At 51.3% G+C, this 69,150-nt stretch overlaps 5 protein-coding genes across 9 annotated transcripts in view; 3 read left to right on the top strand and 2 right to left on the bottom strand.

The window, feature by feature from the left end:
• HAUS7 (HAUS augmin like complex subunit 7) overlaps positions 1-16,166 on the top strand; it is a 16,720-nt gene extending 554 nt beyond the window's left edge. The window contains exons 2-10 of one of the 5 annotated variants that reach the window (XM_020885437.2): positions 444-559; positions 4,573-4,640; positions 6,745-6,806; positions 9,404-9,495; positions 9,759-9,917; positions 10,021-10,117; positions 10,571-10,789; positions 11,745-11,859; positions 15,994-16,166. In XM_020885437.2, coding sequence (XP_020741096.1) covers positions 444-559; positions 4,573-4,640; positions 6,745-6,806; positions 9,404-9,495; positions 9,759-9,917; positions 10,021-10,117; positions 10,571-10,789; positions 11,745-11,859; positions 15,994-16,064 — 999 coding nt within the window. In that variant the 3' untranslated portion in view covers positions 16,065-16,166. Of the gene's footprint in view, positions 1-443; positions 560-4,572; positions 4,641-6,741; positions 6,807-9,403; positions 9,496-9,758; positions 9,918-10,020; positions 10,118-10,570; positions 10,790-11,744; positions 11,860-15,993 lie in introns of all 5 variants that reach the window. The other 4 variants (XM_070462974.1, XM_070462972.1, XM_070462973.1 and 1 more) reach the window with 4 other exon arrangements.
• Positions 16,167-16,230: 64 nt separating this feature from the next.
• On the top strand, positions 16,231-19,486 carry TREX2 (three prime repair exonuclease 2). Its single transcript, XM_020885438.2, has 2 exons — positions 16,231-17,837; positions 18,495-19,486. Exon 2 carries the CDS (start codon positions 18,529-18,531, stop codon positions 19,237-19,239), a length of 711 nt encoding a protein of 236 aa, XP_020741097.1. The 5' UTR covers positions 16,231-17,837; positions 18,495-18,528; the 3' UTR covers positions 19,240-19,486.
• Positions 19,487-30,374: 10,888 nt separating this feature from the next.
• On the bottom strand, positions 30,375-37,994 carry ZFP92 (ZFP92 zinc finger protein). Its single transcript, XM_020885420.2, is given in 5 exon segments — positions 30,375-36,001; positions 36,003-36,274; positions 36,616-36,714; positions 37,589-37,715; positions 37,922-37,994. Coding segments are annotated over 5 exon segments (1,533 nt in total). The 5' UTR covers positions 37,955-37,994; the 3' UTR covers positions 30,375-34,999.
• Positions 37,995-50,354: 12,360 nt separating this feature from the next.
• LOC110132243 (large ribosomal subunit protein eL34-like) lies at positions 50,355-50,693 on the bottom strand. Its single transcript, XM_070462926.1, has one exon. It carries the CDS (start codon positions 50,691-50,693, stop codon positions 50,355-50,357), a length of 339 nt encoding a protein of 112 aa, XP_070319027.1.
• A 4,688-nt stretch (positions 50,694-55,381) lies between these two features.
• Positions 55,382-61,156, top strand: PNMA6E (PNMA family member 6E). The gene is made up of 2 exons (XM_020885448.2): positions 55,382-55,511; positions 57,590-61,156. Exon 2 carries the CDS (start codon positions 57,600-57,602, stop codon positions 60,306-60,308), a length of 2,709 nt encoding a protein of 902 aa, XP_020741107.2. The 5' UTR covers positions 55,382-55,511; positions 57,590-57,599; the 3' UTR covers positions 60,309-61,156.
• Positions 61,157-69,150: the final 7,994 nt, after the last annotated feature.

The raw sequence follows: 69,150 nt of genomic DNA, 5'->3' as shown, positions 1-69,150 counted from the left end.
GGGCTGCGACCAGCTCTCCCCTCATTCCCTCTCCTTTCCCCTCCTCGACACCTCTCCCCTCGCCTGCCCCCTCCCCCCGATCCGTGATTGGCCCCGTGGGCCCTTTCCAGGTTCCCTTTGCTCTACGGCCAATATCCGACTCTCACCATAACCCCTAGTTGCTACCAAGTCAAACTACCGCTTCTGCCTCTAGGGGGCCTCCAAAAAAGACGCAAAGTGGTGGGCACCTGGAGCTGCAGATGAAGGAGACTGAACTCTGGGCGTGATCAAGACCGCTACCCGTGGTCCGGCGCTGGGGGTCTGTGTCACCTGCCTGGTGGCTGCCCTGCGGCCGGGAACGTGCGTGAATGGAGATGCACTGAGAGCATGATTACTGCTGTGTGTTTCAACCTTTCACTGATGTTGCCTTTCTAAAACTTCCTGGCTTTTCCTTTCTTGTTTAGGACCTCAATTGCCCCTTCCTTGACGGTCTTTATATCACAGAACCAAAGACCATTCAGGAACTGCTGTGTAGCCCCTCGAAGTACCGCTTGGAAATCTTGGAGTGGATGTGCACACGGTAACAACCTGCTTTCTTCCTCCCCCTCTCTTGGGTACACAGACACCACTCAACCCACAGGGGAAGATGGGGTTTCTTCTTTATATGAGAAAGTGCCCACCGTCTCTAGTCACTATGAGAGCAGCTGCTTAGACAAGAAGTGAAGTCGTGCTCGGATCTGGGGAGAAAATGTCCTGGAGAGCGCTTCAGCTTGTTTCTTCACAGCTGTGCTGTAGCTGAGCTTGGCTTCTGAGCGTTTTTCTGGCTGTAACTACTACTTACAGAGCTGGCAGGGATCTGGGAAATGATGTATTTCAGACCTTTCATTTTCATACTGAGAAGCTGAGGTTCAGGGTGGAGTCAAGAACTATCTGGGGTCTTACTACTGAGGAGTGGCAAGCCAAGGCCAAGACCCCATTTCCCAATCCTTTGGGTCATGGTACCATTTCTCAGACACTGATGGGTGTCCCCAAGGAACTGGGGGTGCAGAAGGCTCAGGTACCAATCCCAGTGCCTTCCTACCAGCGGCTCCCAGTGACCTGGAGAGCCAGACAGGACAGCAGGCCAAGACAAAGCCAACAGGCTGAGGGCTCTGGCAGGGGTGTGCTCAAGAGGCTATGGGTGTCCAGGGTAAAGATGGGCATGTTTTGCCCTGGGACCTGGAGATTTTCTTTAAAAGGAGACAGGATGTGTGAGCCAGGTCTTTGTAGGCTGTGTAGGATCCTGTATGTGTGCCACGCAGGGACCTGGGCAGACTTGGCTTCCCTTGCACGGTGCCAGGCACACACAAACACACACACAGCTGCACCATGTGTCCAGCCACTAGCCCCAGGTCACAGTTTGGTGCTGCACATACTTGAGATGTGCTCTAGGGTCTGAGGTGACAAGTGGGCACACAGACACATGCTCACTGGGATACCATTCCTCAGACACTGATAGGTGTCTCCAAGGAACTGGGGGTGCAGAAGGCTCAGGCACCAATCCCAGTGTTGGGCACACCTCTGTTGTCTGAGTGCTGGGATGTTGGCATGGAGGAGGTTGCGTTTGATCTGGGAAGGAACAGGTCATGGCGGACACTGGTTTCCATAGGAGCGGGGAGTCAAGGTGTGGGAGAGAGAACCAAGCAGCAGTGACTTGAATGGCAGAAAGAACCTGGACCAGGGGAGTGACATGTGAAATTGGCATTTTTGGCAGGGTCACTTGGGAGTTCTGTGTTGGATGGGTTTGGAGGGGAGAGGCTAGAGGCAGGGAAAAGACTGGAGCCTGGCTTGGAATGGCAGTGGCTCACGTGACAAGCACTGTTGGTCCTGGAAGGACTAGTGCCTGGTCCAGGAACCTGGGATAGAAGTGAGGATGGCCTGGGCTAGTTTGGAGATCTTGAACACAGGAAGGGGGCCAAAGTCAGGCCTTAGAGAGGCTCTTCTGGGAGGGAGCCCAAAGTTGCCTGGCCCAGGCAACTGGGGACCAGGTCCCTCTGCTGGCCAGGGGGGGGGCAGTGGATGAGTCTGGCTACGGCCCTCAGATGCTTTTAGTGCATTTTTAAATACAAGAAACAATCTTTTTAAGAAGCAACCAGGGAATGTCCGATTGATTTTTATGATCCCAAGCTGGCAGAAGTGCTGTAGACCTCTCGATGGCCAAAGAGGATTTCACAGAGTCCAGTTTCTTCCAATTTCCTCTTGGCTTCTTTGCACATGGCTTCACCATTTCAGCCTCGTTTAGGGCCACATATTCACCTTCCTCTGGGTGGAACCTGGGAACTGCATGCAGCATTGACTGGGGGGTGGGTTTGAGCATGGTGGTCTTGGTGGCTCGTATGCCAAGCTGGCCTTCAGCATGGGCAAGGCAGAGCCACAGGGCCCCTGGATCTCTGAGTTCAACTCTCGTGGGTTTCCTTGGTGCCCGAGGAGCTTTACTTGCTTTCGAGGCCTTGAGCACTATTAGTTTTTGCCCTGCTCCCTGCTGCTTCAGGAAAAGCAACTTTAATGAAAGTCCTTTCTGAGTGAGGTCACTTAGGCTTTGGGGGATTTATTCTTGAGTGTGTTGAAGTGGTTTGCTGTGGTTCAGCCTAATGGATCAGTGAGGGCTCCTGGCTCTCTGGTGCTTTGTGAGTGGGAATGTTGCCTGGCAACCAGGCCCAGGGCCAGCCTCCCAGCTTTTCACATGGTGGCACTTCCCTTTCCTACCCCTTCTGGCTCAGCCCTCTTTGACAGAAGGAATGGGTGCCTTAATGAGTAATTTAAGACAGGTGGCACAGCTGAGGCTGTTGTCCTGTCTCCCTCTTCCCTGCAGTCCTGCGGTGGGGGTGTCAGGGTGGCCCCCACTTGCTCCCAGCCCCCCCCCCCCAGGCCCCAGCCTGGTTGGGGCAGATATGGCCACAGGGAAAGAACAGTGAGCCTTTTCCACCGAACACCTGCGCTGTCCTCTCCCACCATCATGCTGAGACAGTCAGCAGGTCCCTAGGGTGAGGCCTGGGCCCCAACCCTACTAGAGCTGGGCGGGTTCTTGGTCCCAGTTATCCTGGGGCTCCCTGGCCAGCAGCTGGAGCGCCCTTCACATGGCCTGACTGCTGCACCAGGCCTGGACCTCGGAGCTGGTGTTGCCATGCTCAGACTGTGCCCCCTTACGGAGGAGACACAGTGGGAGACTTGGGCTTTGTATCACTTGTGATGCCTGCTGGTCTGTGTCTGGAAATGTTTCTGCCCATCAGCTTGGCAACTTCTTTTTAAAAATTTACTTATTTTAATTGGAGGCTAATTACTTTACAATATTGTAGTGGTTTTTGCCATACATTGACATGAATCAGCCATGGGTGTACATCCTGAATCCCCATCCTGAACCCCCCTCCCACCTCCCTCCCCTTCCCATCCCTCAGGGACTTTGAGTGCCCTGTCTCATGCATCGAACTTGGACTGGTGATCTATTTCACATATGGTAATATACATGTTTCAGTGCTATTCTCTCAAATTATCCCACCCTTCACCTTGGCATCTTAAGGCAAGATGCTTACCAGTGGCCACTCTCCTGTTTATCTGTGCAGTATTGTTAAGGCTAGGGCTCCACCAGGCCAAGGGGACAGGTAGGATGGCTGTCTCCCCACCTGGGAGGCTGGTACTGTGATCCCAGAGCCCACCATGCTAGGAGCCCTCAAATGGCTCAGAGCTGTGACCTTGGGTAGCATCATTGCCTGTTGACTTACATTAGTTTAAGAACAGAAGACGCCCCTCTGTTGAAAGAGATAGGCATGGGCCCTTACTAATGGTGGATCAGTCTGTGACAAGAGGCTGTGGTCATTCATTCGTTAATGCTCACCAGCCGCCTTTTCAGTGCTGGCTGCTGTGTTTGTTAGGGCCTAGAAGTACACAACAGAAAGTTGGCTCCTGGCCTTGGTGAGCCCAAAGTCTGGGAGGTGAGAGCCCAGCGGAAGGACCGCATCCAGGACTTGCAGTGGTGGAGGGATGCCAGTATGGTTATAGGCGGGTCCAGCCTTCCCGCGGCTTCCCTGGGGTGGTGAATGTCAGCCAGCGGTGGGCTTCACCGGATCAGCTGGAGCCAACTTGGTGTGCTTGGCTTGGATGGGAAGAAAGCCCTGCAGGTGGAGAAGGGCAGTCAGCCACATGCAAGGAGAGGGGCCCAGGCCCGGCCTGTGAGGATGCCAGACCAGGGAGGTCCTTTTCACACATTCTTCAAACAGACCTGCACCGTGATTGCAAGCAAAGCCAGTCCCTGGGTTCCTCCTGGAAAGGTGTCAGAGCTCTGAGGAATTCAGTTTTCTTTCCGCTTGGGCAGTCCTTTCATGTTTTTATTGTGAGAATTTTAATGTCAGTACTCAAATTCATGTTTCCGAGGTGAACTGGTTTTGTGTTTCGCTGATAATTTATGGAGTTGAAATCACATAAGATTATCTATTTTAAAGTGAGTTTTCCATTTAGCACCTGGATATGAAGATTCCCTTTTGAGAGCATCTGTAAGGAGAGATGTGAGGGCCCCCTGCAGTCCACTCATGCCTGACTGCTTTTGCTCTTTGCCTGCAGGGTCTGTCCCTCCTGGCTCGACAGGTTCAGCTCTCTGAAGGGGGCGTCAGCCGAAGTGAAGATCCAAGGTGGGTCTCCTCCATTACGGGAATTTGGTGTTGAACGGTGGATTCTGGCCGTTCTGACCTGGTGCGTGGCCTCCTTAGTAGATTGGTGGATTGTCCAGTGGACTGGTGTTTTCAGTGGATGTCCCCAGAGCCTGCTGGGATCTGCCCTCCCTTGTGCCTGTGAAGCAGACCCTGCCAGCCCATCCACTAGGGTGCTGGGGGGCAGAGACAGCCATTCTCGCTGATGCCACCAGTGATTAGACCACGTTGTGCTTGGGTGTGTGTGCATGCCTATGACATAAGGCATTACTGGGCAGGTCTGTGTGGGGGCTTATCTCAGAACTGCTTCTTTTCAATCCGTTTTTGGCAGAAACTGTCCTTAAGCCAGCAACGAGCACTAGGTAAAAGGGAGCAAATTGCAGTCCTGAAGGCGCTGGCTAGCTCTTCACCCACACAGCAATGTTTCCGAAGGTCCATCCTTCTGCGAGTCTGTGTTTGCCCCACCCCCGCCCCAGGGTGGGTGAGCTGGATCCCAGATTCCTGATCCGTGCCCCTGCTGGCCCTGCCACATTAGCTATCTGAGGCCTGTCCCAAGGCTGACATGGGTTGTGTCTTGGGGCCCGTTGAGGCCGGGCCAGCCTGGTCATGGGGTCACAAGTGAATCCTTGAACATGCACGCACAGGTACCTACCATGGTGTTACCATTCCCAGCCTCAGTTTCCTCCTTAGTAACGTGTGGGTGAGCAGCTCAGCCTGGCCCACCCTGTGGGGGGTCCCTGGGTGGCAGAGCAGGTGGTAGATGTGAGCGCTTGAGGAAGAGTGTAATTGGGAGAAACTGTGACACGCGGAATGGGGATCACAAGTCACCCGTTCACATTTAAGGAGCACCCGCTCCACACCCAGCACTGCTCTTGTGGAGCTTGCTTGCTAGCTAGGAGACAGGTGATACACAGGAGGTGGCGACATTTCTCAGTGTATCAGATGCTGAGAAGCACCATAAACAAAGGCAGGTGAAGGCAGGGTGGTGCTCGGGTGGGCTGGGAGAAGGGTGGCACTGTTGACGTAAGATGGCTGGGGAAGGCCTCCCCTTTAAATAACAAGAGTCATGTGGGAAGGAAGGAAGAGAGGCAGGCAGATCTCAGGAAGAATAGTGTTTGGGGCGAGAGAAAAACAAGCACCAAGGCAGGAGTTAGGAACAGCCAGGAGGCCAGGGTGGTTGCGGTAGAGGGCAGAGCAAGGGGCCAGGGCTGGGGTGAGGTCCAAGGGGCGACAGGGCCAGACCAGACCAGGCCAGGCCTGGTGGACTGCAGAAGGACGCAGGCCTGTATTCCAAGGAGGGCCGTATAATCCTGACTTTGGGCTTAACAGGGTCCCTGACCCGCTGTGCTGAGATGGGTGTGGGGCACTGGAAGAGGGGAATGCCACCCAGATCCTGGATTTCTAGTGAAGGGACCATTTGCTGGACTTGATGAGACTCAGATGTAGGCATTTGCAGGGATTTGGGGTCAGGGGCTGCAGGGCTAGGTGGGATGTAGAGCTTGCACTGGCCCCCGGCTTTGTGGCTCCAAGTCGTGGCGTACCATCTGGTTCTTTGGAGAATGCCCAGGATTCCCTGGAAGGCGCAGTTGAGGATTCCTTGCACCACATAGGGCCTCAGTTTCCTAATCTGTGAAATGTAAGAGTAGCCACCTGCTAGGGCTGCCTGCAAGAGGAAGGGGTGTGATGGCGTCAAGGGCCTGTATGAAACTGACAAATGTGAGATGGTTCCTTGTGCTGTGGCTTGCCGAGGTCTCTGAAAGAGTGGCATGCAGCATCTTTGGAAGGTGCCCTGGCCTTTGTGGGCTCCCCAGGCAGCTGGCGGGCTTCTGTTGGAAGCCAGCGTTGCCTGTATGGAAGAGCATTGAATGCAACCTCTCATCGCAGGTGAGGAACCTAGCTCCCAGAGAAGGGCAGTGACCAGGTGGAGGTCACACAGCAGGAGGCCATGCTGGCACCCCAGGGTATCCGCCATCTGCTTCCTTGTTGATCTCCTTTAGCAGGGAACCCCTTGGCACTTGGCCAGGGTGCCTGGCATCCCCCTGTTTGGGTGACTGTCTGCGGTAACTGGACCCTTGTGTTCCAGCAGAGATGGTGAAACTGGGCCATGAACTGATGTTGTGTGGGCTGGATGACCAGGAGCTCCTGAAGGTAAGAGAGAGCCCCCTGTCCCTGTGGGCTGGGGGCCTCCATGATGCTGGGGTGATTCTGGGAAGACTCCTTCCCTAGGAGCCAGCATCCTTAGCCCCTGGGGTAGGACCCCATAGGATTCCTTTGGGTGGATCCCTGCCATTCCTAGGATGAGGTGAGGGGCTGGTTGAAGCAGTTGAGGAGGTGCTCTGGCTTACGTGCCAGTAACTGTCATCCCCCTCCTCCCCCAGATAGCAGGTCCTTGTCATATGCCATCTCCCCGGGAAGGTGACAAAACAGCTCTCTCAAGGTTACTCTGTAACAGAGCCTGGCCTCTTGAACCCAACCTTCTGGCTTCTGAGCCCATGTATTTTCCTCCATGTGTTGCCTACCATGGGTTTCCATACAAAGGCAGCCACCCTTAAACCTACTCTGAAACCCTGCCACCTCCCCTTAAAATATAAGAAGCATATTTGAAATAATTATTTCCATGTTTTGGCTTTTAGAAATAATGATGCTCCAACTGTGCCTTATACATTTTTGACAGAAGACATGTTTCCGGTTCTCTTCAGTATATATGAATAGCTAGGAGTAGAATTACCTAACTTTCAGAATTCTTTGAATATGTTAAACTTTTCGAGGAACCCCAAAAATGTCTAACCATTTCACATTCTCACCAGCATTGTGTGAGGGTTCCAGTTTCTCACATCATCACCAACACTTGTTATTGTTCATCTTTTTGATATGAGCCATCCTGGTGGGTGTGAAGGGCTATCTCATTGTGGTTTTTTTTTTCCTCATTGTGGTTTTGATTTGCATTTCCCTGATGACTAATGATGTTGAACATCTTTTCATGTGCTTATTGGCCATTTGTGTATCTTCTTTGGAGTAATGTCTCTATTCAGTTCTTTTGCACATTTTTTAATTGGGTTATCTTTTTATTTTTGAGATGTAAGAATTTTTTATATATTCTGGATACAAGTCACATCAGATAGTTGATTTATAAATACGTGCTCCCATTCTGTGGATTGTCTTTCAACTTTCTAGATGTGTCCTTTGGAGTACAAAATTTTTGAGTTTTGTTGAAAAACAGTTTTGTATTTTTAGCTCTTATATGTAGATCTTTGACCCATTTTGAGTTAGTTTTATGTATGGGTGTAAGGTGTGTATCCAACTTCATTCTTTTGTGTGTGTCTGTCCAGTTTTTCCAGTTAATCAACCATTTGTTGAAAAGACCATTCTTTCCTCATTGGACTGTTTGGGCATCTTTGTTGAAAAGCGATGAATGTAAAAGTGAGGCTTTATTTCTGGATTCTCCAATTCTATTCCATTGATCTGTATGCCTGTCTTTATGCCAGTAGCAGAATGCCTTGATGACTGTAGCTTTGCAGTAAATTGTGAACACGTCAGTCCTCCAACTTTGCTCTTTTTCAGATTGTTTTGACTTTTAGGGGTACCTCGAATTTCCATATGAATTTTAGAATCAGTTTGTCAGTTTGTGCAAAACTGAGCTTTTGATGGAGATTATGTTGAATCTGTAGATCACTTTGGCAAGTATTACCATCACCTCTAATAAGTCTTTCTATCCTTGAACGTGGGCTGTTGTTCCATGTAGTTTGGTTTTCTTAAATTTCTCTTGGAGATGTTTTGTAGTTTTCAGTGTACAGGCTGTGAGGAGCGGCTTACCCTTTCCTGAGCTGGTGGGGCTCCTGGAGCTGGTCTGCTGCAGAGGGGCTGGTGGGCAGCCCAGGCCGTGGGTCAAGGCTTTGTGAGATCCTGAGTGACACTTGGTCTCACGTTTCTGCCCAGGCTTTCCTCCGTCTAGACAGTGTCCCACGCCCCATCTCCTACTCGCAGGGTGCCCTTTGGGTGTATCATTCTGGCTTGGTGTTGTTTGGGGCCGGTTGGGAGAAGGAGGCGACACGAGGTAGTCATGCCCCCAGTGGCAGGCCAGGGGGCATGGAAGTAGAGATGCCAGGAGCTTGCAGAGGCACTGGCCCCGTCCCTGTGGCTATGCAGGTGGGAGCCAGGCTTGCAGGGAGTGCCAGGCAGCTGCAACCATGATGCTTGTGGACGGGAACTGAGCTGCAAACAAGACAGCAGAATGTGACCCTGTGTCCCAGTCTGCTGCCTCCCCGGGGCTGCCTGGGCCCCCTTGGCCCTCCCCTTCTCTGCCCACTCTAAACGCTGCTGCTCACAGGGCTCTCGGAGCAGGCTGTGTTTACAGCCCATATTCACACAGGCTCTCCCAGATTGAATTTGCATCACAGGGCTTGGTCTCGGCCCTCTTCCCCTTTCCGAAAGGAGTTGAGCTCTTGATTGGATCACTCCCGGCCGGGCATCCCAGCTGCTTTTGGGGCAGAGGGTGACTCAGCTGCTCTCAGGGACTCTGGCTGTAAGGCTTGGCTGCATGTCGCCTATGGGGGAATGAGTCCCTGTTGGCCACGAATTAGTGGGTGTGACGTGGCCACATCCACTGCCTGTCTTGTTGTGCTGGGTGTCCTGAACCTGTCCACAAACCTGCCAGGTGGAAGCCTGGGGGGGCTACTGGCCCGTTGGGGCAGCAGGGGGCCCCTGGTACATCGGGCTAGTGAGTGCATGTGCCCTTCCCTGCCCAGGGCCGGGCCTGCACCCAGAAGCAGCTGCACTTCATGGACCAACTGCTGGATGTGGTCCGCAGCCTGAGTGTCAACGGCTCCAGCTGCTCCAGGTAAAGCTTGGCACAGGCCCTGCCCGAATCAGCTGCTGAGCGCCCTTGCTCCTCCAAGTCCCCTGGGCACATCTTCCCAGCAGGAACTCCCCCATGCTCCATCCCAGGGGAACGCAGGCTCACCCCACCGAGGACGGATACCTGGGCTGTTCCTGCAGGTGGGCGGGCTCTCAGAGACCAGAGGAGATGCCTTCTCCTGGCCCCTTCACTGGTCTTGTCTGGTTTCTGGCATTGACAGCGTGGCCCTGGGGCTGCCTTTGCAGCACAGAGGAGCGCTTTGAGGACACCAGGGAGAAGACCGAGGGGCTGCTGGGGGAGCTCTTCTCCAGCCCTTGCCTGCAGATGCTCCTGAGACCTGAGTGTGAACCGTGGCCCATGGACGTGCAGCCACTTCTCGACAAGCAGAGTGACAACAGGCAGGGGTAGGTGGCCTGTTGGCTGGGATGGAGCCTCCTGTGCGTGGTCCACAGGTGCCCCAGTGCCTGTGATGGCACCAGGCAGAAGTCACCCCTTGTCTCCCTGCAGGGCCAGCCCCTCGGTCAAGTCAGAGGAGGAGAAGGTGGCAGAACTGGCCCAGCAGCTGCAGAAAAGCGCCTCAAAGCTTCAGGCACTCCAGGTAGAGGTGAGGTGCCGGCCACAAGGGGGTTGCAGGGGGCCCCCGCCGGATGTCCTGAAGCCTCAGACAGCTCTGTCTCTTCGACAAGCGTGTTGGGAGGCCTGAATGAGGTGGCGCATGTGCTGAAATGGCCCAGTTTCTAGAATGTGATGGCCGGAGAGGGGAGGCTTTTCCAGGAGTGGAAAGGACCAGCTTTGGAGGGGAGCCCTGTGCCAGGCCTGGCACCCTGGGCTTTTCCTGGGCTTTCTCCTGCAGCCCTCCCTGCAGCCCCAGACTTGTCTTCATTGCCACTAAGGTCCTCAGGAGGACATTGAGGTCCCTGCAGGCCTCCGGTCTTCTGTTTGCCTCCTGGTTTCTGGAAGCATGGAGTGGCCAGCAGACCCCCACCTCTCCAAGTGGCTTAGGGCCCTGCCTGGTGCCCCGTGGCAGGCAGGACAGCCTCCACCCCTGACTTCGCAGTGCTTTGCACAGCAAGGAGCTGCTGTGGGCAGCGCCCACGCCAGCACCCTGGACCAGAAGCTGCGCCTGGTCATCTCTGACTTCCATCAGCTTGTCGTGGCTTTCCTGCAAGTCTACGATGACGAGCTGAGCGAGTACTGCCAGCGCCCAGGCCCCTACCTCCATCCATGTGGCCCCATCGTCCAAGCCGTGTACCAGACCCTGATGTCATGCAGCCAAGTAAGCATTACCCTTCCCCCGGCCCCTCCCAGGGGCCACTGTACCCCCAGCGAGGCACCCAAGGGCGGGGACCGGCTGAGCTCCAGGCTCCAGGCCTCAGGCTGAAACTTAAAGGCAGGTTGAGGCTATAGAGGGGAGGAGGGGTGCTGGGGATGTCCCGCCATGGGTCCCCCTGCCCTTCATGAGGGTGCCCACCAAGCCACAACTGCAGGCGCAGAAGAGGTATGTGCACTGTCTATGCTGGGCCCCAGCTGACCGTGGGAGACTCTCGTCCCAGCCTACAGCTTCTGTCCCGGTGTTGGCCTCAGCCTGTCTGCACAAAACGCTCAAGCAGGTGTTCGTCCTCGCGTGGCCCAGAGCGGTGCCATACAGACAGACGGATGCTTGCCCGTCTGGGCCCTTGACCCAGTTCGGACACACAGGAAAAGGCGACCTCACATGGCTGAGCTGATGGCCTCAGGATTGATTCCGATCCCTGGAACCCAGACTGCTATCTTTGGTTATGATTATGTGCACACTTGCCACACATGACACTCTGCCATCGACTCAGGGCTCCCATGGCACTGGCCTTAGTGTTCTCACAAGAAAGCTCCCAGACTTCTGAACCTCTGACCAGCTTGTTCTTTGCTAGTCTACCAACAGGCTGAGTTAGGGCACAGTCCTCGCCCATCAGAAAGGCCCTTTGACCTTGAGACACTGACTTTTGCACTGTCCATCTGTCCCCTCAAACCCGGCTTTGTGTGGCCCCAGTGTGGGGTGTGATCCGTGATAGTGTGGTGTCCCCGCAGGGCCAGGAGGAATGGAGTTATGCTGGGGAGCTCTGGTGGGTGACTGTCCTTGCTGCTGGAGGCAGGTGTTCAGTGTCCACTGGGGCGGGGAGCAGGAGACACCTCCTGTGGGTCAGACCACTGGCATTCAAGCCTACATGTCCCCACCCTCTGTTCCTCCATCCCAGCTATTGAAGGTGGCTGTGGAAGTCACTAGCACCTCAGCGAAAGCCGTGCAGATGGCGAACCAGCAGCAGGACGAGCAGATATGCTGGGGCAACAACAGCTCTGTCATGAGTCTAGGTATGTGGTCACACCTTGCTGTGTCCGTGGCCACCGAATTGGTGGTCGGGACCATCTTAGGGCACCTCGGCCTGCATTTGGGGACTGGTCCCTTCCTGTTCTCTTCTTTTTCTGATGCTTAAGGTTTTCCTTCCCTTAAAAAATGCTTTTGACAGATCAGAAAAGAAAACCATGAATGGTGGAAAATGGGGATTCTCTAAAGCCGTGCAGAGGGAAACTAAAAGCACTGCATAACACAGTGGCCCAGAAGCGGTCAGTGTTCATGTTTTGGTCTGTTTCCCTCTATTCTGTTTCCTCTCATCACTTTTTAAAATTTATTTATTTATTTTAATTGGAGGCTAATTATTTTACAGTATTGTAGTGATTTTTGCCATACATTGACATGAATCAGCCATAGGTGTACACCTCTCATCATTTTTTATATTTTTTTATAAGTTGAATCTAATCACATCATACTACACTATTATATTCTTTCCCTTGGACCTCATTTTAAGCATTGACCCAGGTTCTCAAAGTCATAATTCCAATCGTCAGACACTTCCTTTCAGACATGAGCTAAAATTTGCTTAATGTTTTCTGTTACTGAGCCTGTAGGTCACTTTCGATTATTTATTGTTATACTGTTCCAGCATTTGCAATACTGACAAATGGGAATAATTCAAGGTTTTATTCTTGGATAATGCTTGGGTAGATACTGGTTATGTGTATATTGTGGGACAGTATTGTTTCAAAATTTGGTTACAAGGACATGAGGAAATGCATATAATGTTAAAAGGAAAATGCAGGTTAAAAGTGAAATACACAGTATGATCTTACTTTTCTAAAGGGAAAATATGCAGAGGAATCCATTGTAGGAGTTGAGCTACCACATGGATGTTGATTTTCTCTGTGTCAGAGTCAGAGGTGATTTAGATTGTTTGTTATTCAGTCGCTAAGTTATGTCAACCCCATGGACTGCAGCATGCTGGGCTTCTGTATCTTTCACCATCTCCCAGAACTTGCTCAAACTCTTATCCATTGAGTTGATGATGCCATCCAAGCATCTGATCATCTGTAACCCCCTTCCTTGTCCTCCTGCCTTCAATCTTTCCCAGCATCAGGGTCTTTTCTAATGAGTTGGCTCTGTGCATCAAGTAGCAAAAGTATGGGAGCTTCAGCATCAGTCCTTCTAATGAGTATTTCCTTTAGGATGAACTGGTTGGATCTCCTTGCTGTCCAAGGGGCTCTCAAGAGTCTTCTCCAACATCACAGTTCAAAAGCATCAATTCTTCGGTGCTCAGCTTTCTTTATAGTCCAACTCTCACATCCATACATGACTACTGGAAAAACCATAGCTTTGACTAGACGGACCTTTGTCAGCAAAGTAATGTCTCTGCTTTTTAATATGCTGTCTAGGTTGGTCATAGCTTTTCTTCCAAGGAGCAAGCATCTTTTAATTTTATGGCTACAGTCACTATCTGCAGTGATTTTGGAGCCCAGTATAAACTTGTCAAGAAAGTAAATTCTGTCACAGTTCCCATTGTTTCCCCATCTATTTGCCGTGAAGTGATGGGACCAGATGCCATTATCTTAGTTTTTTTTAAAGTTGAGTTCTAAGCTAACTTTTTCACTCTCCTCTTTTACTTTCATCAGGAGGCTCTTTAGTTCTTCTGTGCTTTCTGCCATAAGGGTGGTGTCATCTGCATATCTGAGGTTATTGATATTTCTCCCAGCAATCTTGATTCTAGCTTGTGCTTTATCCAGCCCAGCATTTCGCATGATGTACTCTGCATATAAGTTAAATAAGCAGGGTGACAATATACAGCCTTGACATACTCCTTTCCCAGTTTGGAACCAGTCTGTTGTTCCATGTCTGGTTCTAACTGTTGCTTCTTGACCTGCATACAGATTTCTCAGGAGGCAGGTACAGTGGTTTAGTAGTCTCATCTCTTGAAGAATTTTCCAGTTTGTTGTGATTGTTTAGTTTGTTTCCTGTTTCTTTATCCTGTTCTGCAGCCTTCACATATTCTGCAGTGAACATGTATCACCCAGGGAATTTCCCTGTGATTGTCAACCTTTAAGAAAGGTTGCAGTGAACTCGTTTCAACAGTTGAGGTTCCACACGGGGGTGAGGTTCTGCCGTTGTTGCGGGGAGGCCAGCTTCTCCCCTTTGTGGGGCTAGCTTTGTTGTTTCCCACCTTCCTGCTATTGGGTAAGGTCAAAATTGTGTCTGCATTTAATTTTAAACTTTGTTTCTGAGTAAGTTTCTTCTTATGAAAAATACACTCAGAGAAGGTTTTTCATTGTTGTTGTTTTTTGTTATAAGAAAAAAGCAGCCTTTTGGGAGGAGTCTTAACTCAGGGTTAGTCAAGTGAAAAGCTGCCTCTGTCCCTTGGGCTGTGGCAAACCCCCTTCAGTCCATTGCCACTGACTTTAAAGCAGATAGTTTTGTGACCACAGACTAGGCTAAGAGATGGAACATGCCTCGCACAAGAGCGACTCCATCAGCCGCTTCCTGCCTGAAGCTGAGCGCTGGCCCGGCTTGGTGAGGATTCTCTCCCGGTGCCTACACTCCCAAGTAGGGTCTGTGATCACTCACGTTCATTGACATGTAATGGAGGCCCTGGTGTAGTCTCTTCCATCTTCCGTTCTCAGATCTGTCTTGCACTTTGGCTCTTTTTGACAGTCTTGGTGTGGGGTCACTTTTGAGTTTCTCCCATTTGGAGTTGTGTGAGCTACTTGTGCGTGTAGCTTCATGGTTTTCCTCCACACTCAGCCAGATGGCTGACGATGTTTCCTTCCTCCGCACCTCTGTTGGTCCTGCCTTAAGGTCAAGCAAAGTCATGGGCTCAGGGCCTTTGCAGGTCTCTCCCAGATGCCCTCGTGGCCCCAGGCATGCATGTGGACTTCCACATTCCCAGGACTCTTGCAGCTCTTCAGAGCCCTCCTGGGCCATTCCTGCCCTATTGTCTCTTTCTGCACTTGCTGCTTTGTCTGTGTTTGCCCCAACCCTTTTCCACCGCCAGAGGCAGTGGTCATTCAGAGAAGAGAACTTTCCAACCAACTTGAATGAACATACTCAGCATCTTGTCCACACATACTGAGGAAACTGGGAAAAACCAGCAAGGAGAAATGCAAGCAGACACTCTTTAAGCAGACACTCTTAGGGGTTAAACATGGTTGTCAAAGTGTTCAGAACAGTCCATGAGAGAGTTAGGCAGATCTTGAGTGAAAACATCTCGAGGCTCAAGAGACAAGGGGCAGATATACAAACAAGGGCAAAGAAAAACAGCACAGAGATGGGCTGAGATCTCTGACGCTGAGAAAGGAAGGAAGGAGGAGGGAGGCAGTTGCAGAGTTGAGGGCTGAGTCCAGACCAGAGGGAGCCCCAGGACGCACTCCAGACCCAGCCTCCCATAATCCACAGTAGCAGGGATGCAGCGTTGGGGGCCCAGGCTTGCAGAGACAGCACAGCTTGGCCAAACCCTGAGCCAAGAGAAGGCCACGTAGCACCGAGGGCCTGGGACAGAGTGGTGACATGTGAGCTGGGAATACACCTGGATCTGGGGGAGCCCAGGAGCAGGGCTGGGGCATCTGGAGATTGGGAGAATCTGAGGACTTGGTAAAGGGAAATGACACCCCCGAATCCTATCTGTATGTAAGAGAAATGTGAGTGCCCTCAGAGGGAGTGGCGGTGGTGAGTGGGAAGGCTCGTTGGGACCAGGCCTGTCTCCTCTCTGTGAGATTCCTGCCCAGCCATCACCGTGATGCCCAAGCTTTGCACTCACCCTTGGGATGGGCAGGACTGAACACCACTTGCCAACCTTGTGGGAGGGCAGAGGATGGGCTGGAGAGGTGAGCTCCTGGAGGATGGACTCGGATGAGCTGAAGGAAGGACTGATCAAAATCCATACAGCATCCAAATGATGAACCTCCCTGGCTCCTGGGCTCTGCGGAGAGTGGCAGGGAGGGACCCGGCCAAGCCAGTGAACCCCAGCCTGGGGGCTCTGTCTGGGGCCCCCAGGGGCTTCCATCGGAGCTCACCAGGCCCTGGCCCCGTCAGGGGCTCCTGGCTCAACCCGTCACTGAGTGCCCGGGGTCCGAGGACAGCTGGACTGACTAACCTTGCTATTTGCCGTTCTCTTTCATTGGCAGCCACCAAAATAGAAGAGCTAACCCAGCAATATAAGACCTTCAGCGACCGTCTGCACAAAGGCCCACAGTAGCCTGTGAGCAGGGAGCTCTACCCCGAAGAGCCAGGCAGCAGCAGTCAGCCCCCTTGCCGCCTCTAGCTGCTCAGCACCTTCAGCTCTTTGGTGGGGGGTGGGATGGGGTGGGGTGGGGTGGGGAGTGAGGGGAAGGTAACGTGGGGATGGTGGGGGGTGGAGGTGGGGTGGGGTAGGGCGGGTTTGGATGGTGTGAGCTGGGGAGAAAAGAAAGCCCAGGTTTTAAGAAGTTGCCTCCAGGCTGCTTTTTTGCTTCTGTGGCTCTGCCTGACTGCCTCCCTGCCCATCCTGCCTGCCCCATGTTCCATCGCCTGTTAAGCCTGGCGGTGTCTTGTCATGACTCCTGGCTGAATGCGACCATGGCCTCCACCAGGCCCTGATCCGCTGCTTCCTACCCCCAACCCTGGGCTGGCCTTCGGGGTGCTGGCACCCACTGTATCTGGGGTGTGGCCAGTGGGGGCGTGTGCTTCCTTCTCCTGCCTCCCCAGGCCACCCAGCACTGACCTGGGGAATTCTTGTTGGTGGCCCGACTGGTTGGCCAGGAAGCAGCTGTCGGGGCTTTCCAGGGCCACCCAGTATCTGCCTGAGCTGTGTCACAGCCACCTCCCTCCTGCAAGCCCGGGGACAGGCACACCTAGTTGGGTCCCCTGCCCCCCTCAGCTCAGGATCAGGCTGAAGGGTGCTGGGAGGCCCCCCCACCCCATATAAGCATTTGGTTGCCAATCTCACTTGCACCTTCATTTCCCTGATTCCCCTGTGGCTGTTCCAGACCAGGAAGCTCCAGGGAGCTGGTCCCCTGCCATCGGCAGAGGTGGGAGTACAGGCAGACCCCTGGGCACTGTGGCCCAGGTTCCTTGACAGCTTTACAGCCCAGGAGACTGAAGGGCCCGCTGTGGGCAGGCTGCCCCTGGCTCTTGGCTGCCTCCCTGCACCCCAGTGGGAGACTGGGCTTGTGAGCACCCACTGCCAGAGGCTGGCAGGCTTGCCCAGGGATGAGGTCCTGGGGATGGTGCCATCCGCTCTCCTGGAGCAGGGAGGGCCTTTTCTCTTACCTCCTACGTTGACTGTGCCCTTCACCCTGGCCCGAGCCACTTGGGCTGGGTAGGACCCGGAGCCTCTGGCTCTCATGGCACTCGGTAGAGGGCTGCTCCCACCTGCCACACCTCCCTTTGTACCTTCCCTGGCAGCCTCTGCTCCAGGCCCCTGAGATACTCTAGAGGAAGAGGAGCCCCCTCCAAAGTGGGAGGGCTGCTGCCCTGATGCACCCCAACTGCTATCAGTGGGGCCACACTGTGGCCTGTCCTCCTAGCTCACTTTGGTTGCCTCTGGTGAAGGAGCTGTGCCCTGGAGATACTCCTGTGGGAGGGTGCTAGCCCGGGGCTGGGTGTTGAACCCAAGGCAGCAGGCCCGGCTGCTGCCGCCAGCCCTGATCAGTCGTGGAGGCAGGGCAGAGGGCTTGGGTTTCCTCTTCACGCCTGTGACACATTTGTGACGACACGTTCTTCCAGCCCAGGCTGTGCTCCACCTGTGGGGAGCCCGCCTGTGGCCCAGGAGCCAGTTTTTCGGCCTGTAAAAACATGGGGCGTGTGTCCCAGCAGCTATGAGCAAGTGAGGGGGTGGCAAGCCAGCCGCACAGGTCTTGTGGCCTCAGATCTCCTCCCTACCCAACAGGCAGCTGGGGGCGGGCCACAGCCACAGATTAAAGGCCGCCCAGAGCAGCCTGTGTGAGACAGGTGTCCAGTAGCCCAAGAACCCGGCCAGCAGCTGCTGCAGGTAAGCCAGCGTGGCCAGCTGCCGGGGCCGGAGGCAGAACGGGGGACAGATTGGGTCAGATCCGGATTGGATCCACCTGTGTGCTGGGAGGAGGCCAAGCCAGGGAGGCTGGGAATTCCCAGGAGAGCTGTCTTGGGTGCCTGCTTTCCAGCAGCTGATCCCAGGGTCACGTTTGTTGGGCACTGGGCCTGAAGCTGCTGGCCACAGTGTGTTGGTGATGGTGCCATCCTAGGCTGCAGTCCCTGGTGACATGGGCCTGGCACACTGCCTGTCCATGTCCTTCGGTTCCAGAGGCAGAGGCCCCCAGGCCAGGGTCTGGGCATATCAGACCTGCCTTTTGCTGTTTACTACATAGTAGCAGTGGGGATGGTCTGGGAGGGTCTGAGGGCCACCATGGAGGGGGTGACAAGACCCTAGGAGGCCTCATCCTGGACAGAAATTACAGATCCCAGTCACTGGATCCCAGTTTGGAAGGCCCCATAGCAGTCTCTCTGGATCTGGGTCTTAGAAATGGCTCCTAGAGCCTAAAGGCCCATGAGGTAGCCAGAAGGGAAGCCAGAAGGGTCAGAACCTTGGCAATGGGCAAAGCTGTGGCCGGCCGAGGCCAGGCATCCCCATCTCTTTGGCCCCTGTGTCGTCTGCCTCTTATTTCGGCAGCTGTAGGCTTCCCTGTTCTGTGAAAACCATCACCATGTCCAAGGGACCTCGGGCCAAGACCTTTGTCTTTCTGGACCTGGAAGCCACCGGGCTCCCCAGCATGGACCCTGAGATTGCTGAGCTCTCCCTGTCTGCAGTCCACCGGTCCTCCCTGGAGAACCCCGAGCACGATGAGTCTGGGACCCCCCTCCCACCCCGGGTCATGGACAAGCTCACACTGTGCATGAGCCCGGAGCGCCCCTTCACTGCCAAGGCCAGTGAGATTACTGGCCTGAGCCGCGAGGGCCTGGCCAGGTGCGGGAAGGCCGGGTTTGATGGCACCGTGGTGCGGACACTGCAGGCCTTCCTGAGTCGCCAGGAGGACCCTGTGTGCCTGGTGGCCCACAACGGCTTCGATTACGACTTCCCCCTGCTCTGCATGGAGCTGCAGCGCCTGGGTGCCCATCTGCCCCAGGGCACCGTCTGCCTGGACACGCTTGCAGCACTGCGGGGCCTGGACCATGCCCACAGCCACGGCACTCGGGCCCAGGGCGGTAAGAGCTACAGCCTGGGCAGCCTCTTCCGCCGCTACTTCCAGGCGGAGCCGAGTGCGGCCCACTCTGCTGAGGGCGATGTGCACACACTGCTTATGGTCTTCCTGCACCGCGCTGCTGAGCTGCTCAGCTGGGCCGACGAGCAGGCCCTCAGCTGGGCCCACGTGGAGCCCATGTACATGCCACCCGATGGCTCGAGGCTCGAGGCCTGAGCCAGGGGCTCGGTGATGCTGCTGCCCAGGGCAATGAGGCCCCAGTCCCTGCAGCAGGGCAGCACCAGCATCTGCGCCATTCAGCCGGGCCCAGACACCTACCAGGCTTTACCCCGTTCTGGTCCAACCAGTCTCACAGCCCTAAAGCCTTCTCCTGGCCTCTTCCCTGGCACGGGCACCAGGGAAGTTGGTTGTTGCTGGCACCCACCTGTCACCCCGTCTTTCAATAAACATTAACCACTGCTCACCAGCTGGCTTTCAGTTCCCCTCCTCCCCACACCCTGCCCAGAGGGGCCAGGCAGGGAGCAAGGCCCAGGGCAGGAGCCGAGCCCCTCCCCCCGCCCCCCAGGGCAGCCCCCTGTGGCCTGTCTGCGGTGAGTCTGCTAGGTGAGATGTCCGTGCTCAGAGCCTGGTCCAAAGGGTTGACAGGCTGGGGCTGTGAACCTCAAGCCATGGGCCTCTGCCCTGACTGGTCTCCTGCGACTTTGATTATCATCCCCCCAGAGACCCCCAAAAATCAGTGAGCAGGACCAAAGGAACTTCTGTGGGGCCTGAAAGTGTATGGGAAAAGCCCCACTGCCTCCTTCCCAGAGCCCTGTCCCTTCTCTTGAGTGGACAGCAGGCTGAAATCGGGAGGTGGGTACACAGAGCACCGAGCGGAGTGGGGTGGGGGCCACTGGTGCGGGAGGAGGACCGGAGATGCACACATCGAGTGTTCAGGGAGAGTACCGTCGGGGCTCCAGCTGTGCTGCATAGGTGCTCAGTGAGGGAGACAGCTTGGAAGGAGTCTGTCCTGGGCCCCGTGAGGCTGAGAAGAGCCGGGAGTCACCTCAGGGCAGAGGGCACCTTCTCAGCCGTTGGCTTGGTGGGGGCGTTGGCTGGCCCACCTGCCACTGGGGCCCCGCTGGTGGCACCAAAGGATGAGGCAGGGTAGGGGCGGGATGTCCAGGAGACAGAGCAGGTTGAGAAGGGGCGGGAAGGTGGGGTGATCATGCCCAGGAGTGACTCACATGAGCCACGCTTCGAGCCTTTAGCCAGCTGGGCCATCCTGAAACACAAAAGTAGGTCAGAGTGGCTGGGGCCATGGCGGTGGGCAGAGTGGCAGATGGAAGAGGCCAGGACCCTGGCAGTGGCTGCCTTGGGCCAGCCTCATTCCCCAGCTAGAGTCCGGATGGACCCTGACAGTACCGGGGAGCCACACAGCGCTGTAAGCAGAGGAGAGGAAAAGTCGACTTCTGTTTTTACAACACCTCTCAGGCTGTGCTGTGGGAAAGACCTGAGGGGAACAGTCTGGGAGAGTGGTCCATGCCCTGCCACCTGCCCTGGGGAGAACACCCACCTGGGAGAGGGCCAGGGCAGGGCCTTGGTCCAGGAGCTAGTGGCAGGCAGAGCTCAGTGTTGGGGTTGCCCAGAGCCCCCCAGATCCCTGGTGTCCAGGCACAGCCGGGTCCCTTTGTCTCATTAGCCAGGCTCTGGGCCACCTACTCACCAACTCACTGAGTAGGTGAGGCAAACAGGGCCCCCTCCAGCCACAGTGGGTGGATCAAGGGCCTTTTGTGAGCCCGAGTGCTTCTCCCTACCCAGTGCCAGCTTGCTGGGCCTTATAGCAGCTGGGGCACAGGCGCCCTCCCTGAGCCCATGCTCAGACTGGCTAGGCGATGCTGTGTACCTGCTGCATGGAGCAGACAGGCTGGGGCATGTCCCCTTGTGTCTGAAAGCTGTGATATGCTGATCCACAGTGACAAGTAAATGTAAGCCTATTTGTGTGTGTGTGTGTGTGTGTGTGTGCACCTCTGTGTTGGGGGAGTGTATATATTTCTGTCTATATATGCACACAGACACAGACATGTAAATTTATTATGAATTTTACGGTTATAAAATATGTAAACACACAATGTACAAATAAATCTACAATATATATACAATAAAACACATGATACACTATTTCTCAATTCCATATGACCCATTGATTCTCACAAAATCTCTTCAGTTGACTTGCCGAAATTTTGGATGGGTACCTGACCCATGGTTGCAACTGAGGGCTGACTGTGGTTCCCACATAAACGTTGGTTGATATTTCCACTGATCTTACCAAGACAAAAGTGAAACAGCAAAGGTGTGTGTTGGAACCTCATATGTTCATTGGTGACATGAACAAAATCTCTGCTGAACTGGATAGTAGTTTTTGATATTGGAAGTTTTTTCTTTTTCTTTTTGTTATTCACAGTGTAATTACTACAGACTCAAGTCTACACATGGAGAAGGAAGGCACTGGTGACCCACTCCAGTACTCTTGCCTGGAAAATCCCATGGACGGAGGAGCCTGGTAGGCTGCAGTCCATGGGGTCGCTGAGTCGGACACGACTGAGCAACTTCACTTTCATTTTTCACTTTCATGCATTGGAGAAGGAAATGGCATCCCACTCCATTGTTCTTGCCTGGAGAATCCCAGGGACAGGGGAGCCTGGTGGGTTGCCTTCTATGGGGTCGCACAGAGTCGGACACGACTGACGCGACTCAGCAGCAGCAGCAAGTCTACACAATCAACCGAACAATAACCAGTCTAGCCCTGGTTTGCAGGCAGTGCTGATTTCTGTGAGGTAAATACTCCCACCAGGCCAAACTGTTGTAAATACACAGCTACCCACATGATGTCATTGAACGTGTGGTTCAGAAGAGATCCTGGGTGGTGCACTGTGCCAAGGTACCGGGGTGAAATAAGACATGATGTATTTGGAGTATCTCCTTTGTTTCTTTAATACAATTTTTTTCTCTTTTTTTTTCTTTAATACAATTTAAGTGGAAGTTTATACAATTGAATTTTTTAAATAATGATGTTTGACAATCAACTCTCAAAATTCCTGAACTTTACAAAATGTGTTTGTGTCTTTATTTGGCTGTGCCGGGTCTTTGTTGCAGCATGTGGGATTTGTAGTTGCGGCATGTGGGATCTAGTTTCCTAGCCAGGGATTGAACCTGGGCCTCATGCATTGGGAGCGAGGAGTCCTTAGCCCCTGGACCACCAGGGAAGTACCCTGAACTTCTAACATCCACTAGAATGGCTACAACACAAAAGACCGACCATCCTGAGTGTTGACAAGGACGGGGAAGAACTGGGAGGCTCAGGCACCACTGGTGGAGGTGGGAGATGGGACAGACACTTTGGAAAGCAGTTTGGCCACATGTTAAAATATTAAACACTCACCTACCATAATGACCTGATGATTCCACTCCTGAGTATCTATTTACCCAAGAGAAATGAATGCGTGTGCACACACAAAGACTCGCAGACTTCTGCTTGTGGCAGCTCTAGTCACTACTGCCCCACGTTCCTGGGCTGGTGAGTGGTTGCAGAGACTGTGTGCATCCACAGGGCTGTACTCGGGACTCACAGCAACCATGCTGAGCAGCAGGGCCAGACCTGAAGAACCAATTCCACCGCTCCAACTCACCCTGGCCGGCCACCTGCCCCTTGTCAAAAACTGTCGGTCGCCCAGAGGGATCGGGTAGAGAGGGAGGTGGGAGGGGGGATCGGGATGGGGAATACATGTAACTCCATGGCTGATTCATGTCAATGGATGACAAAACCCACTACAATGTTGTAAAGTGATTAGCCTCCAACTAATAAAAATAAATGAAAAAAAAAAGTGTCGGTCGCTCCCAAGCCACGTCCATGTCTGCCAGTGCGGATGCAGCTGTGATCAGGAGCATGCCTGATTGAAAACAGAACTATCCATGCAGCAGGACGAGGGGATGAGGACAGAAGACTGGAGCAGTGGGCTGGAGATGTCTTTCGGTGGAGTCCACAGGCTATGGGGCACCATGTGTACAGGACTTTAGCTTGTACCTTTACGAATCCCATCTTTCTATCTTCTTTTTGGCTCAGTTTTTGTTCTTCTTTTGTCCCCCCCTAATTTCTTAAGAGGAATACTAACCTCCTTTGTCAGCTTTCATCTTGAATCAGTAAGGCACTCAAAGTCTGCAATTTTTCCCTGAATGAGATTTTCCTGTGTCTTGTACGTTTGTCACTAAACATTCCTCTTTGCTTTGCGTTGGGAGATGCTTTCAAATTTCACTTTTCATTTCCTCACCCATCTACTGCTTGCATAGTAGAGTTTGTCTTGGTTTCCAAGTTGTTGAGACTGTGGTCATTTTTTATATGTGTATGTTGAATTGTACTGGATAGTGGTCTGAAGATATATTGCTTAAGATTTTGGGGTGGGGGCTTTATTAGCTTTCTAGGGCAGGGCAGTTTTAACAAAGTACCACAAATTGAAATGTCCCGTTTTTATAAAGGCCCAGTCCTGTTGGATTAGGACCCACTCTATTGACCTCATCTGTACTTGACCATCTCTGTGAATCCTGGTCTCCAAAAAAAAAGATCATGTGCTAAGGTTCTGGGGGTTAGGACTCTTAATAGAATTCAACCAATAATAGAGGTCAAATGCATGCAACATTTAAAATGCCCAACAGACTGAAAAAAATTTAATGTCCTTCAGAGATGTGTGCTTTTCACTATTTCTCTGGAATCTAGTTTGATAATTGCACTATTGAATTTCTCCTTTTTTTTTTTTTGTCCACTAGATCAGCCCAACCCTGTGATACTGTATTAAAATACTCCATTATCATTGTATTTTACTGATATCATTACACCTGTCTAGTAGGTTTTCTCTGAGCATTTAGTTGCTGTGTATTCATATGACTTTATGACTATAGCAGTCAGGGTGCTTCTGAAAAACAGGACAAGTTGGAGAGCTCTAGATAGGTGTACATGTGGAATCGGCTTATGTAGTTCTGGGGGCTGGCAACTCTGAAGTCTGCAGAATGAGCCATTGGGCCAGAGACTCAGGGAGGAGTAGCAGCTTGGTCCAAAGGCCATTTGGAGGCAGAATCCCTTCCTCTTATGATGACTTCAGTGTTTTTGTCATCAAGCTTTCAGCTGATTGCATGCAGCCCACCCAAATTTTTTTTTCATGTGTTGTGTTTTTTTTTATTAACACCAAAATGTGCAGAATCACATTTGAGGTGAGGTCTTATTAAGCATGACGTGGAGGACGCAGATGGGAGGGTCCGAAGGCCTCGGGTCTCTCCCTGGGCAGAACCTCCACTTCCTGCGAGGGCTCTCCGTCAGCGACAGGCCCAGCCTGGTCTGCTCAGAACAGCTGCACACCAGGCCAGGCCAAACCAAACGTGTCAGCAAGCACATCGAGGACCAGAGATGCTCCGGCTCATCCGGCTCCCCAGAGGCCTTTTCCATTCGAACCAAAGTCTCTGCTGTCACCCCACCTGGGTGGTGGCTTTGGTGATGAGACCACGGGCCACCAGGGCGCAGGGGCTCAGTCAGGACTGTGGCCACACCCAACAGTCCCCAAAGAGCAATTAGGCTTTCCTATACTTAAAAAAAAAAAAAAAACTATTTAAAAAGAAATAGCACAAACACTAATTTAACAATACCAGCACCTATGGTGGGGGCAGGCAGCCCACCCAAATTATGTAGACTGACCTGCTTTGCTCAGTTGCTAACTGTATTTCCCTGTTAATCTCATCTCAAAAATCCCTTCACAGTGACATCTAGACAGATGCTTGACTGAACACCGGGAACCCTAGCCTAGCCAACTTGACACAGAAACCTGCTGGCACAATGATTGCTCCACAGCCTTGTTCTATGTGCTTTACCTTGTCTGTGGAGATGGACCCACATGGTTTGCAAAGTGACCACTCACCACTGATTCCTTCATCTCCTCTTCTTTCCTGAGGCTTCTGCCCAGTGTGCTGTGTAGACAGTTTCTGGGTCCTCATCCTTCTTCCCCTGCTGGGTGAGTGGTTGTGGCTGGGACAGGACCCCCTGGCCTGCATATGGCCCCAGATTCCAGCTTCTAGAGTTGCCTGCCATCTCAGTAAACAAGCAATTATGCCAGCGATCAAGCCATCAGCCACTGCAGCTGCCCCAGTACTCTGTATCCTGAGAGGAATTCAGGATGGAGAAAAATAGGATACTGATCCTAGATAGCTAATGTGTGTATCAAGGGAATGATATCAATGACCCCAGACCCTTGAATATCACCCCCCACATAGAAAAGCATGAAATTCATTAACTTGCAATGTCTGGTTTTTGTGATTAGCAGCAATTTTTTGGTGTTTGACTACCATTTTGTTGTTATGAAGCAAAACCTGGCTCCTCCTTGACCTCTCTGGAACAGTTTCTCAGAGCTCTCTGAAACGCTTTGTCCTGGACTATAGTCCTCAGTAATGCCCCCAAATACAGCATAATTCTCAACTTTTAGGTTTTGCTTTTTTTCAGTCAACAATCCATTTCTGTTGTCGCTGGTTCCTTATATTCAGAAGCTTCTAAGAGGTTTTTCTGGGATTTCAGGAATGTTCAATAGGCAATGCTCTGGTTTGTGGTAATCAATCTGATTTCGAACTTGGGGAGCCCACCCACTGCATAGACGAATCATCACAGTCCCAGGGAGGCCAGGAGGGAAGGGTGGGCCTCAGACCTCAGATCCACATCCTCCCAATTTAGGCTCCCTGCCCCTTGACCCTGCCCACCCAGAGTCCTCTCCACAAAAGTGGAAATGAAAGCAAACAACTTTACTCCTCAGTTCAGTTCAGTTGCTCAGTCATGTTCGACTCTTTGCGACCCCATGGACTGCAGCACGCCAAGCTTCCCTGTCCATCACCAACTCCCAGAGCTTGCTCAAACTCATGTCCATCGAGTCAGTGATGCCATCCAACTATCTCATCCTCTGTTGTCCCCTTCTCCTCCTGCCTTCAATCTTTCCCAGCATCAGGGTCTTTTCCAATGAGTCAGTTCTTCAAATCAGGTGGCCAAAGTATTGGAGCTTCAGCATCAATCCTTCCAATGAATATTCAGGACTGATTTCCTTTAGGATGGACTGGTTGGATCTCCTTGAAGTCCAAGGGACTCTCAAGTCTTCTCCAACACCACAGTTCAAAAGCATCAATTCTTTGGCGCTCAACTTTCTTTATAGTCCAACTCTCACATCCATACATGACTGCTGGAAAAACCATAGCTTTGACTAGATGGACCTTTGTCGACAAAGTAATGTCTCTGCTTTTCGATATGCTGTCTAGGTTGGTCATAACTTTTCTTCAAGGAGCAAGCGTCTTTTAATTTCCTGGCTGCAGTCACCATCTGCAGTGATTTTGGAACCCCCCCAGAATAAACCCTGTCACTGTTTTCATTGTTTCCCCATTACAAAGCCAGAAGGAATCCTCAGTCTTTTAAGTCAGGCAGTCCTTCCCAAGATCACCCATCCTAGCTCATGGAAAGTTCTCCTGGTGATCTGGGTGGCCCTCTGTGCTGGGAACTGCCTTTATCCTCAGGACCAGAAAGCTTTCTCTCTGCCTGGAGGGGCGCAAGGGTAACTTCCTGGAGATTTGCATTTCAAACAGGTGACTCCAGGGCCCTGAAGAAGAGCCTTCCTGAGCTGTAAGACTGGCAGGAGGCGGGCCAGCTCCAGGGTTCACAAAAGGGAGGTTGATCTCCGTAATGCTCTCAAGAAAGGGAGGGCAGAAAGGTTTCCTTCCAGCAGCTTGGCTGAGGCTTTCCCACAGTCTTTCCACTGCAAATCTCAGCTTGCAGGCCTCCCACAGCCCTGCCCACCGCCCTCGGGCTGCCTCGTGGCTTCCCAGCTACTGCCCCACACGACTTGCCTCTTTGGGGACACTCGGGTGTCTCATGAGTTGCATGGACTCCGCTCATGGGGCTGCTCCCTGCTGGATGAAGGGCTCAGCACATGACCTCCCAAAGGCCCACCCACAGGGGATTGTCCCTTCTCTGGCTGGCTTCCCTGCCATTTCTCTGCCTCAGCCACCAATCTGGGCACAACCAGGGCTCGGGGGGGAAGGGAGTGCTCTGGGCAATGCCAGCTGGTAGGCCTTCCCAAGGCAAGATGGTGCGTCTTTAGAAAGGCCTAGCTTGGGCTGTCACCTGCAGTGGTCATCGGACCCCAACAGTATTGGCAGAAGCCTGGGGTGGGGTTGGAGGCCTGGCCCATAACCAGGTGAGGAAGAGCCTGTGGGGAGGGCGGGCACAAGGAGTGGGCAGCCAGCCCCGCAGAAGGCTGGCCAGTGACTGTGGCATGTGAGAGGCTACACGGGGTCAGGGAGCTGTATAACCTTCCATTTAACTTGGATTTTTTTTTTAAAAACGTGAAAGTGAAGTCGCTCAGTCATGCCCAACTCTTTGCAACACCATGGACTGTAGCCTACAAGGCTCCTCCATCCATGGAATTTTCCAGGCAGGAGTACTGGAATGGGTTGCCATTTCCTTCTCCAAAAAGCAAAGGAGATACTGAAAACTCATCATGTCTTATTTCACCCCTGACCCCTTGGAGCCTGTCACCTGCCTGCCAGGGCACATCAGGTTGAGAAGCTGGAAATCCTGCTTGCGCAGAAAGACAGAGCAATGAATTGTTGACCTTTCCTCTACATGTGCTTACCCTGGAGGTGGTGAGAGGTATCCACCAGTTGGGAGAGAGCCTTGACTCTTGGTGATGTGTGTGGACTTTGCCAAGGGGAAGAGCCTGGGAGCTGGGCCCTGCCCCTACCCACCCTGTTCCCCAACTCTGTGACCAGCAGACTGGACCTCACAGGGCAGCCTGTTTCCTCCTCTGTAAAATGGACACAGTACAGTTGTGCCAGGAGGATGGACTGAACCCAGGGCAGGGCACATATCAGCTGGGTGGTGAGCATCAGTGATGATACAGCTCCTGCTCCTTGGAACCCTGGCCTAGAAGCTTGGCATGTTTGAGATTCTCATTATAGCCTCTGAGCCTTACCCACTGCCCCTGCCCACTGCCCTCATACCTCCCCCAGCTCCCTGGGTTCCACAATGTTCCTGACTGGGCTCCACGGGGACCTCAATATGCCAATTCTTAGACTCAGTGGATATGACCTTATTTGGAGAAAGGGTCTCTGCAGATATAATTATATGACAAATGTTGAGATGAGGTCATCCTGGATGAGCCGGGGGGTCTCAAATCCAATGACAGGTGTCTAGCAGATGGACCTGAAAAAAAACTAGATATCTAAATAGAAAAAAATGAATCTGAATTGACCTCACACCATACACAAAGTTAATGAAATGGATCATAGACGTAAATGTAAGAGCTAAGACTATGCAACTTCTATAAGAAAAGTGTGTCAAGGCTGTATATTGTCACCCTGCTTATTTAACTTATATGCAGAGTGCATCATGTGAAATGCTGGGCTGGATGAAGCACAAGCTGGAATCAAGATTGCCAGGAGAAATATCAATAACCTCAGATATGCATATGTCACCACCCTAATGGCAGAATGCAAAAAGGAACTAAAGAAAGAGCCTCTTGAGGAAAGTGAAAGAAGAGAGTGAAAAAGCTGACTTAAAACTCAACATTAAAAAAACTAAGATCATGACATCTGGCCCCATCACTTCATGGTAAATAGATGGGGAAAAAAACGGAAATAGTGACAGACTTTATTTTCTTGGGCTCCAAGATCACTTCAGAGGGTGACTGCAACCATGAAATTAAAAAAACACTTACTCCTTGGAAGAAAAGCTATGACAAACCTAGACAGTGTATTAAAAAGCAGAGACATTACTTTGCTGACAAAGGTCCATATAATCAAAGCTATGGTTTTTCCAGTAGTCATGTATGGATGTGAGAGTTGGACCATAAAGAAGGCTGAGTACCAAAGAATTGATGCTTTTAAACTGTGGTGTTGGAGAAGACTCTTGAGAGTCCCTTGGACAGCAAGGAGATCAAACCAGTCAATCCTAAAGGAAATCAACCCTGAATATTCATTGGAAGGACTGAGTGCTGAAGCTCCAATACTTTGGCCACCTGATGCAAAGAGCTGACTCACTGGAAAAGACCCTGATGCTGGGAAAGACTGAGGGCAGGAGGAGAAGGGGACGACAGAGGACGAAATGGTTGGATGGCATCACTGACTCGATGGACCTAAGTTTGAGCAAACTCTGGGAGATGGTGAAGGACAGGGAGGTGCAGTTAGTTCAGTTCAGTTCAGTCGCTCAGTCGTGTCTCTTTGTGACCCCATGAATCGCAGCAGGCCAGGCCTCCCTGTCCATCACAAACTCCCAGGGTTTACTCAAACTCATGCCCATCGAGTTGGTGATGCCATCCAGCCATCTCATCCTCTGTTGTCACCTTCTCCTCCTGCCCCCAATCCTTCCAGCATCAGGGTCTTTTCCAATGAGTCAACTCGCATGAGGTGGCCAAAGTATTGGAGTTTCAGCTTCAGCATCAGTCCCTCCAATGAACATCCAGGACTTATCTCCTTCAGGATGGACTGGTTGGATCTCCATGCAGTCCAAGGGACTCTCAAGAGTCTTCTCCAACACCACAGTTCAGTGGGAGGTGCAGTGTGCTGCAAAAACTGAGGAACAAATCTTAGTGGCTCAAGTTTTGAAAAGATTTCTTAACTGTGACATGAAGAGTGCAAGTTATAAAATTTAAAAACTCATAAATTTGACTTCATCAAGATAAAATCACTCCTTCTCATCAAGAAACAGCTACGAAAATGAAAAGGGAAGCCACAGTCTGGGAAAAATATCTTCAAAACACGTATCTGACAAAGGACTTGTATCTAGAACTCTTACATTAAATAACAAGACAACCCAAGTTAAAAAAAAGGGGAATTCTCTTGTGGTCCAGCAGTTAGGACTCAGAGCTTTCACTGTGGAAGGCATGGGTTCAATCCCTGGTCAAGGATCTGAGATTCTGTAAGCCCCACAGTGCAGTAAAAAAAAAAAAGTAAAAAGATTTGAACGCACACATCACCCAATTAAGATATATGAGTGGCTGGTGAGGTTGTAAAAAGGTGCTCAACATCATTAATCATCAGGAAAATACAAATCAGAACTACAACGTGATTCCACTTCAACCCACCAGGATGTCTGGAATCACAAAGATGGACAAAAACAAGTGTTAGGATGATGTGCAAAGTTGGACCCCTCATACACTGCTGGTGGGAAGGTAGCCTGGTGCAACTGCTTTGGAAAACACTTTGGCAGTTCCTCAGTTAAACATAGACTTACTATGTGACCCAGCAATTACACTCCTAGCTATATACGCGGGAGAAAGGAAAACAACTGTCCACACAAAAAATTGCACACAAAACTTCACAGCAGGTTTATTTGTCAAGGCCAAAGTTTGGAAAACCCAAAAATGTACCAAAATCATTTTGATCCATTCAGACAATAAGACTAGTACTTAGTGATTAAAAAATGAAGAACTTACAAACACATAACAACCTGGATGAACTTCAAAGTCATTATGCTGAGAGGTCAGGCAAGAAGAGTGCATGCTGCATCATTTCAATTACACAGAATTCTAGAAAAGGCAAACCAATGTGGAGTGACAGGAAGAACAATCCCTGTGGGAAGGGAGAGGGCAAGAAGAGGTATGAAGGAGTGAGCACTGGGGCAGACAAGGTAACTTTTTGGGGTGATGGACACACATTCACCATCTTCACTGCTGTGATGGTTTTACAGGTGGATACACATCAAAACTCATCCAATTGTACACTCTGAATATGTTCAGGTTTTGAAAGATGAACCAGCAACCTTCAAATCCTAGAGGACCCTTGTGTTGTGATGTCATGGACACACTGGGGCTAGCACAAGAGGAAACCATCTAAGTACAGGTAAAAGTGGGAATTGACCTGAGAGAATAAATGGCAGCAAGCCACCACCTGGGGTGCTTTGCAATTTGGGGCACTCCCGTTTGCCTTTGCCCCACCCCCCCCAGTACTCTGTCCTTTTGACCCCTTCCTGCATGGAAAATTCTTCAGAACTGTCTAGATGACTCCAGTGTACACTTAGTGGTCTTCAATGTGTAAATTCACAAACTCTAGCAGTTATTATCTACAACTTTTTTCTTCCTTGATCTTAGCATAATTCTGTTACAAAAAATTGCTCTTCTTCAGGAGCCAGCTAGAAACCAAACCTCTTTGTCTGACACTCCTAGTTGTTCATGCTCTGGTTCTAATGACCCTTTACCCCATGTCTGCCCTACAGAAAGCCCTCCATCTGCCCAGAAACCCCATGATCTCTACTTCTCGTCTTCAGAGTTCACCTGGTACTAAGTTCTACCCTGACCTCCACATAGCACTTTGCTACCTAACCAGGCAAAGACTCAGCATCCTGAGCTGAAAGCTGCCATGTCCCCTTACTGTGGCAGGGATGGCAAAAGCGGGGTCTTGGCCCCTCTGGAATTGTTCACAGGGAGTTGCCTCCAGCCTGGGCATCCTGCTTCCCCTAGGTTGCCACAGTATGGGCCAGAACCAGCCCCAGAGTGAGGGGGAAGCCATCCAGTAGAATTAGAAACTAAGGACATTCAACAATGGTAACAGAATCCTGCAAGAGCCCCCTTCTCAGGCACCAGGAAGCTTTGCAAAGGGGAACAAGCCTTGCAGGCAATGTAAGCAAAAGGTCTAAGACACAAGGTCACTGATGGGGTGACTCTGCTCTCCTGCTCTAGGAGTCCCACTAGCCTTGGGTGGCTGCCCTTGGTCTCTGTGCAGCTCCTCTTGGAGGGGTCCTGGCTTCCCTTCATGCCCAGACACACTGTCTCGGCTCCCCCTCCCCCAATCTAGATCAGCACCCTTTCCTGAGACCTTTCACCAAACTGCTGTTACTTCAAATCAACACCCAGACCTTCTTTATTTGTTTACACCCAAAGTCAAAGAATTCAGTTGGGACAGTTTAACAGTTATGAGAAGATACTGCTGCAGCACTTAAACAGCTCTTGAAAAGTGTCCCAAGTTTGAAAGATCAAATCATGTGCTACATGATCCAGCGTCTGACAGGGTCGTCTCTGGAGCCGAAGCCCAGTCCAGAAGTGTGGAGTGTGAATTTTGTTGGGGGGCAGGTGGTGAAAAGCAGGCAAGACATCCCCAACAGTCTCAGCTTTTACACTCCAGTCGTCATTAGAAAGCAAGTGCGGGCCACAATCACAGTTCCCCACCTAGCCAGGGGGAGCCCGATTTCAAGGCACAGTAGAAGGCAAATCGCAAGCATCCTCTCCGGACACTCTCTGGATGATTCCATGTGATACCAGTTTAGTTCCTGATGCACACCTGATTGATTACCACCACATGTGCTAATGAAGGGTGAAAATCTAATGAAGGAGTGAGACGAGGTAGAGAAATGCCAAACCAAAGATGCATCACTTATACATGTCACATATCTGGGTAAGCACTTAAGAAATCCTGGAGCCTTTCAGGGCACTGAGACCAGAGCACATTTGCCTGGCATCTCTGCTTGCATCTCTCCAGGCAAGTCCACTTTTTGTTGAAAAATCAGGCATCACCGCCTGTACCCCCAGTATCTAGTCATCTCTGGGTGGGTCCCAAGGTATAAAAAGGTGCTCACATTCAAAATCTAGTCAGCTTATCCAATGGAACCAATAGGATGATGCTGTACTGGGGAGATACACCTTTTCTTTATTAAAAGTTGGTTACTGACCCATAGGAGTAAAGTCATTCACTTTCTAGAGCGATGGAAATGGATAGCATTGTGCATGGATTTATGCTCCTTCTGGGCCTGTCATGCAGCAATTGTTGCCCCAATCCTGGGTTGCCTCAGCTGAACAAAAAAGGTACCAGAGCCCGAGCAAATGGCCTCAGGCCGCTGTCCCCTGCCCTTTGTGGGGGTGGGCTTCCTGAAGCCTTGCTGCCTTAAGACAGACTGTCTGGAACCTCAGACAAACAACACGCTTCCCAGTGACCTCACCACAGAGTTCAAAGACAACACTCCTTTAAAACGTCTTTTTCTAGTGGAAAACCCAAAGCTGCAAATACTTTCCACTGCCAAAAGGTAAGGTTTGAGCCAACTGTGGTCTAAAACCTGAGGTCAATGTGCTAAGGGGACAAGATTCATTTCACAAATATTTACTAAATGCTGGGCTCAAAGACAACGTGACACACAGAGCAAAAGGAGGCTGAAATAAAAGCAAGTTACAACAACTAAAGAACTTTTCCTAAGTCACAAATGTGCACAAGTGATGGTCATATAACTGTATGAAACGACTTGATCTCTATCTCCTTCTCACTCTCACTTCCAGAGTCGTCCAAGCAGTGGGCGCTCCAAGCAGCATGTGCAGGAGCCCTGCACTTCCAAGCCCAGTTTCTGGCAGGGGAAGTGTGTGCTTCTCAGAGCCCCAGTGGGGGAAATCTCCAGCACACCCACCACCTGCCTGACCTCTGGCAGTCTGTGTGACTGAGCCGAAGACCCTGGTGGGTGCTGAAGGGGCTGGCAGGTGGTGAGCCAACCAGGATGCAGGGCTGAGAAGGGCAAGGGGGCAGAACTCCTCGTCCAAGCTCTGGGGACAGTGTGGGCAGAACAATCCAGACCTGCCAGCAGCTTCCCCCCAGGAAGCATGAACTCTTCCCTGCAGAGTCTCTGTGGGTAAGGTGGGCAGGGGGTGGCCTGTAGTAAAGTGCCATTTGAAGGCTTCACCCTGTCTCTGCAGGGATAGGGGAGGGAGTGAGAAGACGGGCCAGGCTTGCCAGCAAGCTAACTGGCCGTCAGGCCTGAGGTAGGCCCCTTTCTCCTTCCTGAGGTCTTCTGAGAGGGTTGGAAGGATTCTTACTTAAGGGGCGATTCCCTGACACTCCCCTATAGCAAAAGTTTCTACTATGACTTACATTACACCTGAATGCAGGAACATTGAAAGCAACTGAACCTCTAATATTGTAACAAACATCATGTGAAAGCGAGAGCCATTACTAGGCTTGCTCTGAGCAAATTCCTAACCCAGCCTGCTTTCCTCCTGATCAGCACCAGGCATGAGGGGCTGCTGTTTCAGGGGGAGAAGCAACTCAGGCTAGGTGCTTTAGGCACTGAGAGTGGGGAGGAGGAGCAGACAGGCCAGCCTGGCCCTTGCAGGCTGAATCTGAAGGCAGTGGGTGGGGTGAGCCGGGGTGCAGGTAGAAGACGAAAGGCAGCAGGGCAGCTGGTGGCAGCTGGGAGGGACCTGAGCCCAAGGGCTCTTCTCTCTGGGAGGGGAAGCCGAGAGTCCCCAGGCCTCATCCTCTTCGAAGGGCCCAGGGAAGCCATCCCCCCAAATCCCCTGAGCTCCGAAAAGATGGGTCCTGGGTGCTGCTTCTCCTGGAAGCAGCTGGCGGTGCCCGTGGGAGGCTGTGACTTTCAGGCACAAAGTCAAATGGCCTGGAAAAAGTATGGGCTACTGCTCAGCACAAAAGCAGGGTGTCCTGTGCTTTACCCCCCAAGGAGATGCCACTCTCTCCATGGGCTGATGAGTGGGCACACAAAGTGGACACGAGCAATTCACTGTTGCAGTCCCTGAGTCCTTTCTCAGACCATTTCTGATGAATTTTAGGTGATGTCACAGTCCAGCCACAGCCTTGATGTGGAGCCCACAATTTTGAATGCTGTCAAGTCCCTCCCACTACTAAGCTTTTAAAGGATTAAAGTGCTCTTCGTGTCTTCTTACCTGAAAACACTACCAAGACTTGGGATGAAGTGAAGGCCCCCATGAGATGATATGGGTTACTACTTAACTCAAGGCACTCGCTCCCTCCCACCCACAGCACGCAGGCCCCAGGCACAAGGGGCAAGAGCACTTTCATCTGCTCCAGTGAGGAATACAAATGTGCAAAGGGGCCAGTCTGAGGTGCAGTCTCTGGGCTGCAATTGCATCATCAATGAGGGAAGGGAGGGGGACTAGGAAGGCTCATCTTAGAGCCAGCCCTCCTGCAGAGCACCCAGTCAGATGGCGGTGCTGGGGGCAGTGGCACAGCTGGAGTCTTGAAGGTGATTCTCATTCTCTGGGTGGGACTCCGCAGTGGCTCTTTGGAGGCCCAGGCAGGCCGGTTCCATCTCTGAGCTGTTCCCCTCCAAGAGGTTCTGGTGAATTCTCGGCTGCTGGTCAGGCTGTGGTTTCTCCTTGGAGGCCTGGTTGCAGTCATCACAGTGGCCGCAGGCACAGGGCCGTGGGCGGATGTGGGTGCGCCAGTGCTTCAGGAAGGCAGAGCAGTGGCGGAACGCCTTCCCGCACTCTTGACACCTGTAGGGTCTCTCCTCAGTGTGCACTATCTGGTGCTTGAAGAGGTTGGCTCGCCGGCTGAAGGTCTTCCCACACTCACTGCACTCATAGGGCTTCTCACCGGTGTGCACCCCATGGTGCTGGCTGAGGCCTGAGCGCCCCTGGAAGGCCTTTCCACACTCCTTGCACATGAATGGCTTCTCTCCCTTGTGGACACGCTGGTGGTGAATGAGCTGGGACATGCCCTTGAAGGCTTTTGTGCACTGGCTGAATATGAAGGGCTTCTCACTGCTGTGCGTGCCTTGGTGCTCAGTGAGGTTGCAGCTCCTGCTGAAGGCCTTGCCGCACACATCACAGGAGTAGGGCCGCTCGCCACTGTGGATGCGCTGGTGCTCTATGAGTGTGAAGTTGCGCCCAAAGCGTTTCCCACACTCATCACACCTATAGGGCTTCTCGCCAGTGTGGCTAATCTGGTGCTTGATGAGGTTGGAGCCACGTGTGAAAGCCTTTCCACACTCGCCACATACATAGGGCTTCTCACCACTGTGGATGCACTGGTGCTCCAGGAGTGAGAAGTTGCGTCGAAAGAGTTTCCCACACTCACCACACTTAAAGCACTTCTCGTCATTATGGATGACTCGGTGTTTGACGAGGTTGGATTTCCGGGCAAAGGATTTCCCACACTGCTGACACACGAACTGCCTCTTCCATGTCTTTGAAACTCGGCTCCCTTACAACCAAATCCTGCCTACCTCCGCAGCTTCTTCCCTGCATCTCTCTTCCCTCACCTGGGGAGCTGCCTTGGTCTTTCTCCCCAGGAGGGTCACCCCTGCTGGAACCTGTCTGTGGACAACAGGCACTTTTCTGCCTGTGCTCAAGTGTTTCCTCTGACTGCCCGGCTACCTGGCCCATGTTGCCAACCTGAAGATTGGCCCCTAGGAGTTCTTTTGGACAATTATTCTCCTTTGAAATTGTCAGCTTGCTATTCATCCTGTCACCTGGAAAGACATAGAGAGCACCAACCAGCGTCACTACCTTCCTGGGTCTCAATTTAGGTTTGTTCCTTACCCTCACCCTCACTCCAAGTCTGAGAAGAGCTGAATCAGGAGTTGAGGGCGTGGGAGAGAAAGGAAGATGACCATCAGCAGACAGGAAGGCAAGAGGGGAGGAGACAGCAGTGAGCTAGAAATAGAAGAGCTGTTGTGAGACAGAGGATTCCATGGCAGATTTAAAACTTCCACGAAAGAGAATGTCCAACCCAAAGTGACCATGCCACCCTCCATCAACTGCTGCTCTTTGCCAATGGCTCAGGCAAGCCAGTAGAGCTCCCCTCACTCACCTGCCTGCATCCCTGTGGTGATCCTGTTGACATCTGCTACCCATGGTTCCTCTCCTTGCTCTAGCTGGATGACCAGCTGAGGCTTGGAGAACGACAATCCTGTCCATGGAGAGGAAGCAGGTTAATCACTCCTGGACTCAGTCTGGCATTAGTATCTTCAGGACCAGAGAATGAAGAACTTTCTAGAAAGTATCACTGGGAAGGTCCTGAGAAAAGGCACAGTCCCTCTAGGGGCAAAGAGCTCTGAGTGTATGAACAGGCTTGGCATGTATGAAGAGTCTTAAGTAGGTGGTGATTCGGGTCAAGAGGATAACCATGTTATCATTTGGCCTGCAAGATGGACAGCTTGTGGGAAATGGGGAGTTAGTGTAGAGACACTGAAGGGCAGACAGAGGGCTGGAGCAAAGCTGCAGGGAGTATCAAGAACTGAACAGAGCTAAAAGGCTGCCTGTTTCACCATGTAAGAGAGGAGATGTCTCTGTTCCTTACAACAAACCTCACTGCTGGTGAGGGGCAGAAACAACCAAGGGGGGCGCAGTGGAGGATCCTGTGCCAGCTCTTTCCAGATTTTTCCAGACTGGAAAACCAAGTCCTGGGTCTCTATGCCCTGGGCTCTATATGGCTTGATGCAAGGAACAGATGCTTCTAAACTTTATAACATGAAATGTACACAAAAGGCAACTTTGGTAAAAATAAGTATAAATTAATGCATATAAATATTCAAGGATAATTTGCACTTATCTTTTGGGTAGATGAGGTTTAGTTAACCTCTGATTTTATATAAAAATACCTATAGGCCTAAAACCATTTAGATAAAACTGCCTTTGAGGTAAAAGCTGGGCATCACTGGATTACTGACCTGATGGGGAAATGCATTTATTCTTGGAATCACAGTAAACTACAAGGAAAGGAACTCAGAAATAAACTGAGTTCTGAGACAGGTTGGGGGCCTGACTGTGTGCAGGATCCTTACCCACTGACTCCAAATTGTCGTAATTCTCTAGCATCACTTGCTTGTACAGCTTCTTTTGTCTATGATCCAGAAGATTCCATTCTGCCTTGGTGAAGTACACGGCAAGATCCTCAAACGATACTGGCACCTAAAACAAGCCATCACTGTGGTTTCAGGGGAGTTCACCCCCATGGGCCCCAGGATAAGCTGGCAGCAATAAAAAACATGGGTCGTGGTGGTTCCCAGAGAGCTCGTCAAGAGCTGTGACAACGGGACAGGAAAATGCAACGGACGGAGGCTGATGGGGGGAATGCCGGGCTGAGGGGCTGCCCACAGTCAAGGATCTCCACTCACCTTGGGTCTGGCTGTCGGGAGCATGGCCGCCATCTTGGGGACACAGGGATGCTAGGGGGGTGGAGAGAGACCGGTGTGAGCTGAGCCTATGCACTGTGTGACCTTGTCCAGATAAGGCCCCAATCAAAGCTGCTAACAAAATTCAACCCATAACACTTTCCAAAGCTGAGCTTCTGTCCCCTCTCCTCAGGAGACAAGGATTCCATCTCTCCTCATGCTGGGCCCGCCTAGCCAGGCTGCAAGACTGTTAAGGGAGTGTCTTTCTTCATTCCTTTTCTCACCTCCTTCCTCTCTCAGCCCTCCTACTATATGACTAGCCCCTCAATTCTGACTTTCAAGCTACCCCTGGAAGCCCCATTGCCACTCCTTTGCCCCTGAGGTCAGAGTTCTTTATATATACATATATATGTATATTTATACAATTTCATTTATTTATTTTTGGCTGCACTGGGTCTTTGCTGCTGCATGGGCTTTTCTCTAGTTGCAACCCCATGGACTGTAGCCTACCAGGCTCCTCTGTCCATAGAATTCTTCAGGCAAGAATACTAGAGTGGGTTGCCATTCCCTTCTCCAGGGGATCTTCCTGACCCAGGGATCAAACCCAGGTCTCCCGCATTGCAGGCAGATTCTTTACTGTCCGAGCAAATAGTAGAATGATGGGGGAAAAATATCTTGACAAGTGACAAAAAAGTCAACTTGAAATGTCCTTACACCAATTAGAGAAGTACATTTTTATTTTAAAGAAACACTAACTAGCAGTGACTAGAGCAAAATTAATACTAAATCACTAGCAAATAGCTATGTAACTAACCTCCAAGTTGGGACAAAAAGCTTATAACAAACCAGTAATTCCTCTGAAAACTAGCAAAGCCAGATGAACACAAAATCATCTCTTAGAAGGCACCTAAGAGTTGCCCAAGCAGTTGGAACAAGAGGGACTAAAAATCAGGAGATAACTATGGAGAGTTAATTTAATGCTCTTTTCTTGGACAACTCAAGGCACAGGGAACAGGCTGAGAATTACACTTTGTCCTGAGCAGAAGTTTAAAGCAGTCTGAGAAGGCTATAGTAACAAAATCAGAGACATGAGAGTTCTTAAGCATATGGTTGTCTTTTCCGCTCATGGTGTGTATGAACTTCTGAAGCTACAAAGGCCAAAAAACTAAACAAAGTCTGAAAAGCAGAGCTCAGGGAACTGATACAAAACTTAAGAGTTAAGGAAACTTTAAGGGAAGAAGTCTGGTGAACAAACTAGGTTTTCAGATGAAAGCCAAGAAATAATCAAAGGCAGCTGATACCTTACTAAAACAAAACCCAACCTGCACTCCATTCAGTACCTCCCTGAATTAAGGGGTCCAACTCCCACTTTATCAACCTAGCGAAGAAAGGGTGAAACTTTTCCAGGGGAAGATATAATCTTCAGGAGTATCTATAATTTTAAAGATTCTAAAATATGAATTAAATTAACATTTAATTGTAAATACTGCAGGATTATTTACATTTCTAGCATTTAACTAAAAATAACTATGTTACCAAGAAACAGGACCATAAGAACAAACCTCAAAAAGAAGAAAAACAACACAAAACAGAACAAAATAAGCAATCTACATATTTAACAAACTAAGACATTAGAATATAATTAATATGTTAAAGAAAACAGTGGCAAAGATGGAAGAAATACATGAAAAGATGGCATATTTCCCTAGACAATTAATATCTGTATCAGAAAAGAATCAAAAGGATACTCTAACTGAAACGTCTAAAGTGAGCTCAATAAATGGTTTTAACAGGAGATAGGGCTTCCCTCATAGCACAGTTGGTAAAGAATCTGCCTGCAATGCAGGAGACCAGGGTTCGATCCCTGGGTTGGGAAGATCCCCTGGAGAAGGGAATGGCAACCTACTCCAGTATTCTTGCCTGGAGAATCCCATGGACAGAGGAGCCTGGCGGGCTACAGTCCATGGGGTCACAAAGAGTCAGACACGACTTAGCAACTAAACCAGCACCAACAGGAGATTAACACAAAAGTCAGAATTTTGAACTAGATGACATGTCGATTAAAAAAATACCATAATAAAAGCCCAGAGATTAAAAAACAGAAAAAGTGGAAAATACAGAAAAGACCAATAAGAAACATACAAAACACTATAACTGAAAATCTAAGAAGAGAACAGACCTGAACAAACGTTTACAAGACTTTCTAAATTTAAGAGGAAGGTATTAAACAACAGATTTAAGAAGCTTTAAGAATATCAAGCAAGAGAAATTAAAAAAAGAAAAATTATACAAAGGCACACCACAGGAGGGTCTCCTAGTCTCCTACCCTTCACCCCAGGAGGGCAACCCATCACGCACTGATTTTTTTTTTTTTAAATTAGCAGCAATGTGGGGGAAGGAGGAACAGTCACCCAAGCCAAAAACGGGAACTGAGCTCAGATGGTAGAAGCGGAGGCATGGAGCGGGAGGGGGCGGGGAGGGCCTTCGGACAGCTGCTCCCTCAGCCTTTAGGAGCATCCCGCTGGTGAATTTCACTCTTTCATCTGCCTCTCCTACCCCCCACCCCACCCCCAGGGATCTGCTCGCCTCTATTGCTGCATGGATTCAGACCTCCCATCCCGGTATTCCTGGGATGGTCTGGCCCTAGCACACAAAATTCCGCAACCCCCCCCCCCCCCCCAGATTCCCAGGACGAGACCTGCCCTCAGGATTCCTGAGGCTGATTCTGGCACCCCGCATCTTCCAAATCCCAGCACGCTCCTGGGACTTAACCTCTCTGCACACAGATGCTACCCGCCCCCCCAACGCCCAATCCTTAACCCCTGGGCTGCATCCCAGCACCTTAACCTCCAAGACTTGACCCAGCCCTTGAACTCACGTTCAGCCTTCGGGATGCTACAATTTTTGCCACACTCTGAACACTTCCTGGACACCCCTAAACCTGACATCAGACATCCAGCTCAGGTTCCCCTGACGCTAGAATTTTCAAGATAGGCTCAACCTGCCTGCAATTCCAGGGAACCAGATCTTTCCGGGGCACCCCCTTCTTATGGCTAACCCTGTCCCCTCTAAGAGCCCCTTTCTTTAAATGGTGTCCCAAAGGCACCTTCATAGACGCCAGTGTTTCCCAGAGGGTCATATTTGCACCCCTGGCGACGTGCTAAGGTTTTAAGCAGTACAAGGACAAACACTTTTAAAAGTTTTGTCTTTCCTGGTATTTCGCATATAAGCCTGTAAGTCCAGATACTGCTGCTTGGCCAGGACACCGTTTATTTAGGTTAGAGGTGTTTACATTTAAAATGTAGAGGCTGTTCCTGAGTGGAGGAACGCTGGAAAATCAGAAGCTTGGGAAACAATGACATATCCACCAGGGCTGGGATTCCAGCTAGCCCCTCCCCCGCGTTCCTCAAACCCCGATGCTCGCGGGTGGAAAATCATTTCTCACATCCCATCCTGGCTCAAGGATGCGCTACCTCCCCCAAGCCCAGAAACCACACCGGTCCCAGAGTCCTTAGGGGACTCCCCTTTTTGGAGTTGGGGGGCCCACGGAATTAGCAACCTCCCTCCCTCTGCTCCCACCGGCCTCAGGAACACCCCCCACCCGAGGGTTGGGGGGATGTCACTGAGCACGATTCTTGATGCAACGATTCCTATGCAAGGGGCATTTTGAGTCCCCCCATTCTTCCCTGGACCCTGAACCCTGGCGAACCAGGGGCGAGGGGCGGGGCGGGTTCTGGTGGGAGCGGGGTGGGGCGGGGTAAAGGGCTAGGGGCTTCAGACACCAGGGTGTGGGCTTGGAGACTGATTACATTGCCAAAGGGTTTAACTTCTTAAAACCCCAGATACCCCTGACCCTCACGGAAGCCGAAAGGTGCGGGGAAAGGGGGTGAGGATTTTTCTAAAGGGTACGGACTTCTTCCCAACGTCTACCCCCACCCCCTCGGCTCGCCAATCTGCCACACGTACCCAGCTTTTTAGTTCAGCTTTTGAAAATAACCACAATCATTACAAACCTCTACAAACGTTATTCTCGTCTCCCCGTCCCCCAAGTCAACAGTGTGGGAGTCGGGGAGGGAGAGAGAGAGCTAAAGGGACAACTTCCAAGTCCCGCGCCCCTTTTCCCCCCCAGCCGCCAGGGTGCCTGCAACTACACGCATGCGCTGCATGACGCGCTCCCCACACGCATGTCGCGCCCCTCCTGCGCTCCGGGAACGCACGGACACGGGGCAGGGGGCGGGGTGATTGGGGAGGAATGAACGGCGGGGGTCTTTCTGAACACAGCGGCTCCTCCCCAACACACACACAGCAATAAGTTTTTCACTCAAAAGTGGGCGGGGCGGGCCTGGCCTGTCGTTGGGGTGGGGGGGGGAGCGGCAAGGGGGCGCTCTCAGGGATGGGGGAGGGTGTCCTGAGTCAGTCTGGGGAGGGGAGGTCTGCAAATCGTCCAACTCTGGTGCTAATGGCGGGTCTTCTCAACCCACCCCCCCAGGGCAGGGAGGGAGGGGTCAGCGTGGCCCCTCCCCCAAGCCTCCCCCACGCCCACCCTGGGTGCATGAACCGCCCGATGCAGAAGCTGCCGCATGTCACCCCCCCCAAAGAAAAAGTGTCATGCCCCCCCTCCCATCCACCCTGTCACTCCCCACCAAAATAAAAGTTTCCTTTTCATTAAAAAAAAAAAAAAAGGCACAACATAGTTCCACTGATGAAAACCAAAGAAAAAGGGAAAACTTTACAATCAGCATGGGGGAGAAAGGGCAGGGAGGAGATACAGTACCTTCAAAGGAGCAGTAACAAGAGTTAAAACTAGAGATAACTTCAATGAAAAAAATGGCAGAAATTGGAAAAATAGGAAAAAAGTCTTAGGCACCACAATAACCATTTGCGTGAGTTATTTTACAACAGGTGGTCTTGGTAAGGAACACAGAACCAACAAGCCACCACCAACCACAAGAATTCGGGAAAGGCCAAAAGGAGATGTCACATGTCCCAGGATGCTCTTTGCAGGAATCCGTTTTGGCTAAGCAATGCATGTGCCACCAGGAAGGGCCCTGAGTCAAAATGACTGGCCAAAGACAACCTGGAAGCTAATCCCACCCATAAAACCTGAGACTGCAGGCAACGTGGCTGAGCAGTTCTCCTGGGTTCCCTTACTCTACTACTCTCTGCCTGGGTGCCCCTTCTCAGTGAAGTCTTTTGTAAAGTCTCAGGACGTGTGTCTCCTTGGACAATTCATTTCCGAGTGTTAGACAAGAGCCCAGTTTCGGGCTCTGGAAGGGGTCCCCCTTCCTGCAACAAAACCATGAGGTGAAATGCTGAGGGCTGCTGGCCACATGATGTCAAAATGTCTTCCCTATTTACTGCTGGTCACAAGAGACGAAGTGAACCTAATGGTGGGACAGAGCTGGGATGTCCCCCAGAGGTGGGATGTCCACTCCCTCGGTGGAAGTGCTCAGTAGAGCTCCTGCCAAAGCTTGACCTGATTCTATGCCGCCTTGGGACTCAGCTTCTGGTTTACAGAGGACCTTGGGACAGAGGGACTGGTTAAAGGCACCACAATGGAGCAGCCAGCGCTGATCCAGAAGGTGGGCTGTTTCCTGGTTTCCTCTGCAAATCAGTGTCACAGGGGAAAGAGGAGGCTGGGGAGGGAGATTGCTCTGGATGAAAAGAGAGTTAAGTGGCCAACAGCCAAGTGCAGTGGGAGTCCCTGATGACATGCTAGCATGAACAAAAGAGGAATCAAAGGGGGAGTGGAGGTGAGGGTGGGGCGCCTGCTGCCCACATGGTGAGTGAATTGTGGCCCCCGGGTCAGGGAAGAAAATGTCTTTCTCAAGAGATGCACAGTGAACCATTTGGGGAGAACAAGGCTTGTGAAATGACTCTCAAGCATTTTAATGGAAACAAAAGAAAGAGAAGGAAAGAGGGGGAGGGAGGAAGAGAGAGGGAGGGAGGGAAACAGGCACATAAGGCAAGCTGGAGGCCACTGCTAACCCTGGGAGGTGGGTACTGGGCTTGGTTGGACTATTCTACTTGTCCATTTGCTTGACAGTGTTCAAAGTTAAAAGGGAAAACAGTCTGGTAGTTCCTTAGTAAGTAAACATAGTTATCATCAGGCCCAGTAGTTCCATTCCTGAGTATATGCTCAAAAGAATTGAAAACATGTTTTCACAAAAACTTGTCCACCAAAAAAAAAAAAAAAGAAAAGAAAGAAACTTGTCCACTAAAAGAAAAAAAAACACCAAAAACTTGTCCTCCCATGTGAATTAAGTACAGAACAATTCATAATCTCCAAAAGGTGGAAACAACCCAAGTGTCTATCAATAGAAGAGTGGAAAACCAACCATGGTCTAGACACAGATGGAACATTATTTGGCCGCAAAGGGGAATGAAATACTAATCTACGCTACCATGTGGGTGAACCTGGTGTCATGATGCTAAGTGAAAAAAAAAAAAACAGACACAGACACAAAAGGCCACATACTGCATGATCAACCCTGAATATTCACTGGAAGGACTGATGCTGAAGCTGAAGCTCCAATATTTTGGCCACCTGATGCAAAGAGCTGACTCACTGGGAAAGACCCTGATGCTGGGAAAGATTGAAGGCAAGAGGAGAAGGGGGAGACAGATGGTTGGATGGCATCACCGACTCAGTGGACATGAGTTTGAGCAAGCTCCAGGAGATGGTGAAGGACAGGGAAGCCTGGTGTGCTGCAGTCCATGGGGTCACAGAGAGTTGGACACGACTGAGCAACTGAACAACAACTACTACTGCATGATTCTACTTATATGATGCAAGATAAGATTTCATAAGAGCTTTCTCAATCGAGTTTTGAGATTATGACTAAAAACTTTTCCTCCAATTAAAATAAATAAATTAAATTTAAAAATATTTAAAATAAATATTGTGGGGAAAAAAAAAGAAAAACTCCTTTCCCTTCGCCTTCTCAGGCAGTTTGCTAAGCTCCCACCCTACCGACCTCCCATATCAGGGCCCCTCTCTCCTGGTCCACTAAACCCATGGCTCAAGTCCCACTTATTGAGGTCTCACACTCTGGGGCCAGGTACCAGACAGCTAGTACAGCCCCTGTGTCCTGGAGCCTGAGAAACCATTCAAACTAGCCACTGCCTAGGGACCCTGTGGACACTAGCTACCCCTATCAGGTTCGCTTCCCATGGCACTCACCCCTTCTTCTGCCTGTCATCTCTCCAGAGTGTCACTGTTCTGTAGCTCACTATAAAAAAATCTTTAAATCTTATAAAACATATGACATATCTATAGAGTCATAGGTAGATCCATATGGTCAGAGAGCCAGGGGCTGGGATTGGGTAGGGTGGGGTGACTGCTTCATGAGGATGGAGTTTCTTTTTGGGGTGATCAAAGTATTTGGAAGTCGCTACTGGAGACAGTTGCACAGTGTTGCCAGTGACTTAATGTCACTGTCAAGGGATCCTCTTTAACCCTCTTTTACCCATGTTCACTGGGAAACCACCATCATTCACTGAGAGGTCTCCACAAGCTGAAGGTGTGTGTGTGTGTGTGTGTGTGTGTGTGTGTGTGTGTGTGTAATACTGATATTAGCAAGGGTTTTCAGACTACTGTCAAATTGTTTTCAAACACATCACAAGCTTATTTTTTTTCTCTATCAAGACTGTACTGCCAGGTCACCATCCATTTTGAAAAACACAGAAAAACTGAAAGGAAGAGGTGTTTTCTCTAAACCCGTATCCCAAGTTGTGCTGAAAGCTCTCAAGAGAGAAGATACTTGAACTGTGACCGCCCAAGAGAAACATGTCACGGACAGAGTTCACTGCTGGACGGAGACCGACGCTCAAGTTTAGTACCACAAAGCACATCAGAGGTGCCAGCCAGCAAGCTGGTTACACACAGCAGCGTCTATCCTTGGGACCTAGCACCCCACTGGCAGCATAGTTTCAAATCCTGGAAAGAAACATGACAAGCCCTGTACTCACAGACCCTGTGTGTGTGTGTTAGTCGTTCAGTCATGTCCAACTCTGAGACCCCATGAACTATAGCCCGCCAGGCTTCTCTGTCCATGGAATTCTCCAGGCAAGAACACTGGAGTGGATTGCCATTCCCTTCTCCAGAGGATCTTCCCGACCCAGGGATTGAACCCTGGTCTCCTGCATTGCAGGCAGATTCTTTACCATTTGAGCTACTAGAAAGTCCTTTTCACAGACCCTAATGCCCTAAAAGCCCCCGTCAGGAACAGTGTGACCTTCTCAGAGAGCAGGAATGGAAGAAAAGATATGGAAGGAGCTTGCAGAACTGGAGGGCGGCTTCTCCCAAGACACTTTGGCCTTGGTGGGTCTCCAGAGAAGGGGAGAAGCTGAAGGATGATTCTAGGCCCCAGGGCTCGGGTTTCCCTGAGATAGGGCACTAGGTATGCAGGTGAGGGCCCCTCAGATAGCAGCACTTGGGGCAAGGAGCTGGGAAGGTCCCAGGAGTCTGGGGAACCTGGTAGCCCCTTCCAGGCTGGTCTACCCCACAGAGGGGCGGCAGACTCCCCGTCACTGGCTGAGCCTAGCTGGAGGTGGCAAGATGGAGAGAGGAGAGGTGGAAACATGGGCCCCAGAGGGAGAAGCAGAGGGCTTCAGTGCTGATGTCTTCTGAAGACCACGAGATGGGGCTATTTCCCCAGAAAAAGAAAACAGAAAACAGGGAAGGCATGCAGCAGTCCCACTGAGGGCGGGTCAGGGAAGTGGGGCTTTGTCGTCCACCAAGAGGGACGAGCGGGGCCACTGGGGTTGGCCGCCTTCTGCCCTGCTGGAACTTCCTCTGGGTTTTGGTAATTCAAGACCCCAAGTGTCTCCGCTCAGCGCCAGGCAGCCTTCCTGGAGACCCGTGTCACCTGCCAGCCACCCAGGGGAAAGGCCTGAGGCCCGGTCTGAGAGCTGCCTGGGGCCAGCAAAGGCCTCTGGGAGCAACCTCGCAACCTGGGTCTCCAGGCTCTGTTCTGCGGGGGCTGGGGGCTGGGGAACAGAGAGATGCCACCTGCTCCCAGCTCTTCATGGGGTGCCTCTCACTCATGTGGAAGAGCTTCCTGAGCTTGCCCTCTTCTGCTCCACACTGGCCCAGAGTGGCTCCTGCCTTTACACCGGCTGTTGCCTCTGGCCCCAACAATCTTTCACCTCTGTTAAGTTTTTCTGAAAGGTTGCTTTCTAACCACACTGCTTAAACCTGCACGCAGCTTCTCTTCTCTATTTCTGCCCCGCAGTACTTAGCACTGGTTAACATACTCTGTGATTCTTGTTTGCTTGCTTATTTTTTAAATTAATTAATTTTAATTGGAGGCTAATTACTTTGCAATATTGTAGTGGTTTTGGCCATACATTGACTGTGATTCTTAATTCCAAACGTTGACTGTTTCTTGCCCATTTCTTGCCACTAGAATCGGACACCCCCACCCCGCCCCCAGCAGGGCTTTGTGGGTCTTGTTCCCCAAGGCTGGATCTGCAGTGCCCGCTGCAGCCTGGCCCCCGGGAGTGCTTGGCCGCTGTGTGGGGGCCGGAGGGCTGGCACCGCTACTTCTGTCCGGAGCCTGGCACGCTTTGCCGCTCGGCCCCTGGCTTCCTCTTCTCGCACCTTCTCCGGGCGTGCTCGACCCCGCTAACATCCCTCACCACCCAGGGACACAACGCCCCACCTCCCGAGAGCCGCAGAGGGCCCGTCCGGGGACCCTCGGGGAACTCACGCTCGCGGACGGTTGGCTGGGTGTCCCTGGGCGGGAGTGCCGCGTGACCTGACGCAGAGGCGCAAAATCCAAACTTACCCGCGTCGCGACGCTCTCCGGGCAGCCCTAGAGTCAGCGGTAAACCGCAGTCGGAGGAGAGAAACCGAGAAACACCCGCTGCCTTTCCCTGGCCCGAGGAAGGGGGAGGGAAGCCCCGAGGGCTGGTCGGCAGCTCTCCGCGCTCGCCAACCTCCCAGGGCGTCCCTAACCACCTGCCGAGACCTGGCTCGTGGGCTTCTGAGCCATTCTTTCGTCTTCCCTCCTTACCCCCCGCGCCCCCGTCCCTGCCTCGGAGAAAGCCCGAGGCCAAGGCCACCACCTCTGAGAAGCCCTCCAGGGACACCCAGGGGGCGATGGGGCTCCCGGTGGCGGCTTGACTTTACCCTTGGTTACCGTGTGGGAGGCGCGTCCTGCACGGCCGTCCCTCTGTTCAGCGCCAACGAGCCGGGGCCAGACCACTAGCAGGGCCGGGGCGGCGGCGGCGTGGGATGGGGCGTGGTGGGGGGGGGCACGGAGCATGCGCGGCACAGCAGGAGGGCGGCCCGGCCCCGCATCCGCCCTTGGCGCGCCCCGAGGGGTGTCTGGCTTAGCTCCCTGCGTCCCCCGGGGCACTTCCGCTTTCCGTCTGGGCTGCTTGGAGACCCTGGGGGGTCGCAGCCAGTCCTAGACCATCCATCCGCCAGGGGCAAGGGAGGGGCAGTGTTAGTCACGCACCTCCCAGGTCTCAAGACTGCGGGGCTTTCCTTTTTGCCCGTCCGTCCATCCATCTGGGGCTCACAGAATCCCTGGCGGGAGGGGGGGGGGGAGCAGTCAGCACCAAGTGGCTCAGCCACGGCACCCCAGTAAGGGACCAGCCCATTTGAGACAGAAGGGTGAAGCTAAGAAAGTGGGGGGCAGTGAGAGGGGATTTGGGGAGATCAGTGGGCAGACAGACAGAGGAGTAGTGAAGAGCTACTGTGTGCTTTGGTCTTTCCCTGGGTCCCCCCAGGGCCTTGGAAACTGCATTTCCCCACAGGATTGGGATTGGAATCCAGGGCTGAATGCACATACCTGCCCTTGGTCATGATGAGTTCCTCCCAAAGTTAAGAATAGGAAAAAGGCTGTGGAAGAAAATCCACAACAAAAAACACCAGGACTGCGTGTTCTGTCCCTCCCAGCCCTGGTTGTTGGGAATTAAGCATGAGGTGGAGACCCTTCCTTCCACAAGCAAAGCACAGGACTGCAGCAAGAAGCCCTCCCCATGCTGAGGCTCCCAGGACAGCAGCTGCCTGACTCTGGCTTAGGAGGACCCCCTTACTCAGGTGCTTCTGGCCTCGGGGAGCAGGGTTCTCAGGCGGCCAAATGCAGCATAGCTTCAGGGCCCTGTCCCTGGATCAGAGGCAGGGAGGTCCCCTGTGGCCCCTGGTTGCAGGTTCTGATGCCCACTCTTGTCTTCTCACCAGGAGTCTGGCTAGATAAGCCTAGACCTGGGCTTTAGAGGTATAATGGGGTGAATGGTAGCCCCTTAAAAGATATGTGCATGCCCTAACTTCCAGAACCTGTGAATATGAGTTTTCTGGGAAATGGGTCTTTGCAGATGTGATGAAATTAAGAATCTCAACATGAGAGCATTCTGGATGATTCAGGTGAGTCCTAAATCCAATGACAAGTGTCCTTATAAGAGACAGAAGAGGAGAGAGAGACACATATAGAAGAGAAGCCACATGAACACAAATGCAGACACTGGAGGGATGCGACCACAAGCCAAGGGATGCCTGAAGCCCCACAAAATGAAAGAGGCAAGGAAGTGTCTACTCCTGGAGCCTTTGGAGGGAGCACAGCCCTGCTGGCACCTTGATTTGGGGCTTCTGGCCTCAAGAGCCATGAGAATAAATTCCTCTTGTTTTAAGCCACCTGATTTGTGGTTATTTATTGCCACATCTGTAGGAAACTCATCCACTAGGGAATGGATTGAGCCAGTTGACACAAGGGGCTGGACCTTTGTATCCCACATCAGCAGCTAGTAATGGGATATGGGCTAAGGGCAACCTTGGGGAAGGCAGCTTTTGTGGTTTCGGGCAATTCCTAGAGAGCCTTGGCATCCAACCTTCACAGAAGGAGGGAGTGAAAGCCTGAGGTAGGGTGGGAGCCTCTTAGAAGTGCACCCCGTATCCGCCACACTGTGGAATGGCTGAGTGTCCTCAGCATGTATCAGGAGATTCATTTCCCTCTAGAAGTTTTCCAGTTTTTGTTTTTTTGAGGCTTTTTGATTTTTTTCTTACTCAAAAATGCTTCATTTTTCATTTAGGTTTCTTTTTTTAAATAGAAAATCTTATATTACAGTAATTGTCTTTGTGTTAAAAAAATCTTTCTGCAAAGAAAACTCAGGCCCACAAAGAGGATACTACAAGGAAGGAAAATTATGAGCCAATCTCTCTTATAAACACAAAAGCAAAAATTCTAAATAAAATATTAGCAAATTGAATCCATAAACCATTTGAGATCATTTAAGTTTAGAAAAAGTAGGAAATCAATCAATAAAATCAGCCATATTAATAAAATAAAGGAGAAAAACCATGTGATCATTATTTTGCTAAATGCAAAAAAATAAAGATTTTGATAGAATTTAATAACCATTCATGTTTTAAAAAAAAACTTTTCAGGGTGGGGAGCAATCCAACAATAGAAGAGACTTCCTTAATATCCTATTTAGCTTTCTGACTCTGTGCTTGTGCTTTCAACACTTTCACAACAATCTTCTGCTTCTCAATAAGGAAAGCGCGCTTGATTCTGTCACACATGGACCCACCATAGGCTCGGCTGACATGTTTCTTCGTTTTAGACAACCTCATGAGAACTTTAGGTCTCACAGCAAGAACGCCTCTAAGTCGGCCTGGGCACACACCACATGCGGATTTTGGTGCTTTCCCAACCTTCTTGGTATAAAGGTAAACAATTCTATTACCAGGGGTTCGGGACAGCCTGGTTTTGTTAGAGGCTGTATTGTAGGACAGCCTACAACGGTATGCAAGATGCTGCACCATCATGAATGCCTCTAGATGCCATCCCCAGAAGAGTTTCCCAGTTTTTTTTTTTTAATGAAGAATTTCAAACACATGCCCAGCCTAGAAAAAGTCATGTAACAGAAATTTGTGGATGCACCTGGCAGCTCCAGCAGCAATCCACCCAGGCCCATCCTGCTCAGTCTCTCCTCCATCCACCTCTCCTTATTGTGGCAAGAGTGAGGGTGGGGCAGGTGCAGGCAGAGACAGTGCCCTGAAGGCAGCAAACCCTGATTCAGCCACTCTGCAGTGAGTCCCAGGGATCCCAGTGGGGAAGGGGCCTGGTAAAATGGTCCAGGGCGAGCCAAGCCTCAGGAAGGAGGGAGGGCCCAAGCCAGTGGTGAGAGGTGGCCTGGGGGGTGTGTAGAGCCTTGAGTGGTGTCCTCCCAACTCCAGACACTAAGGGAGTGACAGACAGAGCCCAAACCTGATGGCAAGCCATTACATTTAGAATGCATAAACAACAAGGAGAAAAACACTGTTGGTGCGAATGCAAACTAGTACAGCCACTATGGAGAACAGTGTGGAGATTCCCTAAAAAACTGGAAATAGAACTGCCATACGACCCAGCAATCCCACTGCTGGGTACACACACCAAGGAAACCAGAAGTGAAAGAGACACATGTATCCCAGTGTTCATTGCAGCACTGTTTACAATAGCTAGGACATGGAAGCAAACTAGATGTCCATCGGCAGACGAATGGATAAGAAAGCTGTGGTATATATACACAACAGAATGATACTCAGCTATTAAAAAGAGTGCATTGGAATCAGTTCTAATGAGGTGGATGAAACTGGAGCCTATTATACAGAGTGAAGTAAGTCAGAAAGAAAAACACCAACACAGTATATTGACGCATATATATGTTATTTAGAAAGACAGTAACGATCACTATATGCGAGACAGCAAAACAGACAGATGTAAAGAACAGACTTTTGGACTCTGGGGAGAAGGCAAGGGTGGGATGATTTGAGAGAATAGCATTGAAACACGTATATTACCATATGTGAAATAGATTGCCAGTCCAGGTTCAATGCATGAGACAGGGCGCTCAGGGCTGGTGCACTGGGACGACCCTGAGAGGTGGGATGGGGAGGGAGGTGGGAGGGGGAGTTCAGGATGGGGGACACATGTACACCCATGGCTGATTCATGTGAATGTATGGCAAAATCCACCACAATATTGTAAAGTAATTAGCCTCCAATTAAAATAAATTAATTTACAAAAACAAAAAAACAAACTGGAAATAGAACTGCCATACAACTCAGCAATCCCACTGCTGGGCATACACACCAAGGAAACCAGAATTGAAAGAGACACGTGTACCCCAATGTTCATCACAGCACTGTTTACAATAGCTGGGGCATGGAAGCAACCTAGATGTCCATCAGCAGACGAATGGATAAGAAAGCTGTGGTACATATACACAATGGAATATTACTCAGATATTAAAAAGAATGCATTTGAATCAGTTCTAATGAGGTGGATGAAACTGGAGCCTATTATACAGAGTGAATGAAGTAAGTCAGAAAGAAAAACACTAATACAGTATATATGGAATTTATGCAGTCCATGAGGTCACAGAGTCAGACATGACTGAGTGACTGAACTGAACTGATGGAATTTAGAAAGACAGTAACGATGACCCTATACGCGAGACAGCAAAAGAGACACAGATATACAGAACAGACTCTATTCTTGGACTCTGTGGGAGAAAACAGGGGTGGGATGATTTGAGAGCATTGAAACATGTATATTACCATATGTGATAATTTATGTAATATTATAACATAATATAGCATTTATGTGATATTACCATATGTGATATTGCCATATGTGATAAAGGAAATGGCAACCCACTCCAGTTTTCTTGCCTAGGAAATCCCATGGACAAAGTCTGAGCCTGGTGGGTTACAGTCCATGGGGTCGCAGAGCTGGACACGACTTAGCAACTGAGCACACACCATATGTGAAATAGATGACCAGTCCAAGTTTGATGCATGAAACAGGGCACTCAAAGCTGGTGCACTGGGACAACCCAGAGGGATGGGATGGGGAGGGAGGTGGGAGGGGGGTTTGGGATGGGGACACATGTACACCCGTGGCTAAAACCACCACAATATTGTAAAGTAATTAGCCTCCAATTAAAATACATAAATTAATTTAAAAAAACAAGGTCCTACTGTGGAGTACAGAGAACTATATTCAATACCCTGTGATAAACCATAATGGAAAAGAATATAAAAAGAATGTATATATGTGTATAACTGAGTCACTGTTGCTGGACAGCAGAGATTGGCACAACATTGTAAATCAGCTATACTTCAATAAAAATTTTTTAAAATAAAGTGTAAAAAAAGAATGAAGGTGAAATAAGTACCTTTTGAGACAGATGAAAGCTAAGAAAACTCACCAATAGATCTGTACTAAAAGAATGCTAAAGAATATCTTTCCACATGAAGAAATATGATAGTAGAGGGAAATCTTGATCTTTGGGTAGAGATGAGGAACACCAGAAATGGTAAATATGGGTGTAAACATTTAAACATGAACATGAATTTGAGCAAACTCCAGCAGATAGTGGAGGACAGAGGAGCCTGGCATGCTGCAGGTCATGGGGTCACCAAGAGTTGGAAACGACTTAGCGACTGAACAGCAACAACAGACATTTAAACATTTAAAAAATACTTGTTTGCTCTTAATTTCTTAATTATACGTATGACTATTAAAAGTTGTAAGAGCAAGTATATTGTAAGGTTTATAATCCATGTAGATATAATATATGTGGAAACTACCGCATAAAAAATGGGGTAGAGTTGAAATGAGGGCTCAGGATGGTGGGAACACCTATGGCTGATTCATATTTATGCATGGCAGAAAACATCATAATATTGTAAATTATATTGTGGAAATGTTTGTACATTTATGTGAAGTGGTACAATGTTAACCACATCAGGCAGTGAAAAATTAAAGATATCCAGTAAGTCCCCTACATAAGTTCAAGTGGGGAACTTTCAAAGATGTGAATGTATACTCACATGTCCAATCATGTAAGTTAGCTCACGTGTCTGGTGTACATGGTCACGTGTGAGCACCCTCTACAAGTGGATGTACTTTAGTGCACTTTACTGTACAGTACTGTATGGAGTACAGTATCTGTATTTCAAGCCCAGGATGCCCAGACTCAATCATAAAAGCAGTGGTGATGTAGCTGGTACTGCTAAGAAGTGCCAAGCAATAATGATGGAAACAAAAGTGAAAATAATTGAGAGAGGGAGTGAGGTGAAAAGATGGTAGACGTCACTTGTTCTTATAACATGACTCATTCAACCACTGGCATGATTCTAAAGCATGATGACAAAATCATGGAACATGTGAAGTCGGCTGTGCTGATGATATGAACAATAATATGGCAGAAGTGTGGAAAAATGATGGAGGAGCTAGAGAAAGAGAAATGTCTCGGTGTGTGAATGCAAGAATCAGCATCAGTGTTAAGTCCACTCAGCTTAATGCTGATTCAAGAGAAAGGTGACAGCCTGGAGAGATAGGGTGGGGAGGGAGGTGGGAGGAGATTTCAGGATGGAGGAGACACATGTATACCTATGGCCAATTCATATTGATGTATGGCAAAAACCATCACAATATTGCAAAGTAATTATCCTCCAATTAAAATAAAAAGAGAGAAAGCTAAAAGCCTTTATGAAATTATTACCTCAGGCAGGAAAAAGGGAACATAGGGACAAAAATAGATGGACAGACAGTGCTATGCATTGAATGTTTGTAAATGCTCCACCAATTCACCTGTTAAATTTTCTAACTCCCAAAGCAATGAGATTTGGAGGTGGGGTATTTGGGAAATGATTAGCCCACGAGGGTGGAACCCTAACGAAAGAGATTAGTGACTTTATAAAAGGGACACCAGAGAGTTCCCTCATCCTCTTTCTGCCATGAGAGAAGATGGCTAGTTGATAAAACTAGACAAAAAATCAGTAAATATACAGAACAGCATTATGAAATTATCAGTCACAGTATAAGATGAACTATAACAGGCTTCCCAGGTAGTACTAGTGGTAAAGAACCCGCCTGCCAATGCAGGAGACTAAGAGATGCAGGTTCGATCCCTGGGTCGGGAAGATTCCCTGGAGAAGGACATGGCAACCCACTCCAGTATTCTTGCCTGGAGAATCCCCACGGACAGAGGAGCCTGGCGGGCTATAGTCCATAGGGTTGCAAAGAGCTGGACACAACTGAAGCGACTTAGCACACACATAAAGAGAAATTGACCAATTTGCCAGCGATGGGTTTTCCATCTACAAGTTTACTTTTGCAACTCAGCTGCCTTGCAGGGAGACCTTTTGATTGGTGGAAAGTAAATGAAATGACGTGAAAGTTGCTCAGTCGTGTCCTTCTCCAGGGGGTCTTCCCAGCCCAGGGATCGAACTCAGGTCTCCCACATTGCGGGCAGATTTTTTTTACCATCTGCGCCATCAGGGAAGCCATCTTTGCTTCCCCGGGCGCCAAGCCTTGGAACATGAAGTCCTTAGTGCTCACCGCTTGTTGATACAGTAGCAAAGAGCCTCCTCTCGTGCGTTTCTCATCCAATCATTTTCCTTGTAAACAGCTGCCTAGAACTTTCTCCCTCATCTTCCTGGGGCTTCTGGGAGCACGGAGGAAACCCAGGTGGCATTCGCACAGAGGGCTCGGGACAGTGCACAGCACGGTTCCTGGCTGCGCTGCTGAGCCGAGTTCTTCAGACCCTTCTGAGTGGGATTCGAGAGTCGTTTACAGAGTCGGAGAAAGTAAGTAGACAGGCGGGGACTTTGCTGGGGTCTGGACTCCGCAGTTACCAGGAGTCTCGGGTGGGGGTCCCTTAGCTGACCCAGCAAGGAGTGGAGGTGGGGGGAGGGCCAACATCTACTAGATTGGGAATCCGGGTGAGGGCGCAGACAGCGGCAGGCTTCAGAGGGGCTGAGGGAAGGGTTTCCTCAGTGTAGGAGTTCTGAGGGGAGGACCGCTGGCTGCCAGGGTGGCTGGTGGGGGGGTATTCTAGTTTGGGGGTGCAGAGGGGGTGGCTAATGGTTAAACTTGTGGGGGTCTCAGAAGGAAGGGCTTCCTGCTGAGTGGGTGAGGCCTGCTTTGGAGGCCTGAAGAGAATACTACTGGCTGAGGGAGTGGGGAGGACGTGAGAGGGGGTCCCCCATGCCAAGACATGAGGGGAACATGAGGGAAGGGCTAATGTCTGCCCCCTGTGGTGGAAGGGGCTGAGGGGAGGGGTGGATGGGGTGGACTAAACCGTTAGGGGAGGTACCAGCTCTGCGGGGGGTGGGGTGGGGGTGGGGCAGGATGGGTGGTGGGGGTGGGGCGGGGCGTGACGGGGGCGGGGCGTGAGGGGGCGGGGAGGGGGAGAGAGGACGTTGGTGGCCGGAAGGGAGCTCTGGCTGCCTTCTGCGGGGGGGGGGCGAGGCAAGAGGGACAGTCTTTACATCAGTGAGATAGTGCTTGTGGGAGGACTCCCCGGTGTGGGAAGGTGAGAGGGGAAGTCTAATCTCTAAACATGTGGGGGCGCCCTGCTTCCAGGGCCTAGAGGAGAGCACCACCAAGTGGCGGGGTGGGGGAGTGGAGTTGAAGGGGGTGAGAAGGAGCCGCCTGGCCACGTGGAGTGAGTGAGGCTGAGACTGGTGGCGCTGGAGCTGCTGTGACCTGGTGGAGGCTGTTTGCCATTGCAAATGGATTTGTGGGGGTTGCGGGCGGGCGGGCGGGGTGGGGGGCTCTGGCACACTGTATTAGAAACAGAGAGGTTCCAGGTCGCCTCTGCCTGAGTGGCACAGGAATTGCAGTGGGGGGAGGGACCAGGGCCCTGGTCTCCACACAAAAATGCAGATTCTTCACGAGGGTGCTTTGTACATTCACCAGGATGCACCACACCTAAATTTAAAAGTATTGCAATTTTACATGATAAGTTCTGTCACCACAGGGGAATTTTATTTTATGTTAATAATGACAATATATCTTTAAATACTGGGAAATCCCATGAATTGAAAAAAAATCACAAAGGGATTTAGAAAATATTTCAAACTGAATAATGAAAAAACACAACTTACCCAAGTTAGTGGGAGGCAGCCAAAGAAGCAATAGGAGGAAAGTATATTGCTCTAAATGTGTATGTTAGAAAAGAGTAAGGGCATACAATCAGTGACCTAACAGCCCCTATAGAGATGCTAGAAGAAGAAGAGCGAAAGAAGCATAAAATGAGTTGACTGAAGTAATAATTGGGCTAAGAGAGGAAGTTGGTGATAGAAAGCAAATTATGGACACGATAAACCAAGCCATATGTTTGTTTTTTTAAAAAAGGGCAACAAAACTGAGAAAGCTCTAGAAAGACGAATCAAGGAAAAATACAAATATTGCTAAACACCAATATTAGGAATGAAAGAGGGCTAACACTACAGGTCAGATATACATTAAAAAGAGAATATAGGGCTATGATAGAAAAAATTATGCTAAAAAACTTGAAAAATTCCTTGGGAAAAAGGCAACTTCCTAAAACTGATGCCAGAAATGTAGAAAATGTTTTGTTTCATAAGTATATATTTAAATTTTTTTAATTAAAAATTTTTAATTAAAAATTTTTCAATGGAAGGATAATTGTTTTACAGAATTTTTTGGTTTGTTTTGTAAATATATTTAATTTATCAGAAAAGTTTCCTAAAACCAACCAAACAAAACAGGTTGGGGCAGTGCTCCAAGCTGCTGCTGTGAGGGGCAGTGGGGTGGGCTGTGTGGCCCAAACATTATTCTCTCCCCTTTGCACCTACAAGCCTATTCCCACACTTCAATGGCCTGTGTACACCCCTTTGATCACTTTCCCCACCCTCAGGTCCTCAAAAATGGTGATGCCACTGGCGCTGCTGCGAGACTGGTGCAGGTGGATGGGAGTGAATGAGGAGCGCTCTCTGCTCCTCCTGGGCATCCCAGATGACTGCGAAGACCAAGAATTCAGGGATGCTGTGCAGGCTGCCCTGGGCCCCCTGGGCAGATACCGAGTGCTGGGCAAGATCTTCAGAAAGGAGCTGGGGTCGAAGATTGCTTTGGTTGAGTTTGCCGAGTATTTAAGCCGAAGCTTGATCCCTCGACAAATACCAGGCAAAGGGGGGCCCTGGTATGTTGTCTGCCTGCCCCAGGCCCCTGATGCTGAGTCACAGGATAGACCCAATTTCCCTGCACAGCCCCAGAGACGAGCAGTGGTTGGTAGGGTAGGTGAGGCAAGAGCCACAGGTGATGTTGGAGGAATAGGTGAGATGGGAGTCTCAGGTGAGGAGGAAGCCACAGGTGATGTTGGAGGAACAGGTGAGGTAGGAGCAGCAGGTGAGGAGGGAGCCACAGGAGACATTGGAGGAACAGGTGAGGAGGGAGCCACAGGTGATGTTGGAGGAACAGGTGAGGTGAGAGCAGCAGGTGAGGAGGGAGCCACAGGTGATGTTGGAGGAACAGGTGAGGTGGGAGTCTCAGGTGAGGAGGGAGCTGCAGGTTATGTTGGAGGAACAGGTGAGGTGAGAGCAGCAGGTGAGGAGGGAGCCACAGGTGATGTTGGAGGAACAGGTAAGATAGGAGCAGCAGGTGAGGAGGGCACCTCAAGTGAGGAGGGAACCTCAAGTGAGGAGGGCACCTCAAGTGAGGAGGGAACCTCAAGCGAGGAGGGAACCTCAAGTGAGAATGGACCCACAGGTGAGGAGGGAGCTGCAGGTATGGAGGGAGCTACAGGTGAGATAGAAGATGCAGGTGAGGAGGGAGCTGCAGGTATGGAGGGAGCTGCAGGTGAGAATGGACACACAGGTGAGGCAGGAGCCTCAAGTGAGAATGGATCCACCTGTGAGGATGGAGCCACAGAAGAGGAGGGAGCCGCAGGGGAGTCAGGAGCAGCAGGGGAGGCAGGAGCAACAGGGGAGGGAGGAGCTGGCTTCGAGGGACGAGCTCCCTGTGAGGCAGAAGCTACCAGTGAGGCAGATGGTACAGGTGAGGCAGACACTGAAGATGAGGAAGGGGCTGCAGATGAGGCAGGTGGTATAGGTGAAGCAGACATTGCAGATGAGGAAGGGACTGTAGATGAGTCAGGAGCTCCAGGTGAGGCAGGCACTGCAGATGAAGAAGGGGCTGCAGGTGAGGCAGGAGCTGGCGTTGAGGCAGGACTTGCAAGTGAAGCAGGAGCTACAGGTGAGGCAGGCACTGCAGATGAGGCCGGGGCGGCCAGTGAGGCAGGAGCTGAGGGTGAGGCCAGAGCTGAAGATGAAGCAGGAACATCTGATGAGGAGGGAGCGGCAGGTGATACGGGAGTTGCAGGTGTGGCCGGATCTCTGAGCATGGCAGGAGCGGCTGGGGAGGCAGGAGTTCCCATGGAGGCTGCAGCTTCAGGCATCGCTGGAGCCATGGATGAGCCACGGGCCCAGTCCCCACAGTGGCATCTGGCCTTGGAGCCTGTGCTAGAGAATATGGGCTACCAGGAGCTGAGAACCTTCTCCGGAATGGAAGAGCCGGGTGAAGGGGAAGAGTCCTTTGAGAGCTGGCTGGATCATGCCAACGATATGCTGTACCTGTGGCGCCACGTGACCGAGATGGAGCGGAGGAGGAGGCTGGTGGAGAGCTTGGGGGGTCCGGCGCTGGATCTCCTGTGCAGCCTCCTGGCAGAAGATCCCAACTTGGCAGCCCAGGATTGCCTGATGGCGCTGGTGGAGGCGTTCGGGAGCAAGGATCCCCGGGTGAACGCTCGGCTGAAGTTCATGACGTGTGCCCAGCGGCCCCAGGAGAGCCTCTTTGCCTTTGTGATGCGCCTGGAAGGCCTGCTGCAGTCGGCCCTGGGCAAGGGGGCCATGCACCCAGCCATCGCAGATCAGCTGCGTGCCCGGCAGGTGCTCATGCGGGCCCGGCCCAACAGCCTGATGCAGAACAAGCTGAAGAGGATGCGGATGGAGAGAAGAGCCCCCAGCTTCGTGGCGATGCTGCAGCTCATCCGGGAGACCGAGGCCTGGGAGACCGACCCAGCAATGGGTGAGCAGTTCCCAGTGGAGGAGGAGGCCCATGGGGTCCTCGGAGACCTGGCGGCTGCCCTGGCCTATACGATCATCACCGAGGGCGCAGCTGCAGGTGGAAGTGAGCCCTTCCCAGCCAGTGGAGGTATCTCTGCCCAGGTTGCCCTTTCCAAGGAAGGTGGCGTCGAGGCCCTCCCAGCACGTGAAGAGGCCAGTAAGGCAGTTGGCAGCAGCACTGAGGTTGCCCAGGCTGCTGCTGAAGCCCGTGGTGCCACCAGGGCAGCCTCTGCCCCTGGGGAGACCACTCAGGAAGATGGAAGGGCTCCCGGCCTCCCGGGCCTAGGTCAGGCGGCACCCTCAGAGGCCCTTTGGGGCCCTGCCACTGCCAGGATGGGCAGGGCTTCCCCGGTGGTCCCAGGAAGTCCTGGCTGGGAGCCAGAGGGTCTCCCCCAGGCAGGAGACCAGGAGGCCGAGGAGCCCCCCAAGAAGGGGCTCAAGCCCATCCCAGAGGAGCCAGGAAATGAGGAAGGGGCTGTGGAGATGAGCCCCCCAAGGTTCTCCTCTGGTCAATAGGCTCAGCAGGTCCCAGGCCCCTGGCCTGGAAGCAGGGAAAGGCCAGGTCAGGCAGCCTCCTGGCCCCACATTAGGGGCCATGTCATGGTGCCTGGGCCTCCCCACCTCCCCAAGAGGGGACCCCTATTCAGCATACCCTGGGACAGGTTGCTCCCTGTCCTGGGAAGTCCAAATGTGTCCCTGTAGGCCCCCTAGTGACCCAGATCTCAAGGAACGGCTCTCTGGTCCAGCCCCTCTCCCCTCCCCATCAACACACATCCCTGAGCTGTTATCAACTCCCCTCCCACCCCCTGAAGAGCCCCGAGGTGCCTGTGAACCCAGGCCGGGTATCCCCACCTACCTGGTCAGCCAGCCCTGAGTCCTGCCACGTTCCCTGAGCTTCAGCACCAGCCAAGGCCCAGTCCTCAGCTCAGCGTGTGCTTCCCCAATGTGGATTCAGACCAAGTTCTGCTTGGTCTCCTGGAGATGTGCATGTGTTCTTCTCTGAGCAGTTCCCCGCACCGTGGCGCAGAGATACCCCAGCCCACTCCCAGGAACTGATGGGAAGGAGGGGACGGACGAAGGCTTGGCTGGCGACCACCCTGGGACCTCGGGAAGGAAGATCTGCATTGGGGCTTCCCAGCGGGTCTTCGGGAGGCCCCCCAGGACCTGTGCTCTGCTGGACCACACCGTGCTTCCTTGGGACTCTGCGTTCTCGGCTTGTTGCAGCGTGCCCTGTTGTGTGACTGTCCTGTGCCTGCCATAGGGCATGTGGGCCTGAGTGGGAGGGGCTGCCCTGGGGGGATCAGGCATTGCCAGCGCCCACCGTCCTGGCAAGACACCGACTGTGAGGCCCTTGGGAAGGGAGAGGGAGGGCCACTGCATTGGGGGAGGGAGGGCACCACATTAGGGACCCTGGGAGGAGGGGGGGTTGGGACTGTGATCTCCAGCGGCCATCAGAAGGTCCCTGTGTTGTCATTCCCTGTTTTCAATGGTTTCAGTCTGTGTTGTGCTTCAATAAAATTTGCTGAATGTTTCAGTTGAGTCTTGTCTCTGCTCTGGACAGTGGAGGGGAGGGGCTGCTGGGGGTGGGGCCGGGGGTGGGGGGAGCGGCAGTAGCTTGGTATCCCGAGTCAGCACTGCAGTGTGGTCCCAGCAGGGTGGGGGGGCGGGGGGACAAAATAGGTTCCTGCTCAGTACCCATGGCAATGAGAGGGTAGAGTAGGTACTTTGAAGACCCAGACATGGTGAGGGTTTTTCTTCCATTTGATAGGCGAACCGTAACATTTTGAGGTTATATTTGTTCTCATTTTGGGATAGTTGTGTCTTTTGAACACAGCTATAGTTGATAGAGACAGAATAGTTCTCTGTCTTTTGAAAACGGATGGCGGTGATCCTGATTTTCTTCTTCACTGGGGGCAGGTGCCCCTGGCATCCAAGTGCCTGGGACCCAGGGCTGCTCAAGACGTGGGATCCAGAGAGGGGCTCCAAAACAAGGAACTGGCATGTCCAGAGGTCTCTAGCCTCCTTGGTGAGAAAGCTAGTATTAGTCTGATAGAGTTTTGAAAAAACCAAATGTATTTTAAGCTGAGGGATTGTAAAATGCGACAACCTCACTGTGGAACAACAGTGACAGCACTTAGCAGTGGAAAATCAGGCCTGAACACTCGTAGGGTTTCTGGGAGAGCAGGTGCAAACATACCCACACCACCTCAGCCTGCACACACATTTGCTTTCAAAGAGAAGACAGGACCAGCCTACTGAGACCTGCAAGAGTGGAGGCCCAGTCATGTGAGGGGGAGGGCCAGGGGTGCTCTCTGAAGGGATAATGTTCAGGGATGGGGGAAACTGGCCTGATGCTAAGGGCACTGGGAAGCTGTCGGACCCAGGGACCAAACCTGCATCTCTGTGCCTCCTGCATTGGCAGGCAGGTTCTTTACCACTAGCACCACCTTGGAAGTGGTGGGAAGGAGGGGGCCAGAGGGGTGTCTTCGCCTGTCCAGCACTGTAGCATGATTTAGAGCCTTGTTCCTTTCTGCAAAGCCTCCGGGCCTGGCTCTACAGCTCTCCCCGAATGCTGATGGGACCCCGGGCATCCTTCGGCTAATTCCCTTTGTGCTCCCACTGGCCACAATAAGATGTGATGGCTAAAGTCTCTCAGTGGTACTAGGGCCACTCAGTGACACTCGCCGAAAGGACCCCAGGCCTCAGCAGGCGCCTGCCGGGTGGCTGAGAGTTGGAAAGCTGGGGCTCATGCCCCAAGGGCAAGTCTAGGGCAAACCAGGCAGAGGTACAGAGGGTGGGTCTTCACCTCTTATCTCTTGGAACTGAAGTCTGAGGGGGAGCCAGGCTGATGGCAAGAGCAGAGCCCAGTCTGTGGTTAGTGGCAGGGCACACATACATGCACGTTCAGCTGGTGCCTCCTGCTGGCTGGGAGGGCTGATTGCCAGTGGCGAGGAGCCTGTGAGCCCCTGGGGAAGCCCTGGGATTGGGAATCTCCAGGCAAAGCTTCAGTATGTGTGTGCATTTGTGTGGTGCATATGTGGTTGTATGCGACTGTGGAGTGTATGTGTGTGGAGTTCTTGTGTGTGTGATTGTGTAGTGTGAGTATTCATGATTGTGTAATGTGAGTGTGTAGGGTTGATGTGAACATGTTTGAGCGTGTGTGAGTGTGTGTGTGGCTACATATATGTGTGAGTGAGTGTGGACATGGAAGGGCTTATCTCTCAGGCCACATCACCTTTGCTGAGTGGAGCCTGAGACTTCCACTGGCTTCCATCTTCCCCATGAACTGGAGGAAGATGTCAGCTGACTCCAGCCAACTGAGGGTGCCAAGCAGACCGGCTGCAGGGGAAGCCCCTGTCCCCAGTGTGCCACCCTGTCCCCATTCCCCAAAGCTTCGGGTACTTTACTCAAGTCTCAAATGGGGTGGCTGGAGACATCTCTACAGACCTTGACATCGCCTTTCACATTTCCCTCTCTGTCTCCCTCCGCCGTCCATCTGTCCTGCAGTCCAAACCCACATTGGCATAGCACCTTCTGGCCCTGCCAGGATCTGGGGCAGCTGGTGGAGGCCTGTGGGGTGGCATGCCCTCCACTCCCTGACACACCCTTTCTAGTGGGCAGGGCCATGTCCAAGGCTCTGCTGCCAAGGGGTGGCAGCTCACCATGTGGATACCCTCCCTAAGCCCCTGGGGAGATCCTGCTGGTGCCCCCTGCAGTCCACTGGCCCATCTCGGTCCCAGCCCAGTCCCTGTGTGCAGAGGGGGAGACTGTATTCAGCCAATAGCCCCTGAGACTCAGCTATAAGAGTGGATGCTTGGGGGGATGCAACTTGGTACCTGACCCTTTGGGGGCACTGAGGAACTGGCCTTGAGCAGTTCCTCCACAGGGGCCTTGGTGTGGGGGCCTGAGTCTTGCTCTGTGGACACATCCTAGTAGCCACGCTGGGCTTTGGAGGACAAGTTCACCAGAGCAGGGCTCCAGGGGCTCTGCCAGCAGCCAGGTCCTGCAGGGAGCCAGCGACTTCCGGGTGAGCAGGAATTTGGGCTCAGGGTGGCGTGGAGGGAGCTTGTGAGCCTATGTCCCAGTGGCTGGCTGGCAGGCCCCAAAGCCCTGGCTTTCTGAAGGCTTCAGGCTGGAGACCGTGTCCATCATCTTCACGTAAGCTGCCAATCTTAACATCTGGTGCATTCTGCCATCTTGGGCCGCCTGAGAATCTTGCCACGGCTGCAGGGCGATGCTTCTCCTCTGGGTCCCCAAGAGGCCAGACCCCAGCAATTCCCCTGCAGTGATTCCCCTCACTCAGTCCTGCCCTCTGGGGCCCATGGAGACAGGTGCCCTCAGGGCTGGGGAGGGGGGCCTTGGGTTTAGATTAGCATACATGCACACGTATGCTTCTGAGGCAGAAGGCTGATGTTTGCAGGTGTGTATAGAGGGGCAATGGGGAGGGGTGGAGGAAACATTGAGGCATCTACAGTGGGGAGACAGCACTTGTCAAGTGTACTGTGTCCCCTGGGCTGAACTGCAACTAGTTTTCCCAGAATCCCCTGCTCTTTAGGGTCCCAGGTTTGGGTTGACCACTGGCTTGCTGGCTCTTTGTTGCATCTTGCTCCACTCTGTTTTCCTGGGCAACTTGCAGTCTGTCTTTGCCTTTCAGCAGTTACTTTGGGCCACTTTTTCTTTAACTTCTTTCTGGGTGGCTGAGAAACTCTGCCACCTAATGCCCTGGGTCCCAGTTTAAGGAACTGCTCAGACTTGGGACTTCCCAAGAGTCTCAACTTGCTCATCAAAGGGCTAGAGCCCATTCTCCACATCGAGCCGTGTTGAGAGAGCTGACATCTCCTTCTGTGCTTGTCTTTAGCTCCCTCCTGGGGTCCCTGTGAGGCAGCCAGCTGAGGGCTGCCTCCTGGCCATGACACATCTCCCAGTGACCCAGTGTGACGTTAACAGACACATTGTGTGTGATCTCACAAGTATGATGGCTGGCAGAGGGCAGGGCAGGCAGACAGTCGTCTCCACCCATATTCTTCCCCACAGAGCAGCTCTCAGCTTGGATAGGCTAGGCCTTTCCAGCCCGGGCTCCTCCCCAGTCCAGAGTCAGGGAGCTGGTGGAGCCACGTGCTTTGTGCTCCTGCCTGAGTCTTAGCTGCCTGTGGTAGATACTGACCTAAGAAAGGAAATTCTTCCAAACATTGGGTTCCCCCACCTCTCACCTAGTTTCACAGAAAAATGATAGGCTAGCCTGGCTTCAAAGAGAAAAACAGCTACATCCCCAGGCCACAAATTAGGAAGCTCTCTAGTCAAACACTGCTATGTCTGCACAGGGGTAGGGAGCAAACGGGGCCAGCAATGCCTTCTTAGAAGTGGAGGATGAATCAGACTGCTCCCAAATCCAGGGTCAGTCTGGAAGATCTTGTTAGATCAAGGAAAATTAAGGACACAGAGCACTGGAGACGTGGAATGTCACTGTGGAGACCCAGGGAAATGATGTGGACATGTTGGCAAAAGCCAGGGCATTCACAGCCCAACATGAGTCCTATTCGTAACATAGAAACAGCACCAATTACAAAAATAATAAGAGGAGGAAAGGAATGGGAGCAAACAGAAGAAAAGCACATCATAAAGGGAATGATTAATACCTACAGGGTATTAATACAGGGAGACTCTAGACAAAAACAAAAAACAACACCCTAAAAAACCTCAAAGAAGTTTCACTAAACATGATTTTTCAAAATAAAATTTGAAGAAGAAATGTAGAGCTCAAAAAAAAGGATGATTAGAAAGCAGAAGGAAATGAAAGAAAGGTAGCAGAGCTCAGAAAAAAATGGAAAGAAAAAATAAAAATATTGCTGAGATGAAAGCCACAGTGAGAGCAATTCAGGTCAGTGTGACCAAGGTGAACACATACATAGTGATGATGTGAGGACACAGTGTAAAGGCCTGAAGAAGTCACACAATATAAAATGGGAGAGAGGACAAGATTGGAGAGCAGATGACAGTCTGGGAAGCAGCAAAGATGAAGCACATATATAATGGGTTTTCTAGAAAAGAGAACAATCAAGAGAAGAATATCTTCCTGGGAGAAGTCATGCTGGCCTTAGACTTCTCATAATCAGTTCTCAATGCTGGATGCCAGTGGGGAAAGTTTTCTAAAGTTTTGAGGAAAAGGCAGTTTGCTCTGAGAACGTTCCATTTGTCCAACTTGTCCTTCAAGTCTAAAAGCAGAAAGTTGAAATTACCACTGAACAATAAAGGCTAGCCAACAAAAAGATAAACTGAAATCAAGACCTTGGAGATGGAAGGAACTATCCTGATCACTGAATCCATTTATATGCAGAACTAATATTCCATAATTGTGGAATTATGCATTAATCATTGTCCTACTATAGGACAGAATGCAAATTTTTGAAACCTTAACAATGTAAAAGTAAAAATCTAACCAAAACCAGAAGTGGAGAACCGACAGGGCAGGAGGAAGATGGTGAAATGATTTCTTTTTTTTTTTTTTAGTTGTGCCATTGCTCATTTATTTTACACACAAATATCCACACACCTTATAGTGTGTTTGATAATAGTCAAATACTCTCCCTGAGTACTCAGCCATCTACTTTTGAGATTTTTTTTTTTATTAGTAGGAGGCTAATTACTTCACAATATTGTAGTGGTTTTTGTCATACATTGACATGAATCAGCCATGGATATACATGTATTCCCCATCCTGATCCCCTCTCCCACCTCCCTCTCCACCCGAATGATTTCTTCATCTGTTAGAGCCGAGAGTCATTGGATACTGTGTCGGAAGATATCATTAAACATAATCCTTCAAATATCTCAGAAAACTTAGCATTCTTCAGAATTTCACTCTTTAACTTTTGTGAGATCTTTTAGGAACTAATACTCCTTGGAAAGAAGCATTTAGTACAAGTTCAAGGGTCTTGCCATTTCTTTTTCTTTGCCCCCAGTCAAATGAGTGCAATACAGGCACACCTCAGAGATGTCTTAGGTTTGGTTCCGGACTACAGCAATAAAGTGGATATCTCAGGAAAGCGAGGGCTCCTCAGTTATGTATTTGAGAAGTATTGATGGTACCCGTCCTGTGTGCAGTTGTCAGGTGATGGAGGATGGGACCTAGGCCGGGAGTCATTGTAAGGGGAATGGAGAGGGAGGGATGGCTGGACCGGGGGATCCAAGGAAGGGCTGTCAGTCAGTCAGTTCAGTCGCTCAGTCGTGTCCGACTCTTTGCGACCCCATGAATCGCAGCACGCCAGGCCTCCCTGTCCATCTACCAACTCCCGGAGTTTACTCAAACTCATGTCCATCGAGTCGGTGATGCCATCCAGCCATCTCATCCTCTGTCGTCCCCTTCTCCTCCTGCCCCCAATCCCTCCCAGCATCAGGGTCTGAGAGAACAGGAATTCCTGACTGCCTGGAGAGGGGCGTGGGCTCCTGGTTGAGAAAGAAGAGGAGTCAAGGATGACGGGGAGGTTTTCAGCCTGGGCAACAGATGGGGGTTTGTGATCAGCACGTGTGTGCACCTAGAGGCGGGGGATGTGCTCCTAACCTGGGCTGCTCCTTGGTTGGATTGGGACAAGGGAGGGTGCTGGGGTGGAGGAGGCCATGCCCCCCCACGGGCAGCCTCTGCTGGGTTCTCACTCAGTGTGCCCTGCTGGAAACTGCCTACCCTGCCACACTGGGGTCTGTGCCCACAGGCGGGTAGCAGCCCTCCTCCAAGGCTTCTTTCTAGGTCAAGGCAGCTTTCGCAGCTGCCCTGGGAAGCCATCTCTGAGTCCATGTGCAGTTCAGCTACATCCATCTGCCCTGGGTGTGCTGGGTGTGCTCTGTGTGTGTGTGTGTGTTTGTGTGTGTGTGTGAACTTCTCACAGGTGGAACCAGACACCCTCGATGGAAGGTAGTAACATCCCAGAGCCTGGGGTGACCTCCCCAGCTCTGGAGCTCTGTCAAGTGATAGCGAACAGGCAGGAGGCCAAAAGCATTGAGGAACTTCACTCCCCTCCCCAGCAGCATTCCGGTCAGAGATGGGAGAGGGCACTGCAAGCCCCTCACTTGTCACCACAGCTGGACAGGCTTCTAGTGGCTTGAAACTTCCTGGGGGGCAGAGGCAGGCTAGCTCTCCACCTTTCTGTCTGGCTCTGTGTTGCTCCCCGCCCCCTCCCTCTCTGTGTGTCACATACAGAAACACGAAGACGAGAGGCCCCCAAAGTAAAGCTGAGACCCCCCTGGGTACAAGGTAACCCTGTGTGGCTTCCAGTCAAAGTCCCAAATGATCTAGCCCTTCCTGTTCTCGGAACTGTGCTGTTTCCTAGACAACCAGTTTTGTGTAATCACGGTCAAGGCAACGTACATTTTTGCTCAGAATCAAGGTCACAGTATAATACCAATTCACCACGGCAACAGCAGACTACTCATCTGACACGGGAGATGGGATTTACAAGGAAAACCACATGCAGCCTGTTAGGGCTCTGCCTGCTGAACTAAACTTCCTTGTCGCCAGGGCATGGTGATTCTGCATCATGAAATAGGCTTTAATCCCAGTGGAGTCTGGAACCCATGTCCTTAAGAGGCACAGAGTTCATCGTAAGTTTGACATAAGTAATTTGCCACACAGAGCCAGCCAGGCACAGGGTGGTGGTGATTTAGTTGCTAAGTGGGGTCTCTTGCACCTCCATGGACTGGAGCCCTCCAGGCTCCTCTGTCTGTGGGATTTTTCAGGCAAGAATACTGGAGTGGGTTGCCATTTCCTTCTTTGAGGGATCTTCCCGACCCAGGCATCGAACCCGGGTCTCCTGCATTGCAGATGGATTCGTTACTGACTGAGCCACCAGGAAAGCCCCCAAGCACATGGTGCCACTGGTAAAGCCATGTGTCACAAGAGGACCATCCTACCTGACCTTCCTGCGGGAGCTTAGTTCAGTCTGCAGATGCACACAAGCCACCCTGCCCTTTGTAAACAAGCTCTGCACGCTCTAAGTCAGGCTCACTGTGGGAGCCAGGTGGCCGCCTGCCACGGGTGGGTCTCAGACAGAACAGCTCTGATGAAAGGAGGTTGTGGAACAAAACTTTATAGCTTAAGATTTGATCATGTTTCTAATTTCTAGGCCCAAGGCCAAATGTCAGTTGCCTCCTACCTCGTGGGCATCATCTCTGGCTCCCTGAAATCTGAGTGGGGTAGCACAGCCCTCTCAGATTACCACGCAGTCAGTGGGTCTTAGCTCAGCTCCAGAGCCATAGGGCCCCACAAGCCCAAGGGCAGTGGTCTTCAAGAAGGCGAACGTCACCTTGCACTATCTGGGTATGCCCCCTGCTCCACTCCTGGCCCCATGGAGGAGACTAGCTGTTGGCC

The sequence above is a fragment of the Odocoileus virginianus genome, unplaced genomic scaffold, assembly GCF_023699985.2.
Source record: "Odocoileus virginianus isolate 20LAN1187 ecotype Illinois unplaced genomic scaffold, Ovbor_1.2 Unplaced_Scaffold_18, whole genome shotgun sequence".
NCBI classification, from domain to species: domain Eukaryota; kingdom Metazoa; phylum Chordata; class Mammalia; order Artiodactyla; family Cervidae; genus Odocoileus; species Odocoileus virginianus.
This window is presented reverse-complemented; position numbering and strand designations above follow the sequence as displayed.

What these genes read in the sequence shown, in the direction of transcription:
- TREX2 (XM_020885438.2), top strand. Translation starts at nt 18,529, where the DNA reads ATGTCCAAGGGACCTCGGGCCAAGACCTTTGTCTTTCTGGACCTGGAA.
- LOC110132243 (XM_070462926.1), bottom strand. Translation starts at nt 50,693, where the DNA reads ATGGTGCAGCATCTTGCATACCGTTGTAGGCTGTCCTACAATACAGCC.
- PNMA6E (XM_020885448.2), top strand. Translation starts at nt 57,600, where the DNA reads ATGGTGATGCCACTGGCGCTGCTGCGAGACTGGTGCAGGTGGATGGGA.